This window comes from Phacochoerus africanus, chromosome 7 (genome assembly GCF_016906955.1).
Source record: "Phacochoerus africanus isolate WHEZ1 chromosome 7, ROS_Pafr_v1, whole genome shotgun sequence".
Taxonomy (NCBI): Eukaryota; Metazoa; Chordata; class Mammalia; order Artiodactyla; family Suidae; genus Phacochoerus; species Phacochoerus africanus.
The window spans coordinates 12,953,748-13,025,836 of NC_062550.1; positions in this window are offsets into that span (position 1 = coordinate 12,953,748).

Sequence of the window (72,089 nt, forward strand, 5' to 3'; positions counted from 1 at the left end):
GGGGGTGCCCTTCCCAGGTCAGATCAAAATAGGACTCTAGAAATCAGATGAAAGGCTGAGCCGAAGATGGAGGTCAGGGGGCCTCAGCTGGAAAAAGGATGATAGCAAAGTGAAGAAGTGCAGGTCTGAGGGAGGTTCAAGAGGAGGATAAGCCAAGAACTGGAACAGGAGCTGAAATTCCTGGGTCAGAAGAAACAGGAGCCAGGCTTACCCTGAGGCTGGAGTACAGATCTCCATGAGAACCTCAGGTAGGCTAGGTATTCAAGGATTTTTTTTTTTTTTTTTCCTTCTGAAGAAGAGGCTGGTGAGTTCCAGAGCCTAAGGCAAGCCAGGACAGCTCTGGGGACTCAGGGGCCTGTGCTGCTGGGGATTGGGGAAGTATGGGGGGCAGGGAGCCAGGCAGGTTTATTACAAATTCCAGGGGCCAACCTGCAAAGGAAGTGGAGCCTGGCCATCACAGGCCAAAGAACTGCCAACACTTTTGACAATTGTCATTTGATGTAATTGTTCCGAGGCAGGCTTGCTCAGCAATCAATACACTTAGGAGGTTTGCAGAGAACTTGGGTATTCCGGTGGCCACTGTGGCGTGATGCACAACTGAATAACTCTATCAAAGGGAGGGCGGGCCAGGGGAGGGAGGGAGACAGCTGTGAAGGGAACTGTGCTGCCCTATTGTTCCAGCAGAAAAATGTCCAGGACTCAGAGCTCAGCAATTCCTCTTCTGGGCCCTGATCCCTGATCTGGAAGTTTATTCAAGGTCATTTTTGTTCGGAGCTCTCTGGCCGACCAGGGAAGCCACGGGTAGCTGGGCTTTTTTTGTAGGTTTTCCAAAGGCTGGGCCTGTGCAAAGGGTTTTCCTTAACCAGCTCTGTTAAGTGGAAGTTATAGAAAATAACACCAATTTCTTGTATTTATTGAACATTTATAATTTTCAAAGCAATGCCTAAGTGCTTTCTAGGGATTATCTCATCCAATCCTCTAAGTAAACCCTATGGATTCAGAACAATGGTACACCCACTGTTTTGATGAAGAAGTGAAGGCTATGTATTTTAGGTAATATACCCCAAAACATACAGCTGTTCAGCAGTCCATTGGGAACTTATACCAGTACCCACACCCCAAGCTACACTGCAATGTTGCCAGGAAGATATGGGCCTGGTGAAAGCATGTATTCAGTGCCATTTCTACTGGGATGCACTTGGCTGCAAGTATTTTTTTTTTTTTTTGTCTTTTTCCCATTTCTTGGGCTGCCCCCCACCGCATGTGGAGGTTCCCAGGCTAGGGGTCGAATCGGAGCTGTAGCCGCCGGCCTACGCCAGAGCCACAGCAATGCGGGATCCGAGCCGCGCCTGTGACCTACACCACAGCTCACGGCAACGCCAGATCCTTAACCCACTGAGCAAGGCCAGGGATTGAACCTGCAACCTCATGGTTCCTAGTCGGATTTGTTAACCACTGCGCCACGACGGGAACTCCTGGCTGCAAGTAACAGATTGTTTGAGAGTGGCTTACAGCCTAGGAATAGTTACTATTTACTTAAGGACGTCAGCACATCATCAATGCAAAGTCTGGCCAAAGTTCCCGAAGTTTTGTTGGTCTTTCCTTTGTGACCAAAAAATCCTGACACAGCTGCAAGTATTACATCCTTCCACCCCATTTCTCTGTTTTCCTTTACAAGGAGGCCCTTAAAAAATAATTTCCCAAACCCTCGGTGTCTCCTTCACATCCAGCCATCCTCTCTGGAACCAAATCCAATCAGGCTATATTTTAAGCCAATCCCAATGAAACTCCACATGGTCCAATACAAGAGTCACTTCTCAGTCCTGATCTTACTTCTCATGTTAGCAGCACTTGCTGCACATGACAACTCCCTTCTTCGGGAAACAGGACATCGCTCCATCTTGGTCTCCCTTTCCTGTCACTCTCTCTCAGCCCCCTCTGCTGGCATCTCCCCCTCTTTTCCAGACTCTGAATGTTGACATGCCTCAGGGCTCAGATGTTAGACCTCATTGTTCTGTATCTCAGGCATGATTCCTAGGTAATATCATCCAATAAGGCTTTCAGCTCCGTGCATAATACACTCATCACTCAAAATGTAGGTCTCCAGCACTAAATTCCAGACTTAAACATAAAACTGACTTTTTAACATCTCCCCTTGGGCATCTCCCAAGTTTTCATGCCCCAAACAGAACTTCTGTTCTCGCTCCCTCTCCCAAACTTCATCCTCCCTCGGTCTGACCTTTCTCAGAAAATGACAGCTCTATTCCTCCAGTCACTCGTATTGGAATTGGCTTTGTCTTCCGCCTTAATTTATCACCCCACAACCAATCCATCAGAAAATCCTGTTGGGTCTACCTTTGAAATAAATCTATAATCAAACCACTTCTCACCAGGTCTCCTACCTGTCTGTTCCAAACAAACATCATCTCTTACCTGGGCTATCACAGTAGCCTCTTACTGTTCTCTGCGCCTCCACTTTGGGCCTGTTGTATTACATTCTCCAAAGAGCAGCCAGAGTCAATCTCCAAAGACACAAATCACTCCTTAACTCTAAATGTTCTAATAGCCTTCTTACTCACCCAGCCCCCTTCCAGAACCTACAGAAGCCTATTCTCTGCCCTTCACGACCTCTCTGATCTTTTTTTTAGCTTTTCAGGGCCGCACCCACGGCATTTGGAAGTTCCCAGGCTAGGGGTTGAATCGGAGCTGTAGCTGCCAGCCTACACCACAGCCACAGCAACTCAGGATCCAAGCCACATCTGTGACCTTCACCACAGCTCACAGCAACGCCAGATCTTTAACCCACTGAGCGAGGCCAGGGATCGAACCCACCACCTCATGGATCCTAGTCGGGATCATTAACAGCTGAGCCACAAAGGGAACTCCCCTCTCTGATCTTAATTCCTGTCACTTTCTACCTGTCTCAGTGTACCTGTGTGTTCTGGTCTACTAGTAGGTTATGTAATCAATTTACCTCGTCATGACCAGAATTTTTAATGAAGTAGAATAAAATAGAATAGACAATGTCAGGGTTCATTGCACAGGATAAAGGTAAGTATTCCTTTGTGAAATTTTGAATTCTGTGTGTGTGTGTACTCAGTTCCAATAGAAATTTTACGTCTCACTGTGGGTCATGGTCCAAAAGTCTGAGCCCTGGCTCGCTCTGCTCCAATCATTCAGATACCTTTTTAATTTCTCCAACATGTCAATCACACCACTGCCTGAAGGACTTTGCCCTCTTCTTGGAATTCTCTTGCACCAGATACCAGCTTTCTTACTTTTTTTCAACCATTCCTCAAGGTTCCCCTGATGAGAGAGGTCTTCTCTGGTCACAGTATATAAAATAGCACCCTCTAGTCACCCTGCTCTGCTTAAATTTTTTCTCATATTGCTTCTCATCACTAGACATACTGGATATTAATTTTTTAAAAACTAGTCCCTGTCTACCTTCCTCCATTATAAGTTCCATCAGGGTAAGGATTTTTCCGTCGTGTTCATTCCTATTTCCTAGCACATAGTGGGGACTCCGCAAATATTTTTCAAATGAATGAATTACACAACTCAAATATTATCCCTTCTAGAGATGGGAATAAGGTCTTCTCCCAGGATATTTGATCTGTCTCATTAAGAAGAGGTAGGAGAAACCTCCTTTGAAATGCTAGGTATGAAGTTTCCATTGTGGCTCAGCAGGTTAAGAATCCAACATAATGTTGGTGAGGATGCATGTTTGATCCCTGGCCTCGCCCAGTGGGTTAAGGATCCAGGGTTTCCATAAGCAATGGTATAGGTCACAGATGCAGCTCATATCTGGGGTTGCTGTGGCTGTGGCTGTGGCTGTGGCATAGGCCAGCAGTTGCAGGTCTGATTTGACCCCTAGCCTGGGAAGTTCCATATGCTGCAAGTGTGGCCCTAAAATGATAAGAAGGAAGGAAGGAAGGAAGGAAAAAGGAAAAAAGAAAGAAGGAAAGCTGGCTATATTCAAAGTGAGGAAGGAAGAGGTAGACACCAGGGTGGAGTCCTAAGCTGAGAGCTGAGAGCTTCCCTAAACGAGCTCCTCACCCAGCAGACCTGAGTCCATACTGGACATTATGTCTGGGCATCATATTGGGATCCTTCTTCTCCGCCATCCCCAGCTCCTGGGTCAGACTCAGGAAAGGCCCCAGCTCCAGTTTAAGCAGCAGTGGGGTGTTTCGTTGGTTCATCTCAGGGGATGGTAACACCTATGTGTCCCCCCGTGTTTAATGAACATTTTTGGGTGAGGCACTGCTCTAATCCTGGGGATAAATCTGTGAATAATATAGACAAAGCCCCTGTTCTGATAAAGTTTATGGGGTAAAAAAAAAATTTAGACTAACTAAACTACTAAAGTAGCTTCAGCTTGATGTAAGCACTGCGAAGAAAATTAAATAGGGTCATATGATAGAGTGACCGAGGGTGGAGGAACAGGACGATAGTAAATCAGGCAGGTTAGGGACAACTTTTCTGAGAAGGTACATTTGAGCAGAGGTAGGAAAAAGTATGTGGGAGGTTATATGACTGCTCTTCCAAATACAGGAAGACCTCCTTGTGCCCAAGAGTGTGGAATCATAAAAATGGCCATGCAAGCTGAACAAAACAATCTTTTTTTTTTTTTTTCTTTTTAGGGCCTCACCAAGGCTAGGGGTCAAATCAGAGCTGCAGTGCTGACCTACTTCACAGCCATAGCAACACTTGATCTGAGCCGAATTTGCAACCTAGGCTACAGCTTGTGGCAATGGTGGATCCTGAACCTACTGAACGAGTCCAGAGATCGAACCCAAATCTTCATGGATACTAGTCAGGTTCTTAACCCAGCCACAATGGCAATCTTAATAACAGGAACAATTACGATTGTTCCATGGCCTTGAAAAATGTTTGTTAAGGCATTACTCTTACTGCCATTTGTAAATCTATAGAGACATAAGAAAATGAAAAAAAAAAAAGGATACAATAGTTCTGTTTCCCTTCCTAAGTATCCCCTCTCTGTGATAGGATTGTATGTTTCTGTCTCATTCCCATGAGATTTGCTGAGGACAAGGAATGTAACTTCGGAGCAAAGTTTCAAGAACTAGCTTTGGGAGTTCCCATCATGGCTCAGTGGAAACAAATCTGACTAGCATCCATGAGGATGCAGGTTCAATCCCTGCCCTCCATCAGTGAGTTAAGGATCCAGCATTGCCATGAGCCGTGGTGTAGGTTGCAGACATGGCTTGGATCTGGCGTTGCTGTGGCTGGGGCGTAGGTAGGCGGCAGCTCCGATTTGACCCCTAGCCTGGGAACTTTCATGTGCTGCAGGTGCAGTCCGAAAAAAGCTAGCTCTTGGTTCATCATATCTTTCTTTTTGGTCTCCATAGGGTCTGCTCCATATGCTGGCAAAGTGAGCTGATGTAGAATGGAGCTATGGACAACCCCAGGGCTCTTAGAAGTTTAATGAGAAACAAATCTTCATTGTACTAAGCCAGTGGTCCTTAAACTTTCGTGTACACCAACAGCAACCAGAGGGCATGGGAAAACAAGAAAAATGGGCCCCATCCCAGTTTTTCATTCAGCGGGTCAGGTCTGGAGTGGAGACCAAGAATCCTCATTTCTCCCAAGTTTCCAGGTGCTATTGATGCAGCCTATCCAGGGACCACACTTTGAGAATTCTAAGTCACTAAGAGTTGGGGGTTCAGTTGTTATATGGCCTAACTTAGCCGACACTGACTGGTACAGAGCAGAATAAATGAGTTATGTACAGATAGAGGAAAATAGCAATTTAGGCAGAAGTTACTTCCGAGTGTTAGGATTAGACAGATTGCAATTAAAATCCTTCACAACTACTTATCATGTGTCAGACTTTGTGCCAAGATTCATGAAGATGAGACGTTTATATCCCTGGAATGTTTATCTCGATTTTTAAAAAATGACTCTAATTATTTCCACTACCCAACAGAATAACACTGGTGATTCCTCTAGGTGACTTTAAATCCAAATGGGCCCATCTGAATAATTCTCCTAGAAACTTGAAATTTGGTTCTAGATGTCCTAGTTAAGTCTGCATAAGTTGTTAACTCAAGATTTCATCATGTGGCCAAGGTTAGGTTAACGTGTATTGAAGAATCAGAAAAGAAAACCTTGGGAGTTCCCGTCGTGGCGCAGTGGTTAACGAATCCGACTAGGAACCATGAGGTTGCGGGTTCGGTCCCTGCCCTTGCTCAGTGGGTTAACGATCCGGTGTTGCCGTGAGCTGTGGTGTAGGTTGCAGACGCGGCTCGGATCCCGCATTGCTGTGGCTCTGGCGTAGGCCGGTGGCTACAGCTCCAATTTGACCCCTAGCCTGGGAACCTCCATATGCCACGGGAGCGGCCCAAGAAATAGCAACAACAACAACAACAAAAAAAGACAAAAAAAAAAACTTAGAAGAATATGAAATAATTGCTCAAAGACAAGTAAACACGTGAACTAGAGACTGTCCCAACGTCTTTCTAGACCCTGTTCCAGCTTTTTTCCTAAGGCTCAGCTCCTGCTTTCCCCTTGGATGATATGAGACACTTGTGTAGTTTACAACGAAGTCCCCTGATCCCTCCACTACTATTCCTATTATTTTGCTGGAGAAATCTCCAGTGGCTATCTATACCTTAAACTCAACTCATTCTAAGAAAGGAGTTTTTAAACAAAGACATGCAAGAGACTGTGAGAAGTTTAATAATGGCCTTAGTCCACCGAATATACTCTGAATGGTTTTGATGAGTTTGATCATCCTAACAACTGGCAAACACATTATCCTTATGCTCTAAACTTGCAAGAGAGATGTAATTTTATGTGTCTGTGGCAGTATTTAAATATATAACAACGCACTCGATTCTCATCTGACCAGACATTGCTTTTCGACAGGATGCCATACAGGGGGGTGGTAGGAGGTGAGAAGTTTGTTCTTAAAGTTGAAGAGGGATTAGTTTTAGAAGGAAGAAACTTGGTGTTAAGGCTTCGCCAGTTCCACCCCAGTGCCAGCTCCGCGTCCTAGAAGGCTGTCCTGTGAGGTTTCAGTAACCAAATTCAGACATGCCCCTTGCACCAAAGAACTTGAAATCTTACCCTGATTGTGGGTATGTGATATTATCTGCTGCTGCTGGAAAAGTTAGCTCTCATTTTCCAACTGAGGTCTCTTAGGGCACACACTACCAATGGGAATGATGAGGCAAACTGAATCTCTGGGTGCAATCATTTCTTCACTTCTTCATCCAGCCAGCCAGCCAATCATTGTTGATAAACTGATAAAAATCTAATTATCAATCAGCTACTTTGAGTCACATCTCATGATGGAAATGTACAGACCCTGTAGACATAAGCATAAATACAACGTGTTTCCCACCTTCCAGAAGTCTAAACTCTTATGTAGTTAAGAGAATAGACTGTGGAGTTTCTCCATCTTTAAAACGGTACTTTGTTTATCATAAATTGTTTAAAATATTCATTGAGGTAATGCATGTAAATAAAGCATTAAGGGCAGCCTGGAGTTCTGATAAGTATTTGCATGGTATATATCGCTCCATCTTTTTCCTTTTAATCCCGTGTCTTCATATTTAAAGCGGTTTCTTGTAAATAACAGAGTCTGATGTTCGCTTTTTATCCAGTCTGAGCATCTCTGGAGTGTTATACCATTTTGATGTAATGTAATCATCAATATGATTGGGTTTTAAAACTACCATATTGCACATTTGTTTTCTTCTTATTCCATCTGTTCTTTGTTCTTTTTTTTCCTTCCTTTCCTGCCTTCTTTTGAATGAATTCAGTCCATTTTAGTCTTTCATTTTGTCTCTACAATTGGCTTATTGACTACACTTCTTTCATTTATTTTCTTAGTGGTTGCTTTCAAGTTTACATTATACAACTTTAATTAATCAGAGTCTATCTTCAAACAGTGTTATACCCCTTCAAGGATAGTGTAAGAATTTTACAGCAGTGCACTTTCCTCTCCCCTTCCCCATCCCGTGTGCTACTATTATCTCGCAATTTTTTTTCTACCTGTGTTATAAACCTCACAATATATTGCTAATATGTTCGCTTTAAACAATCAATTAACTTTAGAGTAATTAAAAACGAGAAAAAGCATTTTATATTTATTCCAACATTTGCCACTTTTGGTGGTATTTATTCCTCTGTGTAGTTCGAAATTTCTCTGATATCATTCTCCTTCTGCCTCAATAGCTTAAAAATTGTCATAATGTAATTTGTTCATAAATTGGCCCAGCTTTTATTTTTCCAATTATTTTGGAAAAACATTTTCACTGGATAAACAATTTTTCTGATTCAAATATGTCGCTCCGATGTCTTCTTGCTGATACAAATTTTGATGAGAAATCTGCTGTGGTTGTTAAATTTGTTCCTCTGCATGCTTTCTATCTTTATTTTGCTCTGGCTGTTCTTCTTTTCTCATTATTACTAGTTTTTAGTGGTTTAACAATGATGTAATGTTTGTGTAATGTTCTTTCTTTCTTTTCCTTTTTTTTTCCTGTCTTTTGTCTTTTTAGGGCCGTACCCACAGCATATGGAGGTTCCCAGGCTAGGGGCCTAATCGGAGTTAGAGCTGTCAGCCTACTCCAGAGCCACAGCAACACCAGATCCAAGCCATGTCTGCAACCTACACCACAGCTCACAGCAACACTGGATCCTTAACCCACTGAGCAAGGCCAGGGATTGAACCCACAACCTCATGGTTCCACTGCACCATGATGGGAACTCCTGTGTAGTGTTCTTAATGATTGGTCTATTTAGGGCTCATTGAGCTCTTTGATTCTGTAAGTGTATAGTTTTCATCAAATATAGTTTTTTAGCCATTATTTCTTCAAATACATTCTCCAGTGCCCCTCTTCCTTCTGAAATTCTAAATACACATATGTTAGGTTGTCTGACATTTGAGCACAGAACATGGATGCTTTCCTTGTTGCCTATTATGAAATATGTGAGTTCTCCAAGTTTGGTTTTCCTTAGCTGTGACGAAACTCTTCTGGGTCCTTGTATGTTGTTCCTCTGGGATTTGAGAGGCAAGAAAAACCATGAAAATCTGAAGCCCATGCTGCCTACTGTGCTGTGAGCAATCAGTGTCCTTTGGCTCTGACTCACGAATTCAGGTCTTCTGCCAGCTTCCAAGAAGCTGTAGCAGTAGGGTAAAAATCACAGATATGTCATAGTTCTTGGTGGTTGACTCCATGTCATACCCTATACCACACAAGTCTAGGCGAATTGTGATCATTCAATCCCTTTTTACAGCCATACTTGGGTATGGACATAAGCTTCTATTGCAGCCAATGAAATAGGAGAGGAAACTAACATTGTGGTGCTTCTGGACAAATCTTCCTGTTTTCTAAGAGAAGAAAAAGTGGGAGAAGAAGAAGGAGGAGAAGGAGAAGATGAGGAAGAGGAGAGAGAGAGGGACAGGGAGAAGAAAAAGAAGAAGGAGGAGGAAAGGTGGAGGAGAGGGGGAGGGGAAGGAGGGAAGAGGGAAAAGGAGACGGACGATGGAAGGAGGATAAAGAGAGGGAGAAGATTTCTTCTGTCTGTCTGTCTTTCCATAGGATGATAATGGCTGAAACTAACAGAAACTGATTTAAAGTGGTAAAACTATAAGGAAGTTTATCTCAAGAAAGCAAAGTCTAAATGTAGGAAGCTTCCAGGGTTAGTTGACTCAGTTACTCAACCATGTGGTCAAGGACTCAGATTTTTCCTATGCTTCTCCTCTGCTATTTTCAGTATTTTTGATTGATCTTTGGACTGAGAACAATGGCTATTCACCCAAACACATTCAGGGGAAAAACAGGGTCCAAGCCTGCGCTGCCTCCACTTTCTTCTCCATTCTTCTCCATTGTCCTGCCTTCTTTCTCCGCCTCCTCTTCCCCCTTCCCCTTCCCTCCCACTCCCCCCGCCACTCCCCAGAGACAGTCAAGTCTGCATTAAAGCCAAAAAGAAGGTCTGCTGTTGGAAGCATTGAAGAGGGCCCTCCTGCTGATGCTATGATCACCAAGAAGGAGGCTGCTGTGGTTAAAGCTGGGGTCATCCCAAAGAAGATGCAGCTTCCTCTGGAAACACTGCCAAAAGCAGAAAAAGGGAAGGCAAATATAAGGCTTCCCCCTGCCCCCCACGACAATATCTCCTTGATGACAAAACTGAACAGAAAGCCAGATGGAAGGGGAGTTCAGGAAATATAATTTACACAGGCTCCAGTTCCAGCATTACAGAAAGAGTTAAAGGTATAGTGCCTCTACTGGAGAAAGGAAAATGGGCTAAGAGGGAAGACGTGGTGATGATGATGATGATGGTGGTGGTGCTGATGATAGTGGTGATGATGATGGCGATGATGGCGGTGATGATGCTGGTGTGATGGGATGTGATGATATAGTGGTGATGATGATTGGTGTGCCGATGAAGTGGTGTGATGATGGTGATGGTGATGTGATGATGGTGATGATGATGGTGATGCCGATGATAGTGGTGATGATGGTGATGCTGATGATGGTGATGATGGTGGTAATGATGATGATGGTGGTGATGATGATGGCGGTGATGATGGTGGTGATGATGTGATTGCTGAGATAGTTGTGGTGATGATGGCTTTGATGATGTGTGATGATTTGGGGTGATGATGGTATGTGTGATTGATGTGGTGTATTATGTATGTGTGTGATGATGGTGGTAATGATTATGATGTTGGTGATTGGATGGGTGTATGATGGTGGTGATGATGGTGGTGCTGATGATAGTGGTGGTGATGATGGCGATGATGATGGTGATGCTGAATGATATGTGGTTGGTGATATGGTGATTGATGAGGGTGATGCGATGATAGTGGTGAGATGGTGATGCTGATGATGCTGATGATGGTGTTATGATGAGGATGGTGGTGATATGGTGAGCTGATGATAGTGGGTGGTGATGAGGTGTGATTAGGTGATGTATGATGGTGGTTTGATGATGGTGATGATGATGGTGATGCTGATGATGGGGTGATGATGGTATGATGATGATGTGTGATGATGATGGCGGTGATGATGGCGGTGATGATGATGATGGTGATGATGGGGGTGCTGAGATATGGGTGATGATGATTAGGGGTGATGTGATGTAGTGGTGATGGGATGATGGTGATGATGTGTAATGATGATGATGGTGGTGATGATGGTGATGCTGATGATAGTGGTGGTGATGATGGTGATGATGATGGTGATGCTGATGATGGTGGTGATGATGGTAATGATGATGATGGTGGTGATGATGATGGCGGTGATGATGGCGGTGATGATGGTGGTGATGATGGTGATGCTGATGATAGTGGTGGTGATGATGGTGATGATGATGATGGTGGTGGTGCTGATGATAGTGGTGGTGATGATGGTGATGATAGTGGTGATGCTGATGATGTGATGATGTGGTATGTGATGTGTGGTGGTGATGATGGTAATGATGATATGGTGGGGGGGGATGATGCTTACATGATGATGATGATAGCGATGATAATAATGTAGGTGATGATGATGATGACAATGATGATGCTTACGATAAAAAATGCTAACAACAGCCACAGGGAAAAAAAAATAACATTTGTGGCCAGGCTCTGTTCTATGCACTTTGAATGTATTTGCTTGGGAGATCGAAGGAAGGAAATAGGAAGAAATCAGAGGTAAGGACTAAAGAAGAAGGAAGCCCACTGCTCTGAGATGTAGATTTTCATCCCTGAGAAGCTTCATTTTATCCTGGTTATTTCTCAGATCCCTCCTCTACACATACAAAGGAGAAAAAAAATTAGCATGTATTGCATGAGAAGCTAGGGACTAGACATGGTGCTGAGGATGCTTCACCACATTATCTCATTCAATGTTGACAATAACTGGATGTAAAAAAAGGGAGACAGGGAGTTCCCTGGTGGCCTAGCAGTTAAGGATCAGCATGGCTACTGCTGTGGCTCAGGTATTGCTGGAATTTCTGTATGCTCCTATCTATCTATCTATCTTCTATCTATCTATCTATCTATCTATCTATCACAATGTTTTTTATCCATGCATCCATCAGTGGACACCGCTTAGGCTGTTTCCATGTCTTGACTAATATAAACAATATTAGCCCATGTCTTGGACTAATATAAACATTGTATCCATGTTTTGACTAATATAAACAATGATGAAAAGAACTTGAGAATGCAGAGATCTCTTCATTTTGGCGGGTCATATGGTGGTTCTATTTTTAATTTTTGGAGGAACTTCCATAATATTTTTCATACTGGCTGCACCAATTTGTGTTCTCACCAATAGTGTATAAGGATTTCCTTTTCTCTCCATTTTTGTCAGCATTTGTTATGGTTTGTCTTTTAGATAATAGCCATCCTAACAGCTATGAAATGATATCTCACTGTGGTTTTGATTTGCATTTCCCTGATGATTAGCGATGTTAAGCATCTTTTCATGTACCTGTTGGCTGTCTATATGTCTTGTTTAGAAAAATGTCTATTCAAAAAAAAATGTCTATTCAAGTTCTTTGCCCATTTTTATCTATTTTATTTTATATTTTGGCCACCCTGCAGCATATGGAGTTCCCAGGCCAGGGATCAGATCTGAGCCACAGCTACAACCTACACCACAGCTGTGACAACACCGGATCCTTCACCCACTGTGCTGGGCTGGGGACTGAACCTGCAGCCCAGCACTTCAGAGACATTGCCAGTCCCATTGCACCATAGCAGGAACTCCATTTTTGTCCACTTTTAAATAAGATTTTTTTTTTTTTTGCTATGAGTCGTATGAGTTTCTAAATTATTTACTAAGTGGTTAATGCAGTAGTCCTTTTTTTTTTTTTTTTTTAACAAGGATCCACAGTTTCTAAGGCTCCCATGTGGGAGTTCCCTAGCAGCTCAGTGAGTTAAGGATCTGGTGTTGTCACTGCTATGGCTCTGGTTACAGCTGTGGTGTGGGTTTGATTCCTGGCCCAGGAACTTCCACATGCAGCAGGCAGAGCAAAAAAAAAGAAAGAAAAGAAAAGAAAGAAAGAAGAAAAAGAAAGAAAAGAAAAGAAGAAAGAAGAAGAAAGAGAATTAAGGGGAAGTAGGTTTGTTTTCTTACTTTAGGTCTCTTCGATCTAGCTCCTTCTCTCTCTCTCTACTATCTCTAGAACGGTCCCTGTGTATAGGTGGATTGACAGTCCTTTCCCAAGAGATATTTTTAATGAACACATCCAGGCCCTGGTGCTCAAGCCAGGAATGAAAAGGCACCATTCCATTCATTTCCCATCACTGTCGGTTTCTACCACTACAGACGTTACGCATTTGTTATCTCCCAGTCTCTGTGCATCAGGAGGCTGAGCTTATGGTTCTCTGCTCAGGGGTCGCAAGGCTGCAGTCGAGGTGTCAGCCAGAACTGGGTTCTCATATGAGGCTGGAGATCCTTTTCCCAGCCCACTCCTGTTAGTCGGCAGCATCCAGTTCCTTGCAGCTGTAGGATTTATAGCAGCTCACTTCAAAGTCAGACACACAGAGAGAGGAGTGTCTAGAGCGAGTTGGTCAGCAAAATGAGCCTTACCTAACACCGTCACACTGTGCCCCGAAACCTTTGACATATTCATGGATTAGAAGCAGGCGGCAGGGTCCGTTTACACTGAAGGGAAAGGACTCACACAAGGGTGGAAACAGCCAGGGTTGAGGATCTCTGGGTCCACCCTAGCGTCTGTCCAGCACAAGACTGGGGCTGCATAGCACAGTAATGATGAGATGCTGATGAAAATCTCCCCTGCTCTCTTTCTCTCTCCCTATCACCCACTCCTCTTATCCTTCATCTTCTTCTTATTTTTTTAGGGCCCCACCCATAGCAAGTGGAAGGTCCCAGGCTAGGGGTCTAATCAGAGCTGCAGCTGCCAGCCTGCACCCCCACAGCCAAAAGCAACAAGGGATCTGAGCCATGCCTGCGACTTACACCACTGAGCTCACCACCACGCTGGATCCTTCACCCACTGAGCAAGGCCAGGGATCGAACCTGAGCCATGACTGGCAACTCCTCACCCACTCTTTTCCTACCTTGCCCTCCCACCAACCCCATGGACCGAGTGGCAGCTTCTGATCACATCTCCCAGCATCCCCTTTGCCTGGAAACAACACCAGAAGTCTTTGCTTCTCAGGTCTTTCCTGACAGGTCCAGGAGCAGGAAGGAAGGCCTCGGCGTGCTCTGTGTGCGTCCGCAGATACACGCCCGAGGCCCCTGAACCGCGGTCTATTGTGGGAATGGAGGAGAGGGGATTAGCAGGTGATGAGAACCGGCAGGACTCTGTTTAAACCTTCTCCCCTGTCTAATCTCCTATTGACTGAGAAACATCACAAGGAGGTGTCTGGGAGGAATTAACACTAATCCCTTTCCCACTCTGCAGCGCCTGCACTCACCAACCCTCTCCTCTGCCGGACGCTCCACTGGGGACCTGTCAATCACAGAGGATCCTGGGTAATCAATTGTGAGGCTCACACACCACCTTCAGAAAGGTGCCCTCGACACATTTTAAAGTAAATCACAATAAAAGTGAAATCTGGAGCATCACAAATGAATTAAAAGAGGAAGATGAAAGCGGGAAAGACAGGAATGACATAGGGTTTCATTTAAATATGAAAGGAGAGAAAAGAAAAGGAGAGAAAAACAAAGGGAAAGGAGAGAAGAAGAAAGAGGAAGGAACTATTTATTTATTTATGTATGTATTTATTTATTTTTAAGGCCTCCATGCAGCGTATGAAAGTTCCCAGGCTAGGGGTCAACTCAGAGCTGCTGCTTTTGGCTACAGCCACAGTCACAGCATGTGGGATAGGAGCCAGGTCTGTGACCTACACCACAGCTCATGGCAATGCCAGATCCTTAGCCCCTGAGCAAGGTCATGGATCAAACCCCCATCCTCATGGATACTAGTCGGGTTCATTTCGACAGAGCCACAACGGGAACACCTCATTTTTTCTTTTAAAAATTAATTCCGCTGCTACAAACTGGCCAGACAAGGCCTCCAGGAACTGCTTCGGAGTACACAGTCAGGCCTGCTAAAAGGTGAGATTCACAGCAGGGAAAATGTTAACTAGAGCTAAGTGATTCAAGATCAGGGGTCTTGCCAATTAAAAGGAAAACTGGTCCCTGTGTCCTGGGTGCATATTGCCAAACACACAGCCTGATGCAGAGGAGAGGCTCTGGAAATATTTGTTAAATGAATTGGTTCCCTGGTTTTCTACACCAGTGTTTAATTACTCCATCCCCTCCAAGCTCCCATGCACCCTATTTTCACTTTTCCTCCACCAATTCATCCATTTATCAGACATTTATTGAGTGTTGCCTAATCTGTGCCAGATGCTGTGATAATAAATGGTGATGTAGGCATTCCCGTTGTGGCACAGCGGAGACCAATCTGACTAGGAACCATGAGGTTGTGGGTTCCATCTCTGACCTCACGCACTGGGTTAAGGATCCAGCGTTGCTGTGAGCTGTGGTGTAGGTCGCAGATGCGGCTTGGATCCTGTATTGCTGTGGCTGTGGCATAGGCTGGCAGCTGTAGCTCTGATTGGACCCCTAGCCTGGGAACCTCCATGTGCCGCAGAAGTAGCCCTAAAAAGAAAAAAGAAAAAAAAAATGGTGATAACATGGTCACTTTGCCCACACACCTCTATAATTGGACAGATATTCCTAAAAGCTAGAAGACACTCTAAGTGATCAGTATTACCTTAGGGCTCATAGGAAAGGCACTTAACTTTTTTGGGGATGCAGAGAAAATTCTGGAGCTACTTACATCTAAATTAAGACCTAATAAGTGAAATTGGCAAGGGGGCTTGGGACAAGGGTATTCCATTTAGAGAAAAGAGCATAGTGGAAGCCCGATGTCAGTGCAGCACATGAGAGGAAATCAATGCTGCTCCGAAAGACAAGAGCAAGGACCAGGCATGAGTTACCAGGTAGAAGAAGTCCAGGGTGTCTGATATTAACAAGCCTGGAGGAATAAGCAGGGGCAGATTAATTTCATATTTTATTCTGAGGGCAACAGAGGATTCCTGGAGGGTTTTTAGGCAGGGGGGAAAATGGCATAATCCAATTTGTCTTTAAAAAATTTTATCCTAAGCATAGAAAACAAACTCTAGGAGGTAAAACTAAAGGTAATAACACTAAGTAGGAGAGAGGCTGAGACAGCAGTCCAATAAGAGAGAAAGGTGATTGAATGCAGATAGTAGTGGAGGTAATAGGGGGAAAAAGAGGATATTTTGGGGGGAGAAAAAAAAACAGTCAGAACTTAATAGCCAATTGTACACGGGGGAATAATCAGGAATGACTTTCCTCCCAGTATCTCTCTTGCTCAACTGGGTGGTTGATGGTTCCATTTTTTTTTTTTTTCTTTTTAGGGCCATACATGAGGCATATGAAAGTTCCCAGGCTAGGGGTCAAATCAGAGCGACAGCTGCTGGCCTACACCACAGCCACAGCAATGTGGGATCCAAGCCACATCTGCTACCTGCACCACAGCTCATGGCAATGCTGGATTCTTAACCCACTGAGCGAGGCCAGGGATGGAACCTGCATCCTCATGGATACTAGTCAGGTTCCTTCCTGCTGAGCCACAGGGGGGACTCCTGCTGGTGCCATTTAGCGGTGAGGTAGGAAGGAGTTGGGAGGGAGGGAGATGATGGGTTTAAGGATGGAGACGTTCATTTCCCCATAGGACATCCCATATAGATAGTGCAGTAGGTTTCAAGAGAGACGTCTGGACTCAAGGCATTGGCATTTGGGTAGGAATCAAGGTCAAGGAACTAGGTGAGGTTACTCAGGGAAACAGGGGTCCTGCAGCCATGCCTTGCCCCACTCATTCCTCCCCTGGTCAGAATCTTGACTCCCAGCCCACATCAGAGGTATATGGACATGGCTGAGCGCCACTAAAATGGACCTTAGGGCAGCTCTATTTTTCTTTGTTTGTTTGTTTGATGGGGGATGGGAGGCAGCTTCCTGAACATTAGGCTTGGACCACAGAAAAGCTGTCTGCTGTTCTCACTGTGATTCTTAGAGCCAGAAATATGTACTTGGAAAGATGGCTATTTTTACACTGCCTGTATTCTCTGCAATTATTTCCTTTCAGTTTCCCTTAGTGTTTAGTAAAACTCTTTCTGAAAATACCAGCCCGTCTCAGTCGTGTTAAAGGGGTAGAGGAAAGGGGAGTTTTGCCAAGCTTGGGTTCAACTATGAAAAGTCTAGCTGTGGCCCCTGGGGGCTTTGCACGGTGGCACAGGAGGAACCAGCCAGGAAGAGACCCAAATGGAAGGTAAAACCCTGGGGAATGGAGTCAGGGGTCATCTGCGCCTCTCTCCCCCTTCTTACCTGAAGTTCTTCCAACCTGATTCTCTGCTCTCATTTGTTTCGTGAGATATGGTAGGAGATTGTGAAAAGCAAAGGGAGATTGGGGTCAGACAGAAACTGCTTGGATCCCTAAGCCTTGCTACTTAACAAACTTGAGAGTCTTTTTTTTTTTTTTTTTTAGGTCTTTTTGCCATTTCTTGGGCCGCTCCCGCGGTATATGGAGATTCCCAGGCTAGGGGTCCAATCGGAGCTGTAGCCACCGGCCACGCCACAGCCACAGCAACGTGGGGATCCAAGCCTTGTCTGCAACCTACACCACAACTCACGGCAACGCTGGATCCCTAACCCACTGAGCAAGGCCAGGGATTGAACCCGAAACCTTATGGTTCCTAGTCGGATTCATTAACCACTGAGCCATGACGGGACCTCCAAAACTGAGAGTCTTGGGGCGAGTAACTTAACCTTCCTGAGCTTCTATTTTCACATAGATAAAATGCAAATAATAACAACCAACCTCACAGTATTACTAGAAATTGTCTGCAAAGCTTGAGTCGTAGAGGGGGAACGTGATAAGTGGTGTCAGTGGTCATGACGGCCCCTGTGAGTAGCCATAAGAGGTGAAAATAACGGAGGGGTGGAATTCACAAATCAAAAATGAGCTTCCAGGAGAGGAATCAAGGGAACTAAACGCAAAATTGGGTCAACATCTGGTCCAAGTCAGGCAGAAGATTCAAACCTAACAGTTGGTCAGAACAGGAGGCTGATAGGAAGTGGGAAGCACAGAACAAAGAGGAGATAAGAGGCACCAGCCTTCAGAAGATGCCCATGTGAGACCAAGTCATGTCCCAGCCTTTGCATTCTTGTATTCTTCCTGCTGAGACAGAGGCTTACCCATCTGCTCAGTTCTCCCAGTGCCCCGAGGGAGCAGGTGCCTGGCACCTAAGTGGAGGATTCTGATGCTCTTTTGGGGATGTAGAAGTTATTGACCTGTTCACGCTGAGCCCCTACTGCCTGACAGTGACCCTGGCTATATCCCAGATGCTCTATGCACCTTTTCCATCTACTCTTTCTCTTAATCCCTAAGAAACCAAATAACTGCCTCCCCATGTGAGCACCTTTCAAAGACAGGGTGAGTGACTCCAAAAAGCCACTGGTGGCCCACAGCTCATTTCTTCCCCCTTGCCAGTTGTCTCCATTCGTCCTCCCACCTCTTATGGGAGGAGGTGGATGGATTACAGTCACTTCCTAGGAATTACAGCTGCAGAGATGATACGATGGCTAAGAAGTAGGTATTTCTGGCACAATTTATCTCCTTGTTTTTGGTAGATATTTATGATGCCAGAGATGAAAAGGCTCATGGAATCGCAAAATCCAGGGGTTGCAAAAACTCAGATGCAGTCTCCTCAATTCTGCACTCCCTTGTTCCTGGGAGACAAAGTACCCAGGTATAGAGATCAGAGAGGTATGCCCTCTGGGGTGTCGGCAGACCAGCACATAGCGTTCTCCTGTAGGCACAGGACTAATGTTGTTGCAAGAGAATGAGCTTCAAGACTTTTATGCAGTGGTTGGTAGATGAAAAGTCGTCCCTCTGCTCCTGGATGCAAGCAAGGGACCAGGTAGCCCCGGGAGCTGTCAGCATCAATATTATTGACGTGAGAAGTCAGCCTGAGATCAAAGCAAACTACGAAGGAGGAGCTGCAGTCCCATATCCACAGTGAGTGAAACTGACCCTAAACCTGCTCTCCTTCTGGTTTCTTGGATCAATGCCAGTAAGCCACCTTGAGTCAACTTCCGGTGACTTGAAATGCCAGAGCTCCCTCTTGATTTGCTGCTTAGAGATTCCTCCCTTTGGCTCCACATGAGCCCCAAACCAGGAAGTCCACGGAACTGCCCTCTCTTCTGCACTCCATTTGGAGTCTGACTGCCCGTTGACCTTTGGAAAATTACTTAACCTCTGCATCTCCTTATCAGTAAAATGCGATAATAGACCCACCAGGTAGAACATACGTAGACCAGCGCATGAGGGCTCACTGTCCATGGATAGCTGTTATTGCCCGCAGTCGTAATAGCAGTGATTGTAGTCATGTCAGGATTGGTTTTATTACCCTCAACTTTAGTTCTGGGCAAAGGCTTCATTCTCTTCTTTGCTCTGGGGCCTGGGGTAAGTCACTGGAGATAAGATCAGTTCATTTCATATCTGGTATCTCTTAATTCTGGGGAAGAGCCTGGGTGTAAGAGGAGCCTGGGAGGGGAGACCTGGCCGGGTATCAGTCAAGTGGAGTGTGCTGGGATCTGGGTGATGAAGAATGACAGCCAGATTGAGGTGTATTGTCATAGGACCCAAGAGAAGAAAACAGTTGAAAAGGCAAGTTTCAAGCAAAACCCTTACGGCTCATGCTTAACCAACCTAGGCAAATCAAAACCAACCAAGCCTAGAGGTGAAGAGCCAGGTCAAAATTCAGGCACAAGTTAGAACAGACGTGGGGTAGGGCAGGAAGAAAGAAAGGTTCTAGGGAGATTGCTATTTAGTCACGTGATCTTTGGGAGAACTGGACTGCTTCCTCTAGACACCATTGTTACCAAGGGAATTGGCACAGCTCCACCATACTGGTTATTGGTCCTACGAGTCACAGGGATGGGGGTGGGGGGGGACTGGATTAAAGGATCAGGATCAGGACGGACAAGAGCTCCTAAAGATCCAGTATTGGTCATTGTGAAGCCCCCATGAATTATGTGATTCTGCGAACCCTAAAAAAAACAGGGGGCAATTGTTCCTGTTATTCATTTGGTGCTATTGTCAACCTCCAATGCCATCACGCATTCTTCATACAGCAAAGAGGTAACGAGCCTGCCTGGTACCTCTTTGATCAGTCCTTCCTCCTGCTACTGAGTCATTCCAGGTGGACAGAACAATTCTCCAGGGACACCAAGAGATATCACTTTCCTTCCTTCATAATACAATTTGTCTCTGATAATCCTCTCGTCATATTTCACTCCCCACTTCCTGCTGGCAGCAACAAGGGCTCCTTTCATCACATGGCCGCCAGGCTTGCTCCAGCCCCTCCTGCTGCAGAATTAACTTGTCATGTCCACCTCACCGTGGACGACCTGCCGGATGTCAGAGCCTCAAACAGCTGAAACGCCAGAGGGAATGAGGACTGGCTGCCTGCGTCATGTCCCATCTGCAGCACCATGGCCAGCTCATTAAGGAGTGCATTGGTAAGTGCCGCGGATGGAGCGTGTGCAAGGAGAATGGGGACCTGCTTTCGAACTTGAAGTCGGGAGGACACGTGTTTGTAGGACATTTACACCTTCCAAAACACCTTCTTGTGTTCTCACAGATGAAACAGGCCATGGGGAGGTGATTATGTCTCTTTTCACAGAGTTAGCTGCCGTGCTGCAGGAAAAAAACCAAAACCAAACCAAAACAAAACAAAAAACAATGCTCAATGCTGAGTCAGGAGCATGCATCTAGGTGATGCCTCTGCTACTAACCAATTTGTGAATCTGCGCAAAGTCACCTAACGTTTTTCAGACTTTGGTCTTCTCAGCTCCAAAATCAAGGCAACAAAAACAATGTTAAGAAGACTTGATCAGATGAACGTAATTTTAAAGTTCTTTATAAATGCTAAGGTGCTGTAAACATGGACCCATTATACTGATTTTGCTAGGAAGCTGAGGCTCAAGCTGAAGCGAGGCAGCGTCAGTGAAGGCAAAGAGGGCAGCTGTTACCGTGGGCCCAACTCCCCAGGTTCTAGTCTTTGTTCCTCCTCTTCCTCCTTCTGTGGCCTGGGGGTAAGTTACTTAACTTCTTTGTGGATCTATTATGGCATCTGTAAAGTGGAACCTAATAAAAGCTACTTTAAGGTTTACTTTGAGGATTAAGTGAGATAGCACAGTCAGAGTACAAAACACAGAGGCCAGAACATCATAAATGTTCAATGACCAGCTGGTATCATTATCATCATTATTATTACTTCTAGTTACTAAATATAGGATCCGAATCCAGAATCCATCATTCCTGGTCCTGTGCTGCAAAATCTCCCATCTATTTCATGACCTTAATGATCCTGTTGCAGATCATTAGAGCAAGGGGCACTGGCAACCACAGCCCACCTTTCTGTTATTATGGACAAGAAGATGGGCTCAGAGAAGGAACTGAATTACCCAAGATCATAGGAGGTAAACAAAAAAAAAAAAGAGCTCAGACTTCAACCTACGTTCCTGACTCTCAGTCCAGTGCTCCTTCTACTCTTCTGCTGAGCCAGAGTCCCACAGATCTTAGAACTGTGGACTGTGAGGGACCAGCTAGCTCATCCCATTACACAGGATGGGAGGCCGTCTTGAATCAGGCAGGAAATGACATTGATACTCTGGGGTCTCCCTCACTTACCTCAAGCCTCGTTAGAAACCTCACACTGAGGGGGATCCCTTGTGGCTCAATGGGTTATGGATCTGAAATTTTAACTGCTGCAGTTCAGGTTGCTACTGTGTGATTGGTTTGATCCCTCCTGCGAATATTCATATGCTGCAGGTACAGCCAAAAGAAAGAGAAGGAAGGAAAGAAGGAAGGAAGGGAGGGGAGGAAGGGAAGGGAAGGAAGGAAGGAAAGGAGGGAAGGAAGGAAGGAAGGAAGGAAGGAGAAAAAAAGGCGGAAGGGAGGAAGAAAGTTAGTTAACATTAAACACCCTTGCTGAAGTGAAACTAAAAATTCTAATCCAAAAGGAGAAACTGCCTTTAGGGAAACAAAAGTGAGAACAATAACTCACTTATCAACAGATACCAGCAATGCCAGAAAGCAAAAAAAAAAAAAAAATAGCCTCTTTTAGAGCTCTGAAAAAAATTGCCAGTCTAGAATTCTACTCGGAAAATTTGCTCTTCAAAAACAAAAGGAAAAGAAAGACATTTCCGGAGAAACACAAATGGAGAGAATTTGCGGCCCACAGAATTACACTACAGGAAATGAAGCTTTGGGGAATGAAGGAAAATTATTCCAGATGGACTCATGACAGTTCAAGAAGGAATGCCCAGCATTAGAGAGGGCAAATATATAGGTCACTTTAAGAAATACATGGGTGGTTTAAAGCAACAGTAATAGCAATGACTCATGTGTAAAGTACAACATATGTTGAGGGAAATATATGAGAATAGCAAAAAGTGAGAAATGAAAAGAGAGTTAAACTACAGTAAAGATGAAGCGGTGTTCTGGTTGTAATAAAATATTAGTCATGGATAGGCTAAAGACTAAAATACATTTTGTAATTTCTGGAGTAATCACAAAAAAAAAACAGGAAAAAATAGAGGAGGTAAAACAAACAAGTGAAAAATACATAATAAATACATCATGGATAGGCTAAAGATTAAAATACATTTTGTAATTTCTGGAGTAATCACAAAAAAAAAACAGAAAAAAATAGAGGAGGTAAAACAAACAAGTGAAAAATACATAATAAATACCCACAAAGCAGTGAACAGGGAGTGATAAAGCAAAGAACAGAAAGGACATATAAAAAATACCACCATGTTAAATTTGATAAACTTTTCTTTAATTTTATCAGTAGCTCCATTAAATTAAAATAAATACCCCAATTAAAAGATTTCCAGACTGTAGTAAGAAAAAACAAGCCCTGCCTATGTCCTGATTACAAGAAGTACATTTCAAGTATAAAGGACAGATTGTAAGTAAAAGGATGGAAATATATATCACACAATATATAAACACTAAGCAAAAGAAAGAAGATGTGGCTATGATTAATATCAGAGAAAGGTAACAGTAAAGTGAAAAGTAGAAACATATGATACAACAATAAAAGAGTAAATTCAATTGAAACATATAACTATCCTCATGTTGAACGTATTTAATAATAAATCGTTAATGTATATAAACCTTAATTATACAGAGGCATTGGGAGAGACAAAACTACAATAATAAATGGAAATTTTAACACACATATCTGAGTAAATCATAGAACATTCAGAAAAAAATTAGTGAGGTTATAAAAGGTTGAAACAATATGACAAAAATTTGACCAATATGGCCTAATGGGATACCTCCAACAATGCAGAATGCACATCTGTTGCAAGTGCACATGTAACATTTATCAAAAAAAGACTGTACTCCAAGCTACAAATCGTCTTAAAAATATTCCAAGGAAGGAAATCATTTAATATGTATACTATGACAAATGTGGAATTATGTGGAATTAAATTAAAACTCAGGAAGAGAAAGATAACTAAAAAATGTCCAGATGATTGAAACTTAGCACACCTCTAAATAACCCAGGTGCAAAATGGAAATATAAATGGAATTTAGAAGATATTTTTATCTGCATACTGAATATCTCAAATACTAAGTAAGTAAATTTGTGAAATGACGCTAAAGCAAAACTGGAAAGTAAGTATATATTTATGTGCATATATTAGAAAAAGAAAGAAGTTGAAAATTAATCACCTAAGCTTCTAATTCAATAAAGTTGAAAAAACCCACCAGATTAAGCCCAAAAAATGTTAAAAGACTCTAAAACAGGATCATGAAAAATTACAAAAGCATATAGACATAAAATACAGAAATTAACAGAACCAAAATTTGATTCTTGAAAAGATCAATAAAATAAATAAAACAGTAGTGAGACAAGGAAATAAAACAAAGAGCAAATAAAGATTACAAATACCAGGAATAAAAAGTTACCTCGTTATAGAATTTTCTGACATTTAAAAGAGAGGAGAATACTATGAACAATTTTGTGAACGTGTATTTATTAAACATATGAAATGGACAAATTCCTTCAAAACCACAATTTACCAAAACTTTTACTGGAAGAAATTGAAAGTGTGAGAAATCCTGTAAGTACATGGCTTCACTGGTAGATCCTATCAGACAGTCAAGGAATAAATAATACAATGTTTTTGATACTCTTCCAGAAAATAGAAAAACAGAACACTCACTAACTTCTATTATAGTTCAGTATAATCTTGTCCTATATTTGACAAGAACATTATGAGAAAAAAAAAATTGAGGTCAGCAGTATCCTTCTTGAATAGAGAAACAACAAGCCAAATCAAAATATTAACAAATCTAATTCGGTGGATATTTTTATTAGTTCCAGTATTGCATTGAAGAAATAAATATAACAGCAAAAAAGCCAATCAATCAATGGAAAAATGGGCAAAAGGCCTGAATAGACATTTCTCCAAAGAAGATATACAGATGGCCAGCAAACAACATGAAAAAATGCTCAACATCGCTGATATAAAGAGAATGCAAATCAAAACTACCATGAGATATCACCTCACACACAGTCAGAATGGCCATCATTAATAAATCCAACAAAACACAAGTGCTGGAGGGTGGTGGAGAAAAGGGAACCCTCCTACACTGTTGGTGGGAATGGAAACTGGTACAGCCACTATGGAGAACAGTTTGGAGATACCTTAGACACTATACATAGAAACTTCCATATGACCCCCCGCAATCCCACTCTTGGCATCTATCCGGACAAAACTCTACTTAAAAGAGACACATGCACCCGCATGTTCATTGCAGCACTATTCACAATAGCCAGGACATGGAAACAACCCAAATGTCCATCGACAGATGATTGGATTCGGAAGATGTAGTATATGTACACAATGGAATACTACTCAGCCATAAAAAGAATGACATAATGCCATTTGCAGCAGCAACATGGATGGAACTAGAGAATCTCATCCCGAGTGAAATGAGCCAGAAAGACAAAGACAAATACCATATGATATCACTTATAACTGGAATCTAATATCCAGCACAAATGAACATCTCCTCAGAAAAGAAAATCATGGACTTGGAGAAAACACTTGTGGCTCCTGATGGGAGGGGGAGGGAGTGGAGGGATTGGGAGCTTGACTTATCAGACACAACTTAATAGATATACAAGGAGATCCTGCTGAATAGATTGAGAACTTTGTCTAGATACTCTGTTGCAACAGAACAAAGGGTGGGGGAAAAAATGTAATTGTAATGTATACTTGTAAGGATAACCTGACCCCCTTGCTGTACAGTGGGAAAATAAAAAAATAAAATAAATAAATAAATAAAAAAGAAATATACACAAGACATTATAAAAATACCATGTCAACTTCTCTTGTGAACATAGAAATAAAAATCATAAAGATTAAAATATAATAATTTTTAAAAATAATAATAATAGAAGAAGGAGTGGGGTGAGGAGAAAAGAGGAGAAGTAGGGTTTATTCTAGGAAGGTAGAGTTGATTTTATATTCAAAAATCAGTTGTGTAATAAATCATAAACAGAAAAAAGAGACAAAAGTTAGATGATCATCTCAAAAAATGAAGAAAAACTATTTGATAAAACCCATTCATGATTTCAAAATAAGGAAAAATTCAGTAACCAAGAATGGAAAAAAAAAAGTTTTTTTGAATTTTTTTATTAGAGTATATTTGACTTACAGTGCTGTGTCAATTTCTACTGTACAAAACAGTGACCAAGTCATATATATGTGTGTGTATATATATATGTATATTCTTTTTCTCATGCTGTCTTCCATCATGTTCTACCTCAAGTGACCGGACGTAGTTCCCTGTGCTGTACAGTAGGACCCCATTGCTTATTCATTCTAGATGTAAACTGATAAAGATATCTTCAAAAAATACCTACCTCTAACATACTCAATGGTGAAAATGTCACATTGGGAAGAATAGATTTCCACTATCATTGCTTTTATTTGGTTGTTTTGGAAGTCTAAGTCAAAGCAATAAGGCAAGAAAATAGAAATAAAAGATAAAGTTTGGAAAATAATTAAAACTATCTTTATTCACAGAAAATCATTTACAAAATTGTGTAAGTAGAAAACCCACAAGATCCTATACAAAAGCATAGAATTAGTAAGTTCATTTAATAAAGTTAATGATATCTAATCAGTATATAAAAATCAAGTGCATATCTATAGTCCACAACAAATAATTTTAAAAATGAAAATTAAAAAAAAATTTACAGTAATACTAGAGAAATCAAATCCTAGAGGTGAAACACTTCCATACTGAAAACTACAAACTTAACTGAAAGAAGTTAGAATATTTAAATAAATAGATAGTCCATATTTATAATTTAGAAGACACTATAATAAAGGTGGCCATTTCGCCCAAAATGACCTAAAGGTAATTCAATCCCCATTAAAATACCAGAAGGAGTGTGTATGAGTGTGTGCATGTGTGTGTGTCTGTGTATGTGCACACTGACAAGCTATTTCTAAAATTTATAAGAAAATAGAAAAAAAACTGCGGTAATAAAAATATCTTAAGGAACAAATTTGGAGGACTTCAAGGGTCACATTTCTATGCTTAAGTTATAATAATTATGGCTGTGTGGTATTGGTTTAGTAATATATGAATAGAACAGTGGTAGACAAGAGAAATTCAGAAATAAATATGCACATAGATTGCACTTAATTTATATCATTAGTCTCCATGCAACTTTGGGGGGAGGGAGAATGGTCTTTTTAATACATGACTTTGATGCACTTGGATATTCACATTTTTAGAGGGACCTTGGCTCCTATTTCACACGAAAAATTAATTTGACATGGATCATATTCCTAAATATAAAAGGAAAAAATATTAAGTTTCTGGACAAAAACATAGAAGAATATTTTATGACCTGGGGAATACAAAATTTTCTTTTTTTACTTTTTATTAAAGTATAGCTGATTTGCAGTGTGGTGTCAATTTCTGCTGCACAACAAAGTGACCTAGCCATATATATATGTAATATTATCTTCCATCACGTTCTATCACGAGATTGGATATTTTTCCCTGTGCTGTACAGTAGCACCTTATTGTTTATCCACAAGATTTTATTAAATAGGACAAAAATTAACTATAAAAGAAAAAAGATAATATGTACTTCATTACAATTAGCAACTACTGGCGTTCCCACTGTGGCACAGTGGGTTAAGAATCTGACTGCAGTTGCTGTGGAGGGGCTGGTTCAGTCCTGGCCTGGCACAGTGGGTTAAAGGATCTGGCATTGCCCCAGCTGTAGCTAGGTCGCAGCCATGGTTCAGATCAAATCCCTGGCCCAGGAACTTCCATATACCCCAGGTGAGGCCAGAAAAAAATGAACTAAAGTAACAACTACTATTTATCATAAGAAATAATCAAGAAAGTAAATAGACAAGCCATAGACTAGAAGAAATTCTCAAAACAGATATCTGATAAAGACTCATATCCAGAAAGTACTTTTTTAAAACTTCAAATAATCCAATTTGAAAATAGGCCAAAACTTTTTAATAGGCACTTCACAAATAGTAACACCCGAGTGGGTGATAAACTCGTGCAAGTTGTTCAACATTGGAAAAACACAAATTAAAACCACAATGGGACATGAGCTCACACCCACCAGAATAGAGCTAAATCTCAAAAGACAATTCCAGATTTTGGCAAGAATGTGGTTCTTCTGGTCATAAAAGACCAAGAAATCCCACTCCTATATATGTGTAGAAGAGAAAGGAATACATAGGTTCACAAAACACATGTACGGAATTTTTATATTAATTTAGTCATAATAGCCAAATCCTAGAAATGATAAAGATGTTTAACAGCAGAAAAAAAAATAAATTTGGTATATTGGGTATGAAATACTGCACAACAATAAATAAGACAAAACCACTCCAACACAGAACCGCATGAACCAATTTCACGGGTATTAGGTTGAGTGAAAGAAAGCTAGTATTTCAAGTATTTCCACCTTCAACTGACTTCCACCCAGTTTTTTGTTCCAACCGTTTCCATCCTCTCCTCCTCCTATTTCCTCTTCCTCCCACCCTTGCACAACTTCAACTTATTCACACTTACTTCTACCTTATTCCCCCACGCTCCCCAAGACCCCCTTAGGCAACTTTGTCAACCACTCACCTGGGTGGTCCCCTGATGGATAACAGGTGCTAATGTGTAGTAAAAATGCTAAACGATTTTTCAATTGCATAGGTGCTAGGTGCTTAGGTGAGGTATCGGTGCTCGCTCTCCTCTTAACATTAGGTGCCTCCTGAACACAAGACAAACAGGACCACATTTCACAACGTGCAGGGGGAGATGGGAAGAGAATAATGAGAGGGTGAGAGGGTGGGGATGGGATGTAGGAATATTCGTGGAGGGATGGATAAAAGGGGTAGAGTGTGTGTGTGGGAAATATGATATATACAGATGAGGGGGGGGAGACGGAATCGGTTGTGAATAAATGGGGTGGGGGAGAACGGAGGTCGGGGGGGTGGTTTGATTGCAGGGCAGCCCGGTCGTAGATTAGGGGCGGAAGAGGGGTAGATACTAGATGGGAATGGGAGGGGAAGGGGAGAGGGAGGTGAGGGATTGGCGGGGTAGCGGGGTATGGTCAGAGCGGATAGGAGGGGGGAAAAGAGGGAGAGAAGCGGGGGTAGTTGTCTGTGGGGGTAGTTGACGATGTGGAGTGTAAAAAGCCGCGATAATGGTACAGGAAAATAAGGGGGGTGAGAAAAGAGCAGAGAGGAATTGTAAGATATGAAGTAAATTGGTGAAAGGGAAGATGGATAAGTTATAATAATGACGACACAAGAACCGCGAAGAAAAGAGGGCGGAAGGGAGTGGAAAATAGAGCTAGTAATCAATCATGGGCGAGAAGAATGGTGGGGAATTGAAAGGGACAAAAAAAAATGGAATAAGGGGCAGGAGTCTGGAGTAAACGTAGGGTGGGGCGGAAGAGGAGAATAAGAAAAAGGCAGATAGGGTGGGGGTGGTAGGGAGGGATAAGGAGAGGCTGAGTTGGTGTGGGGGAGGGGGGAATACGAATGGTGGGGGATCGGTGACAAAGATGAGCTAGGGGAGGGGGGGGGAGCTAGATAGGGGGTAGAAAACGTTCCGATAGCGGGGGGTGTTGGGAGGAGGGTAGGGGGGGGAGAAGATAGGAGGGGGAGCGGAGGGAGGAGAGGGTTGATTAGGGCGGAAAGGGGATTTGGGATGTAGGGGACGGAAGTCTAAAAGAGGTAATATAGAGTGTAAGGTTAGAAACTGGGGAGTGCAGTAAGCGATGTGAATGAAGGAAAGGCGGGGATGAAACAGTGAGAGGGTGTATGTGGGGAGTGTTACCGGAGAGGGTGGGAGAGGTTTGGCAAATAATAGAACACAACACCCAAAAAACAAGAGAGAGGAGGAAGAATGATAGGGGGACGGGGTTAAAAAGGTGGAGAGGATTGGGAGGAGGTTCACGATATGAAGGTTTGAGGATAAATTCTAAAAGGTTACACCGTGGATGGGGAGATTGGAGGAGAGTCAGGAGTTAGGAGGAGTTGGGAGGGGGGGTGCGGGAGCGAAGAATGGATGGCACGGGGGAAAAAGAGGTAAGATGGGGTAAGAAACAGAGAATGGGTGGAGGGGACACAGGAGTGAAGAAGGAGGGGGGGCAGGAGGAAGTGAGGGGTGGAGACAAGGGATGATAAGAAGAGAGTTGAGAGGGGTGCGGGAAGAAATAGGTGAAAGGAGTGATTGAATAAGGGGGTGTGGGTGAGATTGAAGAAGGGGATGGTTAGGGGAAAAAAAAATTGTTGCAACTGGCCCCTGAATTGATCAGTTGGCATAATTTAAATCGATTTCATTTCATTCAATAGGTAGGTGCTATTTCTGCTGCCTGAACCAAGGACCAATTCAAAGTTTTCCCCCACCTATGACGTATAAATATCACAGATGTCAGAATTCATTCTCAGGACAAAATTAAATCTCCGGATTGGTGATATGGACCAGGAAAGGGGATGAAGGAATCTGCTGAGGTGTTGGTAATATTCTAAATTTTGACTACTATGGCAGTTACACAGTTGTATACCTAGGTAAATATTTATTACGTTCTTCACTGTATGTAAGTTAGACTTCGATAAAAAAAGAGAGAAGTATTAAACTGCCCTTCCAAATCCATCTTCCTGTTACATTATCTTTTTCTTGTCAAATTGTAAGTACATTTTTATTTTACAGATACCACTTCTTGATCTATTAGTAGTACTAAAGTTTTCAGATCTATTATTTATTGATCCTGTCCATTGATTTTGTTTATGGTATCTTTCATCACACAAAGTTTAAAAATTTTATGGAGACAAATATTTCTCTCTTTAAACTTCTGGGCCTCTAACTATGGTTAGCACATTCTAAACATCCCTGATTGTAAATGGAATTCCCTGGACAGTTTGTAAGATTATTATTCATTCTTTTTTACATATGTATTAAATCTTTCCCATATAGAGAATTTTTTGGTGCTTAGTATGTTCTGTAGATTGAAATGTGTCCCCTCAAAATTCATACGTGACAACCCTCACCCCCAATGTGACTTGAAAATAGGGCCTCTAAGGAGGTAATTAAAGTGAAATGAGGTCATTACTACAGGGTTTTGACAATATAATTAGTACCCGTATAAGAACAGACATGAGAAAAATATCTTTCTCTTCACCAGGTGGGGACACTAGGAGAAGATGATTATTTACAAGCCAGAAAAAGAATCTCCACCAGGAGTTCCCGTCATGGCGCAGTGGTTAACGAATCCGACTAGGAACCATGAGGTGGCGGGTTCGGTCCCTGCCCTTGCTCAGTGGGTTAACGATCCGGCGTTGCTGTGAGCTGTGGTGTAGGTTGCAGACGCGGCTCGGATCCCGCGTTGCTGTGGCTCTGGCGTAGGCCGGTGGCTGTGGCTCCGATTCGACCCCTAGCCTGGGAACCTCCATATGCCGCGGGAGCGGCCCAAAGAAATAGCAAAAAGACAAAAAAAAAAAAAAATTAAAAAAAAATAAAGAATCTCCACCAGAAACCTAACCCTTCCCAGACTTTGGTCTTGGACTTTTTAGCCTCCAGAATTGTGAGAAAATAAATTTCTGTTCTTTAAGCCACCCAGTCCCTGGTATTTTGTTACAGCAGCCAGAGGAGACTAAGGCAAATCTGTTATGGAAATCCATTTTGATTTCCTGCTGGATACATAATCAAACCAAAAAGATCTGCAGTAACCTTTCTTTATCCCACTGATTGAAATTCTCAAATATTTGGGGGTAAAAGTCTGGATTCTTCATGTTATTACATGGATAAGTTTGCCATGTCTATACACATTTCAATACCATATGAAAGAATGAGTTCTCAGGAATAGCCATTTAAAAAAAAAAAAGAAGAAGAAGAAGAGGAGGAGGAGGAAGAAGAGGAGTTCCCATGATGGCATAGCAGTAATGAACCTGACTAGTATTGGTGAGGATGAGGGTTCAATCCCTGGCCTTACTCCGTGGGTTAAGGATCTGGTTTTGCAGTGGGCTGTGGTGTAGGTCACAGACAAGGCTTGGATCCCACATTGCTGTGGGTGTTGGGTAGGCTGGCAGCTACAGCTCCAACACGGCCCCTAGCCTGGGAACTTCTTAGGCCATAGGGGCAGCCCTAAAAAGACAAAAATTAAAAATAAAAAAATAGGAGTTCCTGTCATGGCTCAGCTGTTAGTGAACCCAACTGGCATCCATGAAGACACAGCTTTGATCCCTGGCCTCGCTCAGTGGGTTGAGGATCTGCGTTGCCCTGAGCTGTGATGTGGGCCATGGGCTAGCTCAGATCCCTCAGTGCTGTGGTGTAGGCTTGCGGCTACTGCTCTGGTTGGATCCCTAGCCTGGGAACCTCCATATGCTGCGGGTATAGCCATAAAAAGTAAAAAAAAAAAAAAAAAAAAAAAAAGACCAAAAAAGAAAAAAGAAGAATGCTACTTAGCGTTCTTATCGGACTATAGGATAAGTCTCCTGAAATCAAATTAATATCGTGTTACTTATGAGGATAAACAATGGGGATAAGAAGTGTACACATTTGCTGCTAGAACTGTAAAGGCCACAGTGTTTGTAGAAAACATGTATTAAAATTAATAATACAGAGTCCTTTCAGTGAGCCCCTTCAGTGTACATACCTATAGAAATGAAAGCATAAGTACCTAAGGGCATGAATCCTAGGCTGTTTCTTTCAGCATTGTTCTAAATGGCAATGAACTGGAAAAAAAAGTGAAGGCCCATTACTAGATCAATGACTGAGTAAGCTATGGAACATTTCTATGGAATATTATGTAGTCCATTATAGAAAATTAAAGTTATCTGAGCACTTGGAATAATTTCCAAAAGGAACTCTTGAGTGAGAAAAGAAGATTCCTGAAAGATCACATACCGTGACACCATTTGGGAAAGTAAAAATACCAACAGACTTCTGATATATATGTGTGTATAAATAGCTATTAGAATCATATGGATCCTAGGAGAAATATGAACGAATTCAACATGAATTATTAATATAAGCATACAGGGAGAGTAAAAAGGAGAAAATGATTAAGCATGTCAGGGGGAAAAGACCACACTGAGAAAAAGCAGGTATATGATGACATTTATACATTGATGTAAAATTGTATGTGTGTGTGTGTGTGTGTGTGTTTGTGTGTGTGTGTGGTGGAATATGTACAAAATCTTCTAAAGAATTTTTTTTTTGGTCTTTTTGTCCTTTTAGGACTGTACCTGCAGCATATGGAAGTTCCCAGGCTAGGGGTTAAATCAGAGCTGCAGCCACCTTCCTACACCACAGCCTCAGCCACATGGGATCTGAGCTGCATCTGTGACCTACACCACAGCTCACATCAACGCTGGAGTGAGTGAGGCCCACTGAGTGAGGCCGGGGATCGAACCTGCATCCTTGTGGATACTAGTCAGGTTTGTTCATCGCTGAGCCACGAAGGAACTCCAAAAGCTTTTAAAGAATTTTGATGTAAAAAGAAAAATATTGAAAATTAATGAACGGAGTATGCGCATAAGAAGTTACAGTAAAAACCTGAGAAATAGGATGAAGCAGTAGAGAAAACATCTGAAATTTAAAAAATAGAAAAAAACAACTATAGAGATGAGTCATAAAATTTTTTTAAAAAACTAGTTATTTTGAAAGACTAATGAGTTCCCATTGTGGCTCAGCAGTAATGAAAACTGACTAGCAATCATGAAGATGCAGGTTCAATCGCTGGCCTTGCTCAGTGGGTTAAGATTTGGCATTGCAGTGAGTGGTGCTGTAGGTCACAGATGCAGCTTGGATCCTGCATTGCTGTGGCTGCAGCTGTGGCTGTGGCTAGCAGCTGCAGCTCTGATTCGACCCCTAGCCTGGGAACTTCCATATGCCACACATGCACCCCCACCCCCTCCCAAAAAAAAGCCAAGGGGAAAAAAAGACAAATAAATTCAACAAATCTCTGGCAAAATTCATCTAGGAGAAAGGAAGGATTGCTTTTACTAGTTCATAGAAATAAAGAGCTGTCTGCCCAGTGATACAACAGATTGTTCTAAGAATCTCTGTTTAGAAGAGCAGTTAAACTTCATTCACTCCAATAATGTTTATTTATTTATTCATTTATTTATTTATTAGTCTTTTTAGGGCCACACCTGTGGCATATGGAAGTTCCTAGGCTAGGGGTCAAGTCAGAGCTACAGCTGCCAGCCCAAGCCACAGCCACAGCGATGGAGGATCTGAGCTGCATCTGTGACCTACACCACAGCTCAGGGCAGCTCTGGATCCTCAACCCACTGAGTGAGGCCAGGGATTGAACCCGCATCCTCACGGATACCAGTCGGGTTCATAGTCACTGAGCCGTAACAGGAATTCCTCACTCCAATAATTCAAACAGCAACGTTCCATTTCTGTAAAGAATGTCATTGGTAATTTGACAGGGATTGCACTGAACAGGAAGATTACCAAAATGGTAGTATTGCTATTTTGACTCTATTGAGTCTTCGAGCCAAGAATATGGTATATCTTTCCATCTATTTGTGTCATCTTTGATTCCTTTCATCAGTATCTTATAGGTTTCAGAGCACAGGTCTTTTGTCTATTTAGGTAGATTTATTTCTAGGTATTTTATTCTCTGTATGTGATGGGACTAGAGACTCTCATACGAAGTGAACTAAGTCAGAAAGAGAAAGACAAATACCATATGATATCACTTATATGTGGAGTCTAAAATATGACACAAATGCTCTATCCGCAAAACAGAAACAAATCATGGACATAGAGAACGCACTTGTGTTTGCCAGGAGGGAGAGGGGAAAGAGAGGGACTGATAGGGAGTTTGGGGTTGTTAGATGCAGACTATTCCATCTGGAATGGATGGGTGATGGGGTCCTGCTGTACATTTCTGGGAACTGTATCCAATCTCTTGGGTAAGAACCTGATGGAAAAATGAAAAAGTGGGCATGTATGTGTGGCTGTGTCCCTTTTCTGTAGAGCAGAAATTGAAGGAACATTGTAAATCAACTACACTTTTTAAAAAATAAATTTTTCTTTAAAAAACAGTGATGGAATTCTCATTCACCTTGAGAGCATCTATAAACATGTGTGCACCTTCATAGCTATTCCAGCACTTGACAAGGGGTGTACAATGGCAGATCCAGATCAAAGCAAACATCTATGACAACAGGCCAATGAGCAACAAAACCAATTTTCCAAGCATTTATTGACTCTGGGCCAAGTCTTGCACTAAAAGCTTTCTCATTTCATCTTCACAGCAATCTTGTAAAGTAAGAACTGTTGTTACTATTTTGACCACTTTTTTCAGATGAGAAAGTGTCAGCTTGAAGAGTTAAATAACTGGTCCAGAGTCAAATAGCTTATCAGTGATAGAACTAGAATCCCCCCAGGTACTCTGAGCCTCAGTTTCATTTATAGAAGGTGGGTAGTGACCCTCTATCTCCGAGGGGGAGGACATCAGATGGAGATCAGGAGACTGAATGTTGAAAATCACAAAAGGTGGATGAATATTAGGGACAACGTGGTGATTCAGAGTCTGGTCTATGAGACAAACAGACCTGGGTTCAAATCAGTCCCTGCAGTTGAGTGACCCCCTAAACCTCTGTTTATGTTTACCAGATTTAGCAAGTAAAAATTCAGGAAGCTGAATTAAATTTGATTTCAGATAAACAAAGGATATTTTATAGCATAAGTTATGTCCTATGCAATATTGAGGAAATAATTATACTATAAAAAGTTGTTATCCATTTGAAATTCAAATTTAACTGGGCAGCCTATATTGGGGGTTTGTTTGTTGTTTTTTCCAGAAAAGTCCTTTTTTTTCCATGAGACTGAGTTTTTAAATTTTTTATTAAAATATAGTTGATTTATAATGTTCCTTCAATATCTGCTATACAGCAAAGTGCCCCAGCCACATATATATATATATATATATATATCCTTCTTTTCAGAGCATCATTCATATTGTACTAACCCCAGAGATTGCTATATGTAACCCCCTGTGCTACAGTAGGACCCCTATACTGTATCTAGCAACCCCACTTGAGTTTTCTTACCTGAAAAGATGGGTAAGGTAAAAGTAACTAACTGCCTAGCACATTGGTATCACTGAGGGTGTAAGTTGACCCCAAATATCCATCCTTTTCTTCTCCCTCACTAACAGGACCCTGATTTGTAGCTGAGCAAAAAACTACCCAGCTCAATGACTATTTCCTAACGCTCTTTGCAGAAAGTTGTGGCCACGTGACTTAGTTCTGCCCCAGGAAGATGTCAGAAGAGTACAGAATAAGATTCCCAGAAACTTGCCTTGAAAGTAAAAGGATACACCCATCCTTCATCTCCTTTTTCTCCATCCTATTTCCCAAAACATGGGTAGGATGGCTGAAATGCAAAGAGCCATCTAGGCCTTGAGGACGAGCTATGAGGCATGTGTCTGTCCTAGGGTTTGCAGTCATAAGAGTTGGAAAGATAAAGGAATTCCTGTCATGGCTCAGCAGAAATGAATATGACTGGCATCCATGAGGATGCAGGTTTGATCCCTGGCCTTGCTCAGTGGGTTAAGGATCCGGCGTTGCCGTGAGCTGTGGTGTAGGTCACAGACATGGCTCAGATCCCTCGTTGCTGTGGCTGTGGTGTAGGCCGGTGGCTACAGCTCTGATTCGACCCCTATTCCTGGGAACCTCCATATGCTGTGGGTGCAGCCCTAAAAAGGCAAAATAAAATAAAATAAAATAAAATAAAATAAAATCACCTGGGTAGCATTTAAAATTCCCAGTGTCAGAGTTCTCTAGCGGCCTAGTGGTTAAGGATCTGTCATTGTCATTTTGTGGCACGGGTTTGTCCCTGACCTAGAAATTTCTGCATGCTGATGATGTGGCCAAAAAATGCTTAAAAATAAAAATAAGACTCCCAATGTCCTGAATGATTAAATTAGAACCTTTGTGGCCGTCAGTATTTTTAAATGGCCCCTAGGGTTATATTATATGAGGATAAATGTTTTAAGATCTCTTCAGTAAGATGGGGGAAAAGGTTTTAAGTTCTCTTCAGTATTTCCCAAACAATGTCCAATGAGTAACCAGGATCTCCTTGCCCTTTCATGCCCATAATTCAGTAAGTTCAGCCTGGGACCCAGGAATCTGTTTTGCTTTTGTTTTCACCGAGCACTCCAGCAGACACTTATCTTCGGTCAGGTTTGGGAAATACTGTTTAGGTCAGTGTGTCTGGGTCTGTGCATCTAAAATAATAATGAGCCCCGGAATCACTTGGAGAGCTTGTGGGGGGTTTTTAACAACTTTACTGCAGTATATTTTACATCTCATAAAATTCACCCATTTCCCATGCACAATTCACTGATTTTTAGTAACTTTACTGAATGGCACCATAAATCCGTTTTAGAACATTCGTATTCCCCCAGTACAATCCCTCATGCCCACTGACAATTAATTCCCATTTCCACTCCCAGCCCCCCCAAAACCACTCATCTACTTTCTGCCAGAAAAATTTGCCTTTTCTGCACATGGTCTATAAATGGAATCATACAAAACGTGGCCTCTTGGGTCTGACCCCTTTTCACTTAGCATCATGTTTTGAAAGTTCATCCATGCCATAGTGTTTGCCAGAAGTTCATTCCTTTTTTCACTGCGCAGTATTTGGAGAGTTTGTTAAAATTCCGACCCAGTAGTGGGATCCAGCCCCCAGAGAGTCTTATTCAGTGTAATTTGCATTTCTAACACGTGATCAGATGTTGCTGGTCCACACACCACTCTTGGGGACCAGAAAATGCCAAACCACATCTCCCTCCCCCAACACACCTGTCTGCTAAATACCATCCATCCCCCGAGTGACAGAATATTGCTAGGATGGCGCCCTGGGCATATGGTTCATCCTGGGGAAGTTTATCGCTGGAAGTTGTTTTTTATTTTTACTTTGTCATCGACTGACAAAGGTGTCACTATACATAGGTCCCTGACAAAAGCTCAGAAGCCATTTAGAAAAATAGAGAAATCAGGTCATCGACACGTGGGAACATGACATCTGTCTAATAACTGGAAGGAAATTATTTAAAGTCACCAATAAGTTAAAGGATAAAATCATATTAGCCTATCAAATTGTCAATGATGTAGTTAGGTATTAAATGCCCGGTGTTGATGAGAGCATAAACGATGTTGTTTGAGGCAGTGGGCTTTTTTTGGTTTTGTTTGTTTGTTTTTCTCTTTTTACAGCTGCACCTGTCGCATATAGAAGTTTCCAGGCCAAGATCTGCAGCTACAGGCCTATGCCGGCTTGTGGCAATGCTGGATCCTCAACCCACTGAGAGAGTCTAGAGGTAAAACCTGCAGACACTACGTCAGGTTCTTAACCTGCTGAGCCATAACAGGAACTCCAGTGTTGTTTTTCATGTTGAAAAGCTAACTGCCGCTTAGGTGTTCAACACATTAGGGAGAGAGGCTACACATAATATAATGCATCCAATATGGTAAGGAGGGCAAGAGCGGTCATTTTTGCTCTAACTGGGAAGAGTTCAAATCCCAGCTGTGCCCATTGCTGGCGGCACAATAGTGGACAAATCACTCGCTATCTCTCTGCCTCAGTTTCCTCATCTATAAAACTGATATAATAGTATTACCTACCTCAAAATGTACGATGGTTAATTTTATGCGTCGACTTTACTGGGTCACAGGGTACACAGATATTTGGTAAGACATTAGGTGAGGGTATTTGGGGAGGCATTTAGACTGAGGTAAGTAAATGGTCCTCCATTAATAAGGGCCCCATCCATCAGTCGAAGGCATAAATAGAACAGAAAATGCTGATGATTTTCCAGATAAGAGAGAATTCCTCCTCCCTGACTGCCTACAAGCTGGGACATCAGGTTTTTCCTGCCTTCAGAGTCAATGGAACCATTAGTTCCCTTGACTTTCCAGCTTGCTGACTGCAGAGGTTGGGACTTGCCCACCGTCGTCATCATGGAGGTCCCCAGGCTAGCGGTCCAGCCAGAGCCACCACTGCCAGCCACAGCCACAGCCACAGCCACGCCAGATCCGAGCTGCGTCTGCGACCTACACCACAGCTCACAGCGACGCTGGATCCTTAACCCACTGAGCGAGGTCAGGGATCGAACCCCCATCCTCAGGGAGCTGCTTTCTTATAACAGCTCTCTCTCCATAGATGATAGATTAGATAGATAGAGAGATAGATAAATAGATAGATAGGCTCTCTCTTCCTCTGTCTCTATATATGCCTGATTGATAGGCAATATGTGTAGCCTATTGATATATCCTATATTGATATATCCTATTGATATATCCTATATATGTATATCCTATTGATTCTATTCCACCGCAGAACTCTGGTTCTGGTTCATACACAATGACAGTATGATGATTCCTCAGAAAATTAAAAATAGAATTACCATATGATCCAGGAGTTCCACATCTGGGTATATACCAAAAGAACTGAAAGCAGAGACTCAGATATTTGTAGGCCCATGTTCATAGCAGCATTATTCGCAATAACCAAAGTATAGAAGCAACTCAAGTGTCCATGGATCAATGAACCGATTAACAAAAGGTTATATATACACGTGCAATTGTAGGTTATTCAGGCTTAAATAGGAAGGAAATTTCTGACCCATGCGACCATATAGATTAGCCATGAAGATATCATGCTAAGAAAAATAAACCAGTCACAAAAGGGCACATACTGCATGACTCCACTTATCAGAGGCACCTAGAATAGTCAGATTCATAAAGACAGCTGTGAGCTGTGGTGTAGGTTGATGTGGAGGTCCCTGTTGGCTCAGAGGGCTAAGGATCAAGTATTGTCACTGTTATGGCTCTGGTCACTGCTATGGCACAGGTTCAAGCCCTGTCCAGGGAATTTCCACACGCCTGGTACATGACCCCCCAAAAATTGAAATGGTGGTTACCAAGGACGGAAAGAAAGGGGGAATGGAGAGATGGAGACTTCGTGTTTAATGGGTACAGCTTTGTTTTGGAGAGAAGAAAAAGTCTAAAAATGGATGGCAGTGATGTTTATACCACGTTGTGAATATATTTCATGCTACAGAATTGTACACTTAAAAACAGTTAAAATCAAGTTCCCACTGTGGCTCAGTGGGTTAAGAACCCAACATAATTTCCATGAGGATGCAGGTTCCAATTCTGGCCTTGCTCAGTGGGTTAAGCGTTCGGCACTGCCCCAAGCTGCAGCATGGGTCACAGATGAGGCTCAGGTCTGCAGCTGCTTCTCTGATTGGACCCCAGCCCTGGGAACTTCCATGTGCTGCAGGTGCGGCTTTAAGAAGGAAAAGAAATGGTTAAAATGGTAAATGCTATGTATACTTTACGACAATAAAAAAAAAATGAAAGAAAATTACTTACCTCATAGACTCATGAGAAATGAATGAGTTAATATATGTAAAACGGCCATATAGTCAGCATGATGTAAATGATATTTGCTTCACAGATAAACAACCTACATAGTTTCAAAGTATATTAGCACGTAAAAATACTCAAGCGAGAAGCCGAAATTAAAATGCAGAATACAAAACTATGCATTACCAGTATAGTTCCAATCTTGCTTGAAATATTTTTAAGATCTACGTATATCTACATGCAGAAAACAAAGCGTGTGATCAGGAGCAATACAATGTCAACTGATTCATTCTGGGTGAGGACATCCCATGCGATGTTTGTTTGCCTTGACAGGTTTCCAATTTTCCCAATTTTGACAAAGGATGTGTGTTATAAGCGTCCCTCCTAAATGATGATTTTAGATGTTTGAGGGGAGCTTACCTGTGTCCAGTATCCTGCTGCCATGTCCTCATTAACTGGAGGTGCCTTTCTCCTTCCAGGAGGAGGGACTGTCCAGATGCCGTCTCTGTGCCCTGCTTCCATTCCCCAGACACTTCATCTCTGTGTCCAAGACAGATCAAGGGTCTCTGTGGGAAGAAGGTTCCTTGGAGCATGTGTTTCGCATCCTGTCTTCAGAAGAATTTTGAGAAGCCACAAAAACCTAGAGGCTACAAAGAGGAAATAAAAGTCAGGCAAGAAAGCTGGCTCCTGTCAGACATGGGCAAACTTGACACTCTTGTGTATGTTCCACTTTTTTAAAAAAAATCCGTTCCAGCGACCTCAGGGGACTTGCCCCACATCCCGTGTAATCAGGGCCTAGTTGGACATCTCCGAGACGGAGGAATCTCTGGGCTGTCTGCTGTCAATCACGTCTTCTCTCACCTTCTGTGTAATTGGAGGGTTTCAGAAGAAAAGCAAACCTCCAGAGATTGCCACTTCATGTCCTTCAAAATTTGGCCTCCGAAATTTGGTTATTATACAGAACCTTGCTCTGGGTGTCCTGTATCTAAAATACATCAGCTGCAGCTTTCTGCCATCCTCTGCTGGGAACATTCACACCATATGTGTGATTTTTATCTCTGCCCAGACCTATTCTTCCTAGACTTCTGCCTTTGTCAGGATACTTCCTATTTTTCAAGGCCCAAGTGGATGGTTATATTTGGGCAGCCTTTCCCAACTCCCCAGGCAGAGTGGAGCTCCCCATCCTCTGAGTTGCCAGGACCATTAGCAACCACCCACCCAAATGATTCTCTCTAGATGTACCTCCCTACACAACTAGAATGTGAGCTTCCTGAGGGCAGGGGTGGTACTCACTCAGCTTTGTAGTAAGAGCTCAATCAATACAGATCAAATATTAAAGAATTCTGTTCAGTTTCACCCTGGCTGTGTCATATCCGCAATGATATCCACCAGCTCATACGTCAAAGGGAGAGACCATTCTTGTCTACTTTGCATGGGTGGCAGGAGAATGTGAGGATCCAGGAAGTTATTGAAAGTGTCATTTTTAGAAAGTTTCAAAAGGATCCCAAAGGATCGTGACAATAACCATGAACTTGCCTGACTCCAACGAAGCAAGCTGGGCCCCAACCATGGCTCTGGTCACAGCTTTGCTTTCTACTGCTAGAAATGGAAGCTTTTCAACTGCCTTCACCTGAATAATTGAATGTTTCATTGCTTGGGAAAGGAACAATTGAATATTCAACTGTTGGGAGAGGAACAATTGGGTGCACTCCATTGTTTGGGAGAGGACTGATTGAATGTTCCATTGCTTGGGAGAGGAACAATTGAGCATGAAACTATTTGGAAGAGAAATAATTAGGCATCCCATTGTTTAGGAGAGGAACAATTTCATACCCCATTCCTTGGGAGAACTTTTAAGGACAGACTTTCACCAATTTAGGATGCTATTCTACCTAAAAGTTAGTTTCCAAGTCATTTATTTGTTTGGAACAGAGACCACTTTTATCCAGAGAAACAACATTTGTAATGATTTATAGATTTGTAGGTTTCCGGAGTAGTACCTTCACCACCACCCCCAACATCTATTAACTTTCCATTATATCTGAAGTAGAGAGCAGGCTTCGATTTCACTTTTATCATACCTCTACTTCTGATACTGCATCAATAAGGAAATGCATCCCTAAATTCAGCCCTGGATGGCGAGAGTTTGCATTACCTGTCCTCCCTGCAAACACGTGACCTCCTCCTTCACTGTCCCTGTCAATTCAGTCTTCACAGGTAGCACAGACTAGAGAGCCCAGCCAAGTCACTTTCTCAACCACTCTACATAAACTGAAGTCAGGTCTGTGTATTGCATAAAAGAAAGTAGCTTTCTAAGCCAGTGACTCCTCAAGGCATCTTGAATGGAGCATTGACCCAAATATTTTCCATCCAAAGAGCAGTGTTAAATGCTCAAGTTTTCGAGAGTTTCCTTGCTTTATATTTCTTATCTTCCAAAAGTAAGTGACAATGAGTTGTACCATCTGCTAAGCCACTGGTGCAAAATTTCAAAGAATTCACTCTCTTGGAGCTGGTTGCCTCTTCTAGGCACTGAGATAAATTTCTGACAGTGACAATGTCCTTCAGATAGGATTTTGAATACATCCTTCCACCATTCCTTCTCTCCATTTTTTATATCTGTGATAACTGTTTGCAAAACTGGCTTTCAGCATTACCTTCCCTGTAAAAAACCCTTGTATAGGGACCTCCCATGCTGACTCTGGGCTTGGCCATATAACTTGATTTACCAATGAGACAAAAGAAAATGCCATGCAAGCAGAGACCTCAAAGATGGTTATATATTGGGGACTGATCTATCTATAATTTACCTATTATGTGAGCAAGCTTGTTCTAGCTTGCTGAGTGATGGGCAATACATGGCCGTGTCACCCCTAATGCCCCAACTGATGAGCTTTCCACTTCCAGGTGTATGAGTGAAGTCACAGAGTGCTCACTCAGTTACCAGTTACTCTGCCACATGACAACAGATACATAAGCAAGCTCAGCAAAGGTAGCCTTGCTGGTCCAAACTAAAAGATAGCTGATCCATGGAATCAAGAGCTGAAAAAAAAAATTGTTGTGTTTTAATCCAGTGAGTTTTAGAGTTGGTTATTATACAGAAAAAGCTAACTGGTAGAGAAATTGATACCTAAAAGTTGGGAGCTTCTATAACTAAAATCTAAAATATGTGGGACTGGCTTTGGGACCCATGGATGGAGTTCTGGAGAAGAGGCAAGGGAAATATTAGTGAAGACTATGGAAATAGTGAGCAAACTGTCCGTGAAAACTGGAAAAGCATGAGGAAACTGCAATAGAAATATGAAAAATTACCTATGATATATAGTGGCGGAACAATTAGTAAAGTGTCATCTGTGATGCTATATGATAGCAAATGTACCTTTGGACCTTAGAAAAATTATTCCCAAGCATAATATCGATAGAGTCAGTTGGCTTATATAGGTGCCTGTGATCAGATACAAGACAAGAGAAGGCAATTAAAGAAGGCATTGGGAAAGAAAAAGGAAGGAAGGAAGGAAGGAAGGAAAAAAGAATTGTTCAGTTTGCAAGTAGAATTGGGAAGGCACAGAAGTATCCAGATTTTTTACATTATAACATAAATATATTTTTTAATCCCAGACTTTTGAGACAGTAAATGATTCTCAAAGTAAGAAATAACCTGAAGGTAAAGGAGAATTAAAGATGTGGCTCTAAGAAATTTCATAAAGACTTTTGAAAAATTTAATGAGCTGCCTGTCAGACATTGTTAGCTAGAGGAAAAGGCTTAGAAGAACCTTATAGCAATTGTCCCAAAATAGAAATAGGATTTATGTATTTGTGCAAGATTATGGTCTTACAATTTGATACTTAGAAAACCCACAAAGTATTGAGGGACTCATATTAGTAAAAGAGCCATCATCTTTAATTGGATCTGGATGATGTTGCTCGAATTGCAAAAAGACCTCTAAAGCTCCAACTTTATGAGGGCATAAAGCAAAAAAAAAAAAAAAAAAATCTGCTCAGCTGCAAACACAGGTAACTTTTTATGGAAAAGAAAGGATATATCAAAGGTAGGCTTGAGAGCCAAGATAACGGACCCTTTTAAAACAATAGACTCAAAGTCCCTCTCAAGATGTTAAATTGGGTCATGTATTGTAGGTGTACAGGGCAACATCTGCCTGGAGGAACTTCAAAACTGCTGTGGACAATGATTGCCAGGTGCCTCCCGTTATATTCATTCTTATGATTATCCTTCCCTTTATTAGTATGGTACCTTGGGGTCAAATACCTTTATCCTAGCTTAAGATCTCTAGATTAAGAGGACTTACATTCAAGGAACCACACCCATGAAGCCTCATCCATATCTGGACCTGATGTAGTTCAGGAGATCCTAGACTTTAATCCTGATGCTCTGATTGGATGATATTTTAGAGGCTCCAGAGATGGAACAGGTGGGTTTTGCATGTGAGTGGAATGTCATTGATTTTGCAAAGGACAGACTGTGGTTGATTGTAAAGGTAGCCACATATTTTTCTTTAAAAGTCTTGCACTCTAGGATTTACATCCTCTTGCTTCTCTTGAAGCTTGCCATTGTTTTGATAAGCAGGAGCTAGCCTGGCATATTAAAAACCTGAGTTAGCATTTTGAATGATGATAGACATGTGGCACAGTTATCCCTGCTGCTTCTAGCAAGAAAACCACCAGAAATTTGAGTGAAGCATCTAGGGCCAGCCAATCTGCAAATACCAAAAATACCAAGTGAATGCAAACATATGAGCCAGCGCTGCTGAAATTCACCAAGTCCAGCCTACACAGAAGATTCACCCAACAGAAAGGTGAGTGAAAGCTAACACATCTCCAAGTACCTGTGATGTGTTAGCCACCTTATCAGAATGGTACCACCAAACCATTGGAAGAAATTATACATATTCTAATTTTGGAACTTTAAACACACTCCATCTATATTATGTACTTGCCACTCTTCCTCATCCATTCAAAACAATATTTTCTCCTTTATCTACTATGGTGAAAATTCTTGCCTCTTCCCTAACTAGGCTGTAAACTCCTTTGTAAAAATTAAAAAAAAAAAAAAGCGTCATAGTGGTTAATTGAACAGACTTTGGAGTCAGAATTCTTGGGTTCAACTCTCACCTTCATGATTACAAGTTTTGTGACTTTGGGTAAGCCATGTGACTTCACTGCACTCAATTTTCTAAGCCCTAAAATAGGGATAATAACAGTACTTGCGTCTATGGCTGTGGAAGAATTATATGAATCAGTATGTGTAATCTGCTGAAAGTGGTGCCTGGCATATATTCATAGTGAGTTCTCTATGTTTCCATTATTTGAGGTCCAAGATGAGTCTTAGGCAATACCAGATCCCTCTTATACTTCCTGGAGCTTTGATTGATAACATATATCTATAAATAAGTAACTGTTAATCAAAGATGTAAAAAAAAAAGACATGGGGATTCCAGGCATTATTTAGACTATGAGGCAGTGAAGTAGATGTACTATATTCAATGCTATCAGTTTAAGGTACTTGTGCAGCATTTTTCTTTTGGGGGTCTGGAAGTGTTCCCCAAACATTACCTCAACCAGCTCTTCCACCTGCCCTGCTACGTTCTAAGCCTAAAAATGGGTAGATGACTTTTTACCACTAGTGCTGTGTTTTATTCTTAGAATTTACCTTCCTGTGCAGAGAAAACAAGAAAACACCTGTTGTACCACCTCAAAACCTGGCCAAGGCTGAAAAGAGCAGCCCCCAGGTGTTCACATCCCACTCTTTTGGCAGCATCTACCATGTGGTTTGCAGGCTCTGCTTTTCACAAGAAGTTTATCAAATCCCTGGACAATCAATCAGCACCATATCTCTGATGCCAAAGTCACGATATTTTTGCAAAAGACAAAAACCTAGAAATGGGTCTTTCATAAGCCAGCACAGGTGGAATTTCCCTGTAGACAGAGGAATAAATGATGAATAGGTAATTCTATGAAAAGAAGAAGCTGCCTCAATGCAAGGAGTTTTCACCTCCTCAGACAAACATTCATTACCCTCAAATCACAGTGGTCACAGTAAGAACGGGAGTCATTTAACAAGTCAGGCACAGCTTGTTGGTATCCATAAATACCTGCATTGATTTAATCTGTCCTTCTTGCATCTTGGATACTTGTAAAATATGATCCTTGACGCAGCACCAGAACCTCCAGGGAGCAAAATAAAAATTCTGATGCTGAGCTCAACCCAGATGTATTGACTCTGTGTCCCTAGGGTGGGTGGGGCCTGGGAAGCTCCTCTTAATAATCTCCCCGGATACCCCTTGTGCAACTAATGTGTCGGTCAGGTGCTGACTTGTGCTATAATGACAAGAAGCACAGCGAAGAGATTTAAGAAGTGAGGAAACAAGGTGCATCGAATACCCATTCTTAATAAGTTCCTCCTGTAGTTAGAAACAGAATGAATGTCTGTACAAAACACATCGTCCATCAAGACCTGACACACATACCCATTAAACGCACACACTTAACAAAAGTTTCAGAAAACAATTCTTTTTTTTTCTTTTTTTATTACTCAATGAATTTTATTACATTTATAGTTGTACAACAATCATCACAACCAAATCAGAAAACAATTCTTATAGAAACATCCTAACACCACTTGAGTTTCTTCTGCATTTTTAGTGCATTTTTTAAGAATCCAGTCACATGCGAGTAAATTGGTTTTTTCCACCAAGAGATTGCAAATAGTGTTGGTGTGGAAGAATTGGGGTGGTGATGAGAGTGGAAATAAAGGTAGACAAGACTCAGAAGAACTAGGGCTTTTTCTCTTTGCAAGGAGAGCCAGTGATATTGATCGGAAAGAGGATAGAATGAAACCCCTTTCCTCCTCTTGCCTCAGTGATGATTGTCTAGTTCCTTTCATGAAATAGATGCCACGAGTCCCCCTGTGATAACTGAATGTCTTGGGGAAAATGAATTGGGAACAAGAATAGTAGTTAGGCAGGAACCAAACACACTGACCTGGAGGAAGAAAGTATATTAAGGTGATTTTGGCTATTTGTGGAGACTCTTAGGTTTATACCAAAGTTGCTTCTCAGGTCAGAAAAATTGTGCCTAGGTCCATGTGAATCTGCAAAGAGTCAGGAACAATTAAATTGTCCTTCGTGGCCAAAATACCTAACTTTCCACAACATTCCCTTGTTTATTCAAAAATCATTTATTGGGAGTTCCTGCTGTGGTGCAGTGGGTTAAGGATCTGACTGCAATGGGTCAGGTCACTGCAGGGGTATGAGTTCAGCCACCTGCTGTGGGTTAAGGATTGGACATTGTCACAGCTGAGGCATAGTCTCAGCTGTGGCTCGGATTTGATCCCTGGCCCGGGAATTTCCATATGCCATGGTGTGGCCATAAAAAGACAAATTAAATTAAATTAAATTAAATTAAATTGCAGCCCTTTTCCCAACAAGCCCATCACTATTTCTTCCTTGTTTCCTTAATATCTATTAGCATTACACATATTATATATTTTGCTCACTTAAAAAAGAGTTCTACCTTCTTCTGCTGGAATATGAGCTCCATAAAGGTGGGGGATTTTGTCTCTTTTTTTTTTTTCATTTTTTTAGAAGTTGTGTTGAAGTATAGTTGGTTTACAATGCTGTGATCATTTCTGTGTACAACAAAGTGATTCAGTTATACATGTACACACATCCATTCTCTTTCAGATGGATTTTGTCTTTTTTGTCCATTGTTTTTTCCTTAGCTCAATAAATAAGCATTAGATAAATAAGCTTTTTTTTTTTTTTATGGCCACACCATGGCATGTGGTGTCCAATCCTTAACCCACAGCATGTGGCTGAACTCATACCCACTTGATTTTGGAGTCCTCAGCTCCAGAAAGAGGAGAGAACCTTCTGTAGGTCTTTGTTACGGCAGCCTTGGGCAATAAATGCAGTGGCGCTTGAGGATACTTATGAGAGATGAGAGCGCATCCTATGGGGACATCTGGAAGGAAGAGCATCCCAGGTCTATGGGACAGTCAGGGCAAAGGCTCTGAGATGGGAGCGTGCCTGGCATGCTCAGGGATGCTGAAGGAGAGCAGGGTGGTTGGAGCAGGGTGAGCCAGGAGAGGAGCAGAAGATGCATTCAGAGAATCAAGGGGATCCAGGCTACCCGGAGCCCTGTAGTTTTACACAAAGTTGAGCTTTCACTTTGAGCGACAGGAGGAGCCGTTGCCGAGTCTTGAACAGAGGGGGTGACTTCCATTAATAGACTCACTATCTTCGGCAGACAGAATAAGCTGAGAAGCAGAGTCAGAGCGGAACCAGGAAGACCAGTTAGGAAGCTATGCACACAGCCCAGAAGAGAGATAATGGATCAGAAATGTGGCAGGGTTGGTGGTGAGAAAGGATTAGGTTCTGAATATATTTTAAGGTTTTGCCAACGGGATCTTCAGTCAGTCGACCCCAACACCTGTCCCCAGGCCAGCAGAAACCTGCTTTCTATCCCCATAGACCAGATTTGCACTTGGTGTCATTTTTTTGCTCAGCCAAATGTGCTTGAGATTTATCCACATCAGTGGCCATATCGGTAGTTTTTTTATTGTGAAGTATTACCACTGTAAGAAGACTGAATAATTTCTATATCTAGTCCTCTGGTGATGGACAGTTGGGCTGTTTCCAGTTTTCAGCTATTATGAATACAGCTTTCCGTAAAAGTCATTTATAAGTCTTTGTGTGGACATCTGTTTTCCTTTCTCTTGGGGAAAATGTCTGGGAGTGGTATGGCTGGGTGGTGTGGTAAGTATACGCTAAATACTTTAAGAAGCCATCAAACAATTTTTTAAGTGATTGTACCATTTTATATTCTCATCATCAATGTATCATTTCCAGTTGATCACATCCCTGCCAGCATATTGTAGGATCAATTTTTCCGATTTCAGGCATTCTCATCACGGTGATGTCTCATCATGGTTTTAATTTTCCTTTTCCTCATCTCCAATGTTTTGAGTATCTTTTCACGTGATTGTTGGCAATGCACTCATCTTCCTTTGAGGGGTATATCTGCTCAAATCTATAGTGTTATTGAGGTGTAAATGCACAATAAATGGCACATGTTTAAAGTGTGTAATTTGCTAACTCTTGGCATATGTGCAGCTATGAAGCCACCTGTAACCTTCCTTCAAAGAGTGCTGGGATTTGTTCTCCTAAGCATTTAAGTTACTGGATGGTTTCCTCTTCTTTTTGAGGTCTGTTTTGAAACTTCATTAGGTTGTGTTTACAGTAGAATTTTATCCAGGCTACTTTATTCCTACTACTAAAGCGTGACTCCTCTGGCATGTCTACCCACACCTGATTTTCAACAAGGAATCTCCACTCAAACAGGTCAGAACTCTAATGCCTCCAGCCCTGTCTTGGATCTGGGAATTATTTAACTTAGAGTTCCCTGGTCATTCTTTGCTCAACCTTGCAAATACACTCTATGGATGTGTGTAATGTACTGGTGATTTAGTATTCATCAACAGATTCAAGAAAACCCATGTTCAGATGTCTGGAGCTTTCTCCTTTTTTTTTTTTTTTAAATGATCTTTATTTTTTCCATTATAGTTGGTCTACAGTGTTCTGTCCATCTTGTACTGTACAGCAACGTGACCCCATCACACATACATGCATACAATCTTTTTCTCACATTATCCTCCATCATGCTCCATTATAAGTGACTAGATATAGTTCCCAGTGCCATACAGCAGGACCTCATTGCTTTTCCATTCCAGAGTTAATAGTTTGCATCTATTAACCCCAGATTCCCAGTCCACCCCACTCCCTCCCTCTCCTCCTTGGCAACCACAAGTCTGTTCTCCAAGTCCATGAGTTTGTTTGTTTGTTTGTTTTTCCTGTGGAACAGTGTATTTGTGCTGTATATTAGATTCCATATATCAGAGATATCATATGGTATTTATCTTTCTCTTTCTGACTTACTTCACTTAGTATGAGAGTCTCTAGTTCCAAAATAATGCTATTTGCAGCCGCATGGATGGAACTGGAGCTTTCTCTTCTTTTAGCATTCTCCTCTCTGGTTCTCTGCCCTGCAAATTATAGCCGTTCGGTTCCTCAAATTCTGATCTTTGTTTTCTCAACTTTGTTTTCCCTGAGCTCCCCCTCCCTGCGTAAGGGTCTAAGGAGGGCCTCTATCAAGGAATCCAGGGCACTCACTGGGCTCAACATCGCTCAGGAGTCAGACTCTGCACTCTCTCTTATCCAATGTCTGAAAGCGGGGATTTTTCTCCTATACATTTTGTCCAGTTCTCTAGCTACTTCCAGCAGGAGGGTTAGATGAGATCTGGTTATTCCATTATAGCCAGAAATAAAAATCTTGTTTGGGCTTAAGTATCTTGACGAACCCAGAGTTAAATATATTTTGTAGTTATTATTCTCTCTTTTTGCCAACAGATGTCTCAGGAAAGTTGGCTTCCAAGTCTTTTGGATGTATTCCCATTAAGTTATAACAGCTTTTGGGGTTCTAGGAAGATGGTTCCAGGCTGGTTATTTTGTCTGTTCGAGATCTGGAGTCAGACATTTCTACAGAGAGCCCTGGTTTCTTTTATTTGGAAGCGGAATTTGGGGACCACAGTGAGGGTAGCAGGGGTGGCTCACTGCTACAGTGTTGATCATTGAACCTAGTACTTTTTCTTTCAGTGGACCAAGCTAGAAAATAAGGTTTTTGGTTCCTTTTTCACTTGAGAAAACTCATTATGAGTCAGACTCAAACTTCAACATTAAATTCACGACTAAGGAGTTTTTACTTACTCTCTTCAATCACACGCCTTTATGTCTTTTCCCCCACACTAATCATTCTAGTTCTCAAGACACCAACATAAACATTCATTAAATTTATCCCATGATGGACACACAGAAGCCTCAGAATAACCATACCAATTCCACGCCAACAGTGGAATGACTACAGATACTTAGGTGTATTTAATAGATATTTTTATCCGTGGAGTATATGTCACTAGAGATATAGTCAAATTATTGTGTTTTGAAGTCACTTGAAATAATTCTTCTCTGTTTTATTATTGAACACACGGTTCAATTCATTTCTTTCACTTTGCTTTTAATTTTTAGAGATTGCTATCATCTAAATTTGATTTTGCTTTTAATTATGTAAAATGTCTTTCTGGTTCCAGAGTTGAGTCTACAAAGCAGGGTATATTCAGAAATATTTAACTCCCCTCCCGCCATGACACTCATCTTGTTCCTTCACTGCCCTTATAGGTCTGTGCAGCATTTTTTTTTTGTCTTTTTGTCTTTTTGTTGTTGTTGTTGTTGTTGCTATTTCTTGGGCCGCTCCCGCGGCATATGGAGGTTCCCAGGCTAGGGGTCCAATCGGAGCTGCAACCACCGGCCTACGCCAGAGCCACAGCAACACGGGATCCGAGCCATGTCTGCAACCTACACCACAGCTCACGGCAACACCGGATCGTTAACCCACTGAGCAAGGGCAGGGACCGAACCCGCAACCTCATGGTTCCTAGTCGGATTCGTTAACCACTGCGCCACGACAGGAACTCCCATGTGCAGCATTTTTAATTCGTGTTTTTGATTTAACTTCCCAGCACTATTATAAATATGCCCATATATAGACATATATAATTTATATCTCTCCTCTTATTTTCTTCAATTACACATTTTTTCTTTTCTTTTTTTTTATATAATGATTTTTTTTTTCATTATAGCTGGTTTACAGTGCTCTGTCAATTTTCTGCTATATAGCATGGTGACCCAGTTACACATACATGTATACATTCTTTTTGCTCACATTATCCTGCTCCATCACGAGGGACTAGACATAGTTCCCAGTGCTACACAGCAGGATCTCATTGCTAATCCATTCCAAAGGCAACAATCTTCACTATTAACCCCAAGCTCCCAATCCATCCCACTCTCTCCCCTTTCCCCATTCGTTTGCTTTTTTTTCAATTTACTTAATTTACTTGCTTTAGTCCAGAATATATTCCTGATGGCCTCGTGGTTAAGGACTCAGCATTATCAGTGCTATGGCTCAGGTGTGATCCCTGGCCCAGGAACTTCTGCATACCATAGGCACGGCCAAAACAAACAAACAAAAAAAGCAACAAAACCAACAACCAAAAAGACAATGAAAAAACAATATATTCTGAGATTACTCCATTGCTGTTTATAAACATGCTCCTTGTTATAGGCAGGTGGATATACAAAAGGTTATTCAACTAGTGCCCTGTTGATGCACTGCATTCAGGTTTTCCCACCCTTCATATACGTTTCTTTTTGCCCAAGAGTCTTTTTAGATCCTTCTTTAAATTTTATGAAATCTTTGGCTCTACAGATGATAGGAATCGCTAAAGACCAGTTTGGAGGTAATAGATGGAGAGAAACACACCCTGCTTATTTCTTATTTCCACTTCACAAGTGTCATTGATTCTGTGCTATGGCCAAAGCACTGCGGTAGGAGTCACAGGAGAAACCAAGATAAAAAGAATCATCTTGCCCTCAAGGGCCCCAAGTGAGTAAAAAACAAAACAAGAGATATTTAATTGTGTAATAAAAGGCAGAATAAGATCAGTGTTATAAGAGAATTATTGATGAGAAGATGAGGAAAAAGCAGGTGATGAATTACAGCGGGGAAGAGAAATATAACTTCAGGATGGAAGAATATTGTTGTTTTCTTTTTTGAAACAAATGCAAAAGTTTTGACCAAACATAGGTAGAGGAGGATGGGCACGCCAGGAAGAATTAAAGGCAAGCATGCAGGTGAGCTCAAGGAACATATGAGATGAAGCTCGGGGGATTCAAAAGTGACATACGGGAGTTCCCATCGTGGCTCAGTGGTTGACAAATCTGACTAGGAACCATGAGGTTGTGGGTTCAATCCCTGGCCTTGCTCAGTGGGTTACCAAGCGAGGCCAGGGATGGAACATGCATTATCATGGAGATGGTGTTGGGTTCCTAACCCACTGAGCCACAATGGGAAATCCCTCAAAATACTATTAATTTCTTATTTTGTACCAGGCAATGTTCTACATACCGAGGAAAAATTTATGAACAAAACACCTGGATGAGGCTGTTATGGAGCATGCGATATGTGTCAGGCATTCTGCTAAATATTTTATGCCCATCGGGTGGTTGAATTCCCGCAACAAATCTGTGAGATCAATATTTGTGTGGTCTATAATACAGGAGAATAAAATGAGTGCTGGTTAGAGTAACTACCATGATACCTGAGTTTGCATCCCACTCTTTGTCTAACTAGTTGTTTAATTTTACCAATTTCTCACTTCTAAGGATCTCAACTTTGCTCAGTCTCAAAATTCTCACATACAAAATGGGGTTGTTAATTCTTACTTTACAGGATTAGAGAGAAAGTTGTATGTTTATTTAAAGTCCTTAGATTAGAGATTTGGAATTGGCATTGGCACACAATTGTTTATGGAATGGATGGTCAACAAGGACCTGCTGAATAGTACAGGGAACTCTACTCAATATTTGGTGATAGCCTATAGGGGGAAAGAATCTGAAAAAGAATGGATGTGTGTATATGTATAACTGGGTCACTTTTATTTTACAGCAGAAATTATCACAACATTATAAATCAACTATACTTCAATATAACTTTAAAAAATGAAAAAAAACTTAAAAAGTACTTAACACAGTTCTTAATCTATAGTACTTGCTCAATAAATTTCTTTTTTTCCCCTTTTTTGGCTGCCCCAAGGCATCAATAGATTTCTACTATCATAATTATTATTGTTCTTACTCTTATCAATATAGTATTACTCTTGAATGATTAGCACAGTTCCAGTAAGGGAGAGGGTGTTCAAAAACCACTTTGTGACTCAAAGGGACATAAATGAGATAGAATTGATTTGGAAGCTTCCCCCCCACCCCGCCCCCCGCCACCTGCCATCCCCACCCGGGGGACCTGAGGGATTACCACTGCCTCCCTCTGTTTTCTGAATGGCAACTCATCACTCGCTTTGGTTAACACTGAGCAGTGAGGGCTTACCCCTGCTAACTCCTTAAAAACCAATACTGGGTTTGCAAAAACTGCTTTGTAATGATCTTGAAGAGCCCTCCAGAAAAACTCATTAGCAGGCGCCAAATCACTTGGGGCTATGCGGGGGAGGTTTGCATGCATGGCCAAAGGGCATTAGGTCTCTTTTGCCCTTGATCGAAGGCAGAGCATGTGCTGTGTACCAACTGCACAGAGACCCCATCCCCAGTCTCTGACAGTCACCTCTTCTTGCTCTTGTCCATCTCGGCTGGGGCTTTGGGGCTCAGTCACCTGCCAGCTGACCTGCCAGACTCCAGACTTTTCCTGCAGAGATCCTCCATAGTCCTCATAGCTGGGTGTCATTCCTCTGCTCAGATGCCCAGCATGGATGCCTATTGGCTCTGCCCCCAAGTCTGAGCTCTTCCCAGGGCCCACTTCCCACCTTCCTCACTTGCTCCTCATGACTCCCTGACATGACACCATTTAAATCAAGTGAATCAGGACGTTCCATCCCAGATCAACATTTTCCCTGCTTCTAAGCTTTGGCATGTGCCTGCTCCACCATCTGGATCGCCACGGCTCACACCACAATTGTCCTTGTGGCATGGCGGGGAGGAGAAAGAACTCAGGACATGGCTTCTATAGATAAGGGTTCTTAGCCTATCTTTATATCTCAACCATTTTTTGGCTGAGAACAAATACATCATTCAAGGCCCACCTGGTCTTCCTCATTGTTCACAATATGGCAACAGCATCGACCCTTCACCGCACATTCAAAGAGAATAAAAGAAAAGACTTGGGCAGGCCCACAGTTGGCTCAACTCCTTCCATCTTGGTTCCCACGCTTCACCCATCCTCCCTGGTGGCTCCAGATCTGGTTGGTCCCCTGTAGATATTGCCACGACCATTACCAGCTGTCAGAATGCCTATCCTGATCAATTACAGTAAGACAAAAGTTCTCTCTTAAGAGGCATTCAAAACTGGAGTGGAAGAATAAAACACAAAAACATAAAGAAATAGAAGCTCTGAGTCCATCTTAATTTCTCAACATGAGTGCTTAATTTCTAAATTAGCTTCCAGTTCTGCAATTCCATTTTTCCACAGAGCGATGCTATGATTTTAACAGATAGGATGTTTAACAAGCAGAGCTTGGGGCCACTTACCAGCTGTGTGACACTGAGGCATCTCTCTTCATTAGGGAGGAAAATCCTTAAAGGGGTTCATTTGCTCTTGCCATAAATACAAGAGAATTTGAAGAAGTGAGCACTCATCATTATCGGCTTCCGTTGTGAGATATGGTCTCTTCTAGAAGGAAGAAGAAGGGGAATGGCAACTGTGTGAGTTACTACTATTAAAAGACATATAATAAAAGGTCCCATTTCTATAGTCAACAATGCACAGTATTGTTTAAAACATCAGCTATCCAGAGGGCCCACACTGTGAGCCTGTTTTCATTGTTACTTTCGGGGGCGGGGGGGAAGACTCTGTTCTTACTTTTTTATTTTATTTTAATCTTTTTGTCTTTTTTAGGGCCGCACACTCAGCTTATGGAGGTTCCCAGGCTAGAGATCCAATCAGAGCTGTGGCCACCGGCCTATGCCACAGTCACGGCAACATGGGATCTGAGCTGTGTCTGTGACCCACACCATAGCTCACGGCAATGCCAGATCCTTAACCCTGGAGCGAAGCCAGGGATCAAACCCGTGTCCTCATGAATGCTAATCAGGTTTGTTAACTGCTGAGTCACAATGGGAACGCCTTAATTTTTTTGTTTTATTTTTGCATGTGTGTCCTTTCTAACACGATGCTTTTTCCCCCTTCAAAAGATTTGAAATTTCTAACAGATTCCTTGGATCACCTTTCCATAGCCTGGTGAGACCGGCCTGTTGGAGATGAGAAAAGGAGGAAGCAATATCTTGTTATCTGAATATTCACAGTCCCGTGTAACCAACATGCTTTGAATTACTTTCTGTGCATGATTTTACATAATTCTTAAATCAACCCTATGATATAGATATGATCAGCACCAGGGCCAGAAGGCTCGGGTGAAGAAGTTGGGTGCCTAGGGCTAAAATTTTAAGGAGGCACTTATCCTCAGGGCTGAGCTAATGGCTTCCCTGCATTGACATAACCTAGAAAGTAGGTTCCTCCTTAAATCTTATACTCCAGGCTTCTCCCTCAGCTTAGCCTCATCCTGGCCCTGATCATGACCACTGTATAGACAAGACCATCGGAGAGGTTATAACTTACTCAAAATTATATTCCTGAAATTTGACCGTCTGTCTGACCCCAGAGACCTCCCTCATAAGCACTGCAGGCTGCTGTTTTGAGTATGAGTGATGCAGGCAGGTACCATGGAGACAGTGTGGAGGTCTGTTAAAAGAGTCGGGACCAACTGGTAAACCAGATGTCTTAAAGAAACAAGACTCTACTCCATTGAGTGCTCATCCATTAAGGGCGGCACGTTGACTTTAGCTGGTAAAAGGCAGCTGCCTCACTTTTCACTAACTTTCTGTCAGTCCCACCCACCCAAAGCTCCAGCCCCTTTTGCTCCCTTCCTCTTCTGTGACATTTGCCTTCTCTCCTGGGGTAGGGGGGGGATACACCTGCAAGTTCCTAGAGCACTCCCGAATCTCCCTTCCAGCTAATTAATTCAAAATCTAAAATAGAGGAGTTCCCATCATGGCTCAGGGGTTAAAGAGCCCGACTAGTATCCCTGACAATGCAGGTTTGATCCCTGGCTTCACTCAGCGGGTTAAGGATCCAGCATGGCTGTGAATTGCGGTGTAGGTCACAGACACAGCTCGGATCCTGAGTTGCTGTGGCTGTGGTGCAGGCTGGCTGCTGCATCTCCAATTCAATCCCTAGCCTGGGAACCTCCATATGCCATGGGTGTGGGCTTCAAAAGAGGAAATAAATAAATAAATAAATAAAATAGAGCATTGCCCCAAGCTTCCCTAGTGGCATTCAATAAGAGATCATCTCCCAACTGGATACCTTTCTGTTCACCTCTTCTCAGTTTAGGTGTCCTATGGGGTGACCACAGAGGAGACTGAGTGACAGAGTTTTCTCCATCCTCAGGTGAATTTCACAAGATAGTTTGTCTACATACGCCTGTGTTCTTCTAGTTAATACAGAATCAGAATATAGAAAAAAAAAAATCCATCTGGTCCCTAGAAAAGAGAGGGATGCTCAAATGGTTTGACTATTTGATTGCCAAGTACTTGGTGAGGTATGATGATATGTGAGACACTTGTGAGTCTTTGCCAAGGACACCAGGACACATGGGCTGGGCTGCCGAGGTTCTGCCCTCCCTCTAACCTAAATTTATAGGCCAATTAACGCCTACCTGCAGATCCATCCTGCTACAGAGGTGGAGTAAGGAGTACATTGCAAAAAGATATTCAAATCTACCCGGCCCCATGCTTTAGCTTTTATTTCCCTGATTAAATGAAGCAGCATTTTGCTTTATTATTTCACAGCCAAGCTTGAACCTTATATTGCACATACAGCAAGCAGTTCTCTGTCGGATCTTGATAGGCTCGTTCAGTTGCTTTCCTATCTCTAGGTGGACCTCATGATGTAATGGAAAGAACATGGACTTTGGAAGACGTTAGACCTGTTTAGGAAAACCTGGGCTGAAGCAGGAAGATTCCCTCCTAGTCTAAATATAACCCGTTGATACTAGTTAACACTTAGCCAGCACAGACCATATGCCAGGGAATGTTCTGCGTGTTTTTTATACATTGACTCATCGATCCCCAAAGAAACGCTGTGATTTAAGTGCAATTGTTACATCTGTGTTATCCATGAGGAGATCTAAGGCACAGAGGGTTTAAATATCGTTTCCAAGTTGGTATAGTAGAGAATGGTGGAGCCGGGGCATCCTCAGAGTCACATGGGAAAGACCATGCGCTTAACTACCCTGCTTCCCTGCTTCTCATACAGAATTCTTGGACAAAAGAAACAACAACAAAAATTTAAATGCTGTCGCATTTTAAAACAACAGGGGTGATTCTCAGGTGCCACAGAAAGCAAATGGAAAGCAAAGAGCTGTGACTAGAGTTTTGTTTTGTTTTGTTTTTTGTCTTTTTGCTATTTCTTGGGCCGCTCCTGCGGCATGTGGAAGTTCCCAGGCTAGGGGTTGAATCGGAGCTGTAGCTGCCAGCCTACTCCAGAGCCACAGCAACGCGGGATCCGAGCCGAGTCTGCAACCTACACCACAGCTCATGGCAACGCCGGATCCTTAACCCACTGAGCAAGGGCAGGGACCGAACCCGCAACCTCGTGGTTCCTAGTCGGATTCGTTAACTACTGCGCCACGACGGGAACTCCTGACTAGAGTTTTGATACGCATCCAGGAACAGGAATGGAGACCTCTGTTCCTAGGTAACCAGAGCAACCTTCCTGTCACAGAATTCATAAAAACTCCAAGTAGTCTTTAAAAATGAAAATTCTCCAGAGGTTAAAAATGATAGGAAAATAAAGAAATATGATCTGGAAGAGAAATTATTATTTTCCCTGGGACTTTCAATTTCTAGCGACCAAAAACTTAGGTTTTCACAGATCATGCACCCACCCAGGGGACAGTAGACAAAACCCAGGACTTGCACAGAGTGAAAGCTGAATCAGGAACTCTATGTAAAGAGAAGAGTCTCAAAGTGATTCAAGAAAAATGTTAAAAATGTTAAAAAAAAAATTAAAACCTTGCTGTCCAGAAGGCAAGGTTGGGATATTTGCTTATCTCTGGGTAGAGCAGATTAAAGCCTCCCCAAGACTCTCTGCTCATAATCGCTCTCCATTCGGGTCCAGAATTCATATGTGATATATAGTCCCCAAAATATCACAAAACAAAGATGAGCTATGAGTAGTCCAATGATGCAGTAGTGCCCTAGGGTCCTGGCCAAACAAAAAATCCTCTTTTGAGGAATGCAATTTAAACTCAGGCCCCTGAGGAGTGATGTTGCAAAGAATATGTACTCACAGTTATAAATTACATAATATGTAGAAACAAGTCATTAAGATTAAAATTTAAAACATGAACAGCAACGAAATGCAAAATTGTCAAACTAGACTCAAAAAGACTCTCCGTGTTAGAATTAACATAAAAAATTTAAATGTATTTGCAAAATATTTAAAGAAATAAAAGAGGGTATTAGACGTATGACAAAAGACCACACTCACACCCAAAAAAACCTATCAAAATTGACCAGGAAATTTTCTGAAAATGGAACTTTTAGAAATAATAAGTGAATAAATAATAATTAGAAACCACATGAGGAGATTATATGGCAGGTTATGTAGAGGGAGGAGTCTTTGTGAAACCAAAGATAGATTTAATTATTTACCAAGATGGCAGTCAGGAAAGACAGAAAGTTAGGAAATATGAGAAGAAAAAAAAAGAGTCATAGAAAATGGAGCAAGAAGGTCTAGTAACTAATCAATTGGCAGTCACAGGAGACAAGAGAAAGGCTAAAGAGACAAAAGCCAAATTTAGGAAAATTACTCTCTGAACAATTATCAGAGTCACTGAAAGGCACGATTCCATTAGGTTCAGGAAATCTCATAAATCCCAGAAGATAAAAATAAAAACTACTGTCAAAGGGGCCACAGACTGAGAGATGACTTCTCATGCACCAACACAAAAGCCAGAAGATGATTGAAAAATAGCAAAAGAACTAAAAGAAAAGCATTGTCAATCTAGAATATATGTTTCCAGAGAAATATCTTTTAAGAAAAAGTGAAATAAAGACATTTTCAGATGAAGAAAAGTAGTATTTACTACCAAGTGACCTTCGTAAAGTATGTACTTAGGAAAAAAAAAAAAAAAAGAGTGAGCCTCCAAAAAGGATTAACATAGAAGGAGGGATGGTGAGAGAAAATTAGTAAATGTAGGAAAAGTTAACACAGGTTTATCGAAACAATTTAGAAAAGTACAAACAATAAAATGACGTCATGTGTGAGGTCAAAAAGGAACTAAAATAGGCATCATTTTTATTATTGAAGAGTAAGTAGCAAAAAAGTATTCTATGACCCTTTTATTGTTTGGGAAGATAATAAAGATAAATTTTAGGTTATTTTAAATTAAACATACACGTTTAAACATCTAACTACCAAAAGGATAGAAATACTTACATTTAAGACTTCAAGGATAGTAAAAAAATATATATATACAATATGAAAGATCTCAACTGGAAAGATGGCACAAAAGGAGATAAAATTGGTAGAAACATAGAAATTATAAACAAAAATCTGAGTCATGACACCAAAAAAATATATACATCTTATCTGTATTCCCTTCCACTGCTTGGAAAAGGAGCAATGAAACGTGTGGATCGCCGGAGCTGGAGGAAGGTGTCTCCATAAGTCAGGACACACAGAATTAAACAAAGGAAACTTGCTACAACTAAAGATGAGCTTGTGGAGTTCCCACCATGGCACAGTGGGTTAAGAATCCAGGTACAGTGCTTCGGGTCATTGGGGAGACGTGGGAATCAATCCCCAGCCCAGCACAGTGGGTTGAGGGATCTGGCATTGCCACAGCTATGGCACCGACTGCAGCAGTACCTCAGATTTGATCCCCGGCCTGGGAACCAACATATGCCATGGGTGCCACCAGTACAAGAAAGAAATCAAAAAAAGATGAGCTTGTAGTTAAAAACTCTAAACTACATACGGATTAAAGGTCAATGAGAGTCAGTAGACATAGCAAATGTCAGTCACGCCCCAAGAACCGTGGATGATGATGATGATAATAATAACAGCACTATTCTGTGAACACGGAACTCAGTGTTAGTGAAGTTATGCCGTCTTTCTAGCACCCAGGATGCTACCGTTTATCCAACAGTCTGATATTTTGGTGTCAAGCCCAGACTGGGGATGGACCTTTCAACTTAAATATATTTAAAATACTCAAAGAGGAGTTCTCATTGTGGCTCAGTGGTAACGAACCCAACTAGTATCCATGAGGATGAGGGTTTGATTCCTGGCCCCACTCAGTGGGTTAAGGATCTGGTGTTGCTGTGAGCTGGGTGTAGGCCTGCAACTGTTGCTCTGATTCAACCCCTAACCTGAGAACTTCCATATGCTCCAGGTGCGGCCCTGAAAAGACAAAAAAAAAAAAAAAATTCAAAGAGACGAAGAAAGAAAGTCAATAATATAATGACTACCAAAAAAGTATCAATAGATTTGAAAAAGACCCAAATATAAATTGTGGAAGTGAAAAACACAGCAATAAAAAACAAATAAAACCTCAGTAAATAGACTGAATGATAAATCTTTAATTAAATTTCAGGTCTACCACCCATGGGTTAACCTTAGTTAGGCAGATTATTTTATTTCTCCAAACCTTAGTTTCGTATTTATGAAATGGTCTATTAGTGCCTATCTCATGAGATCTTTGTGGCATTTAAATGCATAATAGATAAACAAAGCTTGGCACACAGTTAATCGCAACCTTATTGCTTTTCCACATGCCTACCTAGGTTTGTGGGGTTTTTTTGCCTTGTATTTTAGTTGTTTTTATGCTTGATTTTTCCCCTACCTGACTGTAAGTTCTTCACAAGCAAGATCTAATATAAAATTTGTATAGAGAGGGTCTGGGGTAAATAAAATTTTATATAATATACATAATATAAAACATATACACACTAGTATGCATAAAATAGATAGGTAACACAGACCTACAGTATAGCACAGGATAATCTACTCAATACTCTGTGATGACCTATATGGAAAAAGAATCTGAAAAGGAACAGATATGTATAACCGAATTAGGTTGCGGCACACGTGAAAATAACATAATTTTGTAAGCCAACTATACGCCAGTAAAATGTATTTGAAAAAGAAACTATTGGACACATTTAAAAGAAAAAAATATACCAGTTCCCATTGTGGCTCAGCAGATTAAAAACCCAACTAGTGTCCATGAGGATGAAGGTTCAATCCTCACCCTCATCCAGTGGGTTTAGGATCCCATGTTTTCACAAGCTGAGGCATCGACTGCAGATGCAGCTCAGATCCAGTATTGCTGTGGCGATGGCACAGGCCTTCAGCTACATCTCCATGGGTGTGGCCCTAAAAAGCCAAAAGAAAAAAAAAGAAAAATTAATTAATTAAAGTATAAAAAATAAAGTTACTGCCTTCACTTTAAAAAAAAAAAATGGAGAAGTAAATACATACACAAACACAAGGAAAGTCGATTATACCTGAAAGGGAAGTAAAACAGAAAATGAAGGATCGCTATCCCAACACCCTGGAAAAGAAAGAATTCTGAACAACTGCCCCAGATTTGAACCAATGGTTCCTGGCATTCAGCCACACTTATTAAAGGAGCTCAGGAGTCAGCAACTTTTTTCTGTTAAAGACGAGGGAGTAAATAGTTTTAGGCTTGGCCGATCGTATGGTTTCTGCTGCAGCTCCTCAACCCTGCCGCTGCAGTGCAAAAGCAGACTCTATGTGAATAACAGCGTGGCTGTGCTCCAATAAGATTTTATTTATAAAAACAGGTAGCAGGCAGGATCAGACAGGTAGGCCATTGTCGGCCACCCTCCAAAGTCGGCTGCTTTTTTCTATGCCCTTTTGCCTGCCTTTTCTAGTCTGTATCCTACTAGAGTATGTACATCTGCCTCCATTACCAGACCATAAACTTCTCCAGCTTAGGAGCATGAGGGATTCCCTTTTGCAACCCTCAGTGCCAGCTGGCCGAGCCTTGGCATAGGATCAGGGCTCTATAAACATTGACAGGGTAAACGAATGCTTGACAGGTGTGGTCTAATACCCCTCCCCTTAAATCTATACAAATCTTAGGACTTAGCTGCTTACTAGGTCTGGAGCTCCTGAAGCTGTGGCCTAAGAAACCCTACTGCTTCTGCTTGGCTGTCTTGAAACCCTGTCTCGTAGCCCTGAGCAGTTTTGGAAGAAGGCAGATGAAGGCTCTGCAAGAGGAGAAACTATCTGAAACTATCTGAAAAAGGAGAGTGACCTAAGACCATCCTTCCAGCCACATCCCCACCAAGGCACCAGGCAGGCCCACAAGTTCTGTTGGACCCTGAAGCCTGGCTCAGCCACTAGCTAATACTGTGAATGATTCTACACGATGCATAGAAAAATCTTATGGCAATTGTTCCAGAATAGAGACGGGCTTTATATATTTGTGCAAGATAATGGACTTACAATTTGATACATGGAAACCCCACAGAGCATTGAGGGACTCATATCACTAAAAAGGCCATCCGCTTGAGCTGGTTATGACTGATATTGCTTGTTGGAGCAGAAGGATCATCAAACTGAGCCCTGTCTGAATTCCTGAGCAACCAAATCATGGGGTGTAATAAAGCAGTGGTTGTTTGGGGGCTACTACTTCTGGGGGTGGTTTGTTACACAACATCAAATTATCAGAACACTTGGAGATGAATTATATCAAGGAGGAAGCTCCCCTGATGATCCTGGGTGCCACTGTCCAAGAAGCAGCCTCCTCCAGACAGTCTTAGCATTTCCCTGCCCCCTCCTTCACTTTTCCAGAAGGCTCTCCCCGCTTAGGATGACCTTTGAAAATTCTGCCTTCAGGATCTAACCCAGCCCCGAAGATCCCCAAAGAAAGGCCGCTCTGGGCGGGTCCAGGCCACAGCCAACCCTCCTTTCTCTACAAATCAATCGCGTGTGTTTCCTGTGCCACCCTTTGGAAATTCAGACCTCGTTAGGACACAAAATTGTTGTGTGAGTCTTACCTGGGCTTTTACATTTGCTGTTTCTATATTTGTGGGAGATTGCGTTGTACGACTTCTGAGTTCTCTTCCAGCTCAGCAATTCCAAGGGTACATCTAGGAAATCTGAGCACTTAACGCGAGTCAGGTCTAAACTTCTTTTTAGGGATATAGCAGGGAAAGGGCCCGGAGCCAACCCTTGAGAGGGGGTTGCCAGGCAACCCGAGGAGAACTGGAGGGATGATTTGGCCATTCTGGGCTGCACAGGGAGTCTTGTCCCCTTTCCCTTTGACGATGCCCCATCAGCTAAAACAATCCTAAACCACAGCCTCTGCATTGCCAGGCCCCATCCCCACCAGCTTTGCCCGATGGAGAACAAACAGGCTCTGTGCCTCTTCAGCGCTGTCAAGAGTTTTTCTCACACTCTGCATCCTTGAGCAGTCCTTCATGAATCCACAGCAGATGTTTCTTGGTCCTTTCACTTTCCTTTTTCAGAGGAATTGTAATCGGCGGTGCTTTAATTAGGATCTCCCTCAGGATACTCCGGCTTTCTTCCACACCCGGGAGTTTGCAGCTTCCCTCTTAGTGCACCAGGCTGATTAGATTTCTTAATTCTCTCAAATTTGCTGTCTTGAAGCCTAATAACCTTGTAGTGATGAGGTCTGTTTCTCTCCCTTTCCTCTCCTTATTGTGTTCCATCCAGGCGTCATTCTCGTAAGGTGCTTCATCTCTGATTTGGGACCCCTCTCTCCAGAGGGTAAGCTGACCTCGAAGATGGAGCCTCTCCTGGATGAACAAGCTGACGGAAGCTGAGAGGTGCCTTTTGCACTGATTTGGACAGTCCTTCTCCGGGCAGCACTCACCAGGCTGGGCTGGATCTAATTTGGAGGGACCAGCATAAGCCTAGTACAGGTTGTAGCTTTTCGTTCATTCATAGTCATTTCCTTCCATCAATTTTTATGGGTCTCCTGCAATGCACAATGGAGATATCATTATAAATGTGGTTCTTCTTTTCTTAGAAATTATTATCTAGTGGGAGAAGACCAATAAGTCGAAAGATACCCTGTGGTGCTTTGAGCAAAGCAGGACACCTAAGTGGGCATCTACCAGTCTTGCGGGGAGGCAGAAAGAGAAGGATTTCTGGGAAAAGCAACTTCTACACTGAGACTTGAAGGTCGGGTAGGCGTTTCAGGCCAAGGAGGTTGGAGATGGGGTGAGAAAGCATAGTAGAAAAGAGAAGAATATTCCAGGCAAAGGAAGACCCTAAGGCAAGAGAGAACGTGAGGCTTATCCTGAGACCTGAAAGTCATTCATTGTCTCTGGAGTGTAATGCAGCGGGTGAGAAATTGAGGTGTGGTGTGTGTGTGTGATGAGTGTTGAGAGCTAAAGATGGCAGAGTGGGCAGAGGCCAGAGCATACAGAAGACCAGTGAACCAAAAACCATGCAAGTCACTTGCGTTGTATCAGATAGAAGTGGTTCTCTCCCCCTTTGATCACTTACAGTGTGGACTTCAGGACCTGGCACAGGGTGCCCAGAGGAATTGGGAGAGCCCACCACTACTCATACTCTAGTAAAGCCTGGTCCAGGCTGCAGGTGCCATCAAAGCCTAAAACGCACACCATCTCTGCTCTTTGAAACCTGTAAACCTTATGACCAAGGAAGCAGGCTAGAAAAGACCAAAAGAGTCCAGCAGAGAAGTCGATGGGAAATATAACCTCAGTGAACCAGGAACTGGTGTTCTGAGCTGTTGAAGAAGCCAGAATAATGGGGTAAGACTGCTTTAGACTTTCTCTTGTCATAACACTCTTGTTGCATCCAAGCATAGCTGCATAGCCACTCCGGATGGACCCGTCCCTAATACTTGTGACAGATGGATGGGCTGCCTTTTTTTTATTGTTTGAAGTTTGGGGATTTTAGTTTGTCTCAAAAGCTTCTTGTTGGGTTAGAGGGTAGAAGAATGGGGGAACAGGGCAGAGAGGGCATTTGTGTTTGTTCCTGTTTGTCCTAATTCAGGGCAAGGCAGAGGAACCAAGCTCAGGGACAATCCAAGTCAGGAGAGATCGGAATTCATGGAGATTCATGACAAGAGCCGCCCTGGAGTTAGGGACTGAGATAGGACAAAGATCAAAGGACAGGAAGGCATTAGAAACCGAAGGTGGCCAAAAGGCAAAATCTCAAAACCCCAATAAGATGGGACCAACCGCTCGAGTACTGAACAGCACCAATTATCAGTCAATTGATAACAAGGGACAAAGGTGTGAACGATGGTGCTGTATCAAGATTGTTATCTTCCTTAACAACAATAACTATTGTTATCAGTTGATTCCGTCATCAGTGATCATCATTGATAATCACTCTGTGCATTGATCAGGTGCTTACTGTGTGTCAGGTATAGCATTTTCTAGAAGAGAGACAGACACATACATACGTGCAGGTAGAGAGCTTGATAATTAGGTAGACAGCAGCACTGTCTCCTTTTCCCGCTGAGAAGTATACAAAACCTAATCACAGGGTTCCCTAGTGGCCTACGCAGCTAAGGATCTGGCATTGTCACTGTTGTGGTCAGGTCACTGCTGTAGCACGGGTTGCATCCTGGCCCAGGGAATTTCTGCAAGTTGCCACTGAGCTCGGCCAAAAAAAAAAAAAAACAAAAACAAAAACAAAAAAAAAAGAAAAACCTAATTACTTCAAAACTGTAACTAGGCAAAGAGCTTCCAAAGTTAATAGAAAAATTCTTTTTTGTAGAGCAAAAAAAGAGACACAGGCACTCCTATCAGACTAAAAAAATATGCCAGCTCGAAAACCAGAATCTACTGTGTAACCCGGGTGAAGACATCTGTCATAATATTAAGTCTTGTAGGACAAGGTATTTGAATTTTTTTTTAATCACTCCAGGCTATTAAAGAAAACAGGGAGATAAAAAGTCAAGAGAGATCCCAGGGCAGGTGGTTTCCAAGTCTTTTCTTGACTCCATTTCATATCCATGTTTGCTTTTTTTTTTTTTTTTTTTTTTTTTTTTATCTTTCTCTGCCCAGCAATACAAACAGATGCAAGAATCCTGAGATGCAGAAGGAGGCTGGAAGCTTGACCACTGCTAGGGAAGAATGACAATCTGGTAAAAGAGGGGAGAGGGTGGGAGAAGGAAAGAGGCTTTGTATTTCTTTCTATAGGAATCTGCTTGACATTTTTCACAGGCTGGGAGATTGCAATGGTGCCTGGAGGCTGGCAGCTGGGAGAGGAGCTGCTGTGAAAACCCTGTTAGCCAGAACAATTAGAACCAGCACATTGAAAAAAAAAAAAAGTGGTTAAAGAAGAGAAATCTTTAAAAATAAAACACGCAGAGTTCCCACAGTGGTTCAGCAGTAAGGAATCCAACTAGCATCCATGAGGAGGCAGGTTCGATCCCTGGCCTTGCTCAGTAGGTTAAGGATCTGATGTTGCCATGAGCTGTGGTGTAGGTTGCAAACATAGCTCAGATCTGGCATTCCTGTGGCTGTGGTGTAGGCTGGCAGTTGCAGCTCTGATTTGACCCCTAGCCTGGGAACTTCCATACGCCATGGGTGCAGCCCTGAAAAGAAAAAGAAAAAGAAAAAAAGATGTATATCCTAAAATTTTGTTTCAACCCAAAACTGTCACCACATTTTTTTGCCCGATGTCATGGGGCCCAGATTTTTTTTTTCCACATGGTCCTGCAGACTGGATACCCCCATCTTCGAGTATAAAACTCCTTTAGGGTCCAATTTCTATTTTCAAATCCTTTCAGATGAGATGGGAGTGGAGAGACCCACGTGAAGCCATTGGAGCAAAGAGTCATTCTCCATTTTTGCTACTGTGTTCCAACAGCTGACTATTACCTCGCATCGACTTGATGGAAGAGCATTTTTAAGTGACTCGGCTTTTCAAATTTTTCCAATTAGTTTAACTTCGTTTTTATGGACACACTGCTCTATTTCCTTTTACATGCACATTTTATCAACTTATATAATTTCTAATTAGGTTAAATTAACAAGAGTAGCCGGATATTAAATGGAATTTTTACTGTTGACCCAGAATTAGCACAAGGTAAAGTGGCCTCGAGTAGCCCACATTCTGAAGGAAACTGAGAATGTTGGGCAGCCGCCCCCCACCCCAGGGTGTTCAGGGAGTCTGAGCCCCCAAACCTCTCTTCGGTACAAGCAGATCTCTAGGGGAAGGGATGGAAGCTAAGATACAAGCAGAGTCTAGGGGAAGGGATGGAATCCCAAGATATGAGCCGCCTCCTCATAGGCGGGAGTGTGGTTTTGTTCCTCCCTCCCTGCAGGGGGAAAGAGAGGGTCACTCCTTCCTCCAAGGTGTGAAAGGAGGGCTCTGAGGACGTCACAAATCAAGGCTGAGGATGTGTCATTCTTTAGTGGCATGTTGGGTACATCCCACCCCATTCCATGCCTATCTAAGCAGAGAGAGAAAAGGACTGGGAAGAAATGCCAGGGCAAAGGGGGGGAAACAGCTGGAAGAGCTGCATGCCCACCGTTGTGGCAAGGATGAGGGGTCTCTAGTGGGTTAGCAGATACTTTAGAATGTAGCCATGAGCTGGGACCAGGGAGTTGGTCACTGGTGGGGAGACTTCCTTAGCAAAAGTCTATGGGTTGGCATACAAGGAATGGGCAGAAGATGGCTGCTCTATCATAGCACCACGCAGTAGAGGATTCCCCCCCCCCCCATCGAGGACCCCACATGTGTGTCCCAGAGAGAGTCAGCATCTAAGAGTCACCACACAAGAGGCATTGCCGGCTATCTGTGATGGACACAGCTGGCTTACAGAATGACTCACTTCTCCCCATTGCCAATTTGTATCCCAGGAATTCAACAGAAGAGGTGTTGATAACTGTGGACAGAAGGGAATACTTTTAGAAACGGGACCTGAACATACATGTAAATACATAGATCTCTAACTATACACATGATAGCAAGTCTTTGTATGGTGCCTACTAATAGGTACAACTCTAAACGCTTCACCTGGATACTAGTTGATTTCTGAATATTCCTCTGTATATTTCTATATCGGAATATAAAGAATCTGTACATCCAATGTGTTTTATCCAAATAAAAGTGGAACGTATTTATTCAGGAATAGGTTTCTGAGGCAGACACTGCTAGGTGCTGACCCACCCACCCTCCTTCTTCTCCCTTCCTAACAATCCAATTTTATTCACCCCAAGTGGTGAACAATGATGGTCCTTAGCCTTTTCTCCTTTTCTCCTTGATTCTTCCAGAGAAGTAAAAAGGAAAAGTGTGCTGGGATTTTCGGAAAGGTTTTACTTTTCTGATTAAACAGATAGATCTCTGAAGCTCATTCTGGAAATGAATGACCAATAAGGGGTTAACATCGAAAAGACACAAATAGCTCATATAACTCCCTACCAAAAAAAAAAAAAAAAACAGGTTTTTAAATGACCTAAATAGACATTTCTCCAAAGAAGACATATAAATGAACAACCAGCACGTAAGAAGATGCTCCATATCAGTAATTATTAGAGACATACAAGTCAAATCTACCATGAGGTACCACCTCACAGCAGTCAGTAAGGGCATCGACAAAAAGTCTACAAATAATAAATGCTAGAGAGGGTGTGGAGGAAAGATCCCTCCTACATTGCTGGGGGGAACGTAAATTGGTACAATCACTCTGGAGAACTGTATCGAGTTTCTTTTAAAAAACTATAAATGCAGTTACCTTATGATCTAGCAATCTCACTCCTGGGCATATATCTGCAAAATATGAAAACTTTAATTCCAAAATATACATGTACCTCAGTGTTCATAGCAGCACTCTTTACAATAGCCAAGACATAGAAGCAACCTAAATGTCCACTGGCAGATGAATGGATAAAGAAGATGTGGTACATGTAATACAATGGCCTATTCCTCAGGCATAAAAAGAAGAAAATAATGCCATTTGCAGCAACGTGGAGGCAACTACAGATTATCATGCTAAATGAAGTCAGACAGAGAAAGGTAAATATCATAAGCTATCAATTACATGTGGAATCTAAAAAAAATGATACAAATGAATTTTTTTTTTTTGTCTTTTTGCTTTTTCTAGGGCCGCTCCCGCAGCATGTAGAGGTTCCCAGGCTAGGGGTCGAATCGGAGCTGGAGCCACCGGCCTACACCAGAGCCACAGCAACGCGGGATCCGAGCCGTGTCTGCAACCTACACCACAGCTCAACGCAGCGCCAGATCCTTAACCCACTGAGCAAGGCCAGGGATCGAACCTGCAACCTCATGGTTCCCAGTCGGATTCGTTAACCACTGTGCCATGACAGGAACTCCAAATGAACTTATTTTTAAAATGGACTCACAGACATAGAAAACAAACTTATAGTTACCAAAGGGGAAAGGGGGAGGAGGGAGAAATTAGGAGCTTGGGGTTAGCAGATACACTCCACTGTATATAAAATAGATGAACAACAAGGTCCTACTGTACAGCACAGGGAGCCGTATTCAGTATCTTGTAATAAGCTATAATGGAAAAAAATCTGAAAAAGAAAAAAATATGTGTATATATATATATATATACACACACACACATATAATATAAATGAAATAATAATTATATATATTTAATAATAAATAATAATAAAGAAATAATCCATACATAATATAACGAAATTCATATAACATTGTAACTCAACTATAGTTCAATATTTAAAAGGGGGTATCTGAAACTGCAGTAATCATTTTGCATTTATTAGGTAATAATTATGATTAGGAAAGGCCAATCATAATTGGTGCAAAATGGAGCCTTCTGCTCCACATCCTTCCAATGTACTAAAGAGAGTGGAGCAGAAGGATGAAAAGATTCAGTCTTTGACAGCATTAGTCGGCAGCTGAACAAATAACAACAAACTCCTTAATAGGGAGAAGGCGAGTGCTGGTTCATCATCCCTTAGGTATTATGCTATTAATAACACCCACCCTCAAATAAACTTCTTCCTGAATGACTGCTGCCTATTTAGATTTAAAATCTCTCCTATTTTGTACAGGTGCATATTTAAGTGTATTATGTCAGTGATAAAATCGTATCATTTGTATATGAAGAAAAAAATAAGGTTTGGAAGACAAGTTCATAAGAAGGAAAATATATAGATGGTACTGTAACTATGAAAAGTTAACTTCTATCTCATTAATCAACCTCAAATAAGGGTTCGAATGACTTTGAAACATGATTCTGATTGGAAATATGTATATATATCACAGGGTTTTAGCAGAACAAGCAAAGTTATGTTCTCATTATTTTTCTGAGCATGTCTGTTCTAATTATAAAAGGATAAGATTTTAAAATGAAACCAAAGAGATGTGCATCAGTAGCTGGATTTCTTGAGCAAAACAAAACAAAACAAAAATGGGAGGAGGGGCAGTGGGTCCTTGGGAAGTAAAAAGATTGCTTCAGTGCTAATCTGGAATAAAGAAAAAGGTGGGAGTTCCTGTCGTGGCGCAGTGGTTAACGAATCCGACTAGGAACCATGAGGTTGCGGGTTCGATCCCTGCCCTTGCTCAGTGGGTTAACGATCCGGCGTTGCCGTGAGCTGTGGTGTAGGTTGCAGACGCGGCTCGGATCCTGCGTTGCTGTGGCTCTGGCGTAGGCCAGTGGCTCCAGCTCCGATTCAACCCCTAGCCTGGGACCCTCCATAAGCCTCAAGAGCGGCCCAAAGAAATAGCAAAAAAAGACAAAAAAAAAAGAAAGAAAAAGGTAAGTCACATGCCATATTAAACCTCATTTAACTTTTGTGACCCCCAAGGCATCAGAAGTTAACTTGCATCGTGATTTATCCCTTGATGTGTTTCTCCCCCATTTGCTGAAGATGCACCTTCAGATCCAGGCTGGAAATTGCCCCAAGTGAATATAAACCATTTGGCCCTAGGAGTCTAATGAATGGATCACTCCTGATGCATAATGAGTCCCTGCAAATCTGCTAACTATTTGTGTGATGCTGGGGAAAGTTTCCCAAATGCTCCAAGTCTCAGTTTGTTTTATTGAAATAGGGGTAAGGACATCTGTCTCTGAAAGTGTTTGTGTCGAAGAACAGACACAATGCACGACGTAGCTTTCTCAGCATATAGTACATGCTCAATTAATGTGAGTTCAAGAACCTTTCTTATGTGTAGAGGAAACAAGATTTTTCAGAAACCTGATCTGAAGGGAGTAGCAGGACATTCCATTTTTGAAAAGCAGAGGTTGGAAACGCATCATGGTCAAATCTCTTTTGATTGCAAATGGCAGAACCCAACTCAAACCAGCTTCAGAGTTTACTTCTCAAGGAGAGAGGGGTAACTGTCTGTGGCTCATTCAGAGGAAAATGTGGCTATTCTAGCTTTAAGCAAAGGTGGACCCAGTTAGTC